This window comes from Hemibagrus wyckioides, linkage group LG17, assembly GCF_019097595.1.
Source record: "Hemibagrus wyckioides isolate EC202008001 linkage group LG17, SWU_Hwy_1.0, whole genome shotgun sequence".
NCBI lineage: Eukaryota > Metazoa > Chordata > Actinopteri > Siluriformes > Bagridae > Hemibagrus > Hemibagrus wyckioides.
Window position 1 is genome coordinate 24,880,876 of NC_080726.1, and position 64,829 is coordinate 24,945,704.

A 64,829-nucleotide genomic window follows, 5' to 3' on the forward strand; every position below is an offset into this window, starting at 1 on the left:
CATCATTTTCCATCGAACTGGCTCGTTTCCTGCCTCAGCGCGGTGTGCTCTCTGCATTGTGCTTCTCTGGCGCTGAAAATGCGATTCCGCAAGTCTCAGCGCTCTACGAGCAAGGGAAAGCGGTTTTTCAGACAAACGCATGTGTGCAGCTGAACCGGGCAGATTTCTTTGACTTTTTTCACACGTTTGGGGTCAACTATGATATGAAATGTGATTGTAAACATTAAAATTCCAAAATTCATAATATTCAATGGAAAGTCATGAAAAACATGAATTTTCATATGAAATATGATTTTTTACATGAAAGTTCAAAAATTCATTGGCAACATGGAAACAGTGATCATCCATGAAAATTCACTTAACACATTCAACTTTCATCATTTTTCGTGGAACTGGCTTGTTTCCTGCCACCGCGCAGCTTGCTCTCTGCATTGTGCTTCTCTGGCGCTGAAAATGCGATTCCGCAAGTCTCAGCGCTCTACGAGTAAGGGAAATAGGTTTTTCAGACAAACGCATGTGTGCAGCTGAACCGGGCAGATTTCTTTGACTTTTTTCACACGTTTGGGGTCAACTATGATATGAAATGTGATTGTAAACATTGAAATTCCAAAATTCATAATAATCAATGGAAAGTCATGAAAAAGATGAATTTTCATATGTAATATGATTTTTTAAATGAAAGTTCAAAAATTCATAGGCAACATGAAAACAGTGATCATCCATGAAAATTCACTTAACACATTCAACTTTCATCATTTTTCGTGGAACTGGCTTGTTTCCTGCCACCGCGCAGCTTGCTCTCTGCATTGTGCTTCTCTGGCCCTGAAAATGCGATTCCGCAAGTCTCAGCGCTCTACGAGCAAGGGAAAGCGGTTTGTCAGACAAACGCATGTGTGCAGCTGAACCGGGCAGTTTTCTTTGACTTTTGTCACACGTTTGGGGTCGACTATGATATGAAACGTGCTTGTTTACTTTAAAATGCAAAAATTCATGAGAAACAAAGGAAAGTCATCAAAAATATGAATTTTCATATGAAATATGATTTTTTTCATCAAAGCTCAAAAATTCATATGAAACATGGAAAAGGTGTTATTCCATGAAAATTCAGTTAACAAAGTCAACTTTCATCATTTTCCATCGAACTGGCTCGTTTCCTGCCTCAGCGCGGTGTGCTCTCTGCATTGTGCTTCTCTGGCGCTGAAAATGCGATTCCGCAAGTCTCAGCGCTCTACGAGCAAGGGAAAGCGGTTTTTCAGACAAACGCATGTGTGCAGCTGAACCGGGCAGATTTCTTTGACTTTTGTCACACGTTTGGGGTCAACTATGATATGAAATGTGATTGTAAACATTAAAATTCCAAAATTCATAATATTCAATGGAAAGTCATGAAAAAGATGAATTTTCATATGAAATATGATTTTTTACATGAAAGTTCAAAAATTCATAGGCAACATGGAAACAGTGATCATCCATGAAAATTCACTTAACACATTCAACTTTCATCATTTTTCGTGGAACTGGCTTGTTTCCTGCCACCGCGCAGCTTGCTCTCTGCATTGTACTTCTCTGGCGCTGAAAATGCTATTTCGCAAGTCTCAGCGCTCTACGAGCAAGGGAAAGCGGTTTTTCAGACAAACGCATGTGTGCAGCTGAACCGGGCAGATTTCTTTGACTTTTTTCACACGTTTGGGGTCAACTATGATATGAAATGTGATTGTTTACATTAAAATGTCAAAATTCATAATAATCAATGGAAAGTCATGAAAAACATGAATTTTCATATGAAATATGATTTTTTAAATGAAAGTTCAAAAATTCATAGGCAACATGAAAACAGTGATAATCCATGAAAATTCACTTAACACATTCAACTTTCATCATATTTCGTGGAACTGGCTTGTTTCCTGCCACCGCGCAGCTTGCTCTCTACATTGTGCATCTCTGGCCCTGAAAATGAGATTCCGCAAGTCTCACCGCTCTACGAGCAAGGGAAAGCGGTTTTTCAGACAAACGCATGTGTGCAGCTGAACCGGGCAGATTTCTTTGACTTTTTTCACACGTTTGGGGTCAACTATGATATGAAATGTGATTGTTTACATTAAAATGTCAAAATTCATAATAAACAAGGGAAAGTCTTGAAAAAGATGAATTTTCATATGTAATATGATTTTTTAAATGAAAGTTCAAAAATTCATAGGCAACATGGAAACAGTGATCATCCATGAAAATTCGCTTAACACATTCAACTTTCATCATTTTTCGTGGAACTGGCTTGATTCCTGCCACCGCGCAGCTTGCTCTCTGCATTGTGCTTCTCTGGCGCTGAAAATGCGATTCCGCAAGTCTCAGCGCTCTACGAGCAAGGGAAAGAGGTTTTTCAGACAAACGCATGTGTGCAGCTGAACCGGGCAGTTTTCTTTGACTTTTTTCACACGTTTGGGGTCGACTATGATATGAAACGTGCTTGTTTACTTTAAAATGCAAAAATTCATGAGAAACAAAGGAAAGTCATCAAAAATATGAATTTTCATATGAAATATGATTTTTTTCATCAAAGCTCAAAAATTCATATGAAACATGGAAAAGGTGTTATTCCATGAAAATTCAGTTAACAAAGTGTTACTTTCATCATTTTCCATCGAACTGGCTCGTTTCCTGCCTCAGCGCGGTGTGCTCTCTGCATTGTGCTTCTCTGGCGCTGAAAATGCGATTCCGCAAGTCTCAGCGCTCTACGAGCAAGGGAAAGCGGTTTTTCAGACAAACGCATGTGTGCAGCTGAATCGGGCAGATTTCTTTGACTTTTTTCACACGTTTGGGGTCAACTATGATATGAAATGTAATTGTTTACATTAAAATGTCAAAATTCATAATAATCAATGGAAAGTCATGAAAAACATGAATTTTCATATGAAATATGATTTTATAAATGAAAGTTCAAAAATTCATAGGCAACATGAAAACAGTGATAATCTATGAAAATTCACTTAACACATTCAACTTTCATCATTTTTCGTGGAACTGGCTTGTTTCCTGCCACCGCGCAGCTTGCTTTCTGCATTGTGCTTCTCTGGCGCTGAAAATGCGATTCCGCAAGTCTCAGCGCTCTACGAGCAAGGGAAAGCGGATTTTCAGACAAACGCATGTGTGCAGCTGAACCGGGCAGATTTCTTTGACTTTTTTCAAACGTTTGGGGTCAACTATGATATGAAATGTGATTGTAAACATTAAAATTCCAATATTCATAATATTTAATGGAAAGTCATGAAAAAGATGAATTTTCATATGAAATATGATTTTTTACATGAAAGTTCAAAAATTTATAGGCAACATGGAAAGAGTGATAATCCATGAAAATTCGCTTAACAAAGTCAACTTTCATCATTTTTCGTGGTACTGGCTTGTTTCCTGCCACCGCGCAGCTTGCTCTCTACATTGTGCTTCTCTGGCGCTGAAAATGAGATTCCGCAAGTCTCGGCGCTCTACGAGCAAGGGAAAGCGGTTTTTCAGACAAACGCATGTGTGCAGCTGAACCGGGCAGTTTTCTTTGACCTTTTTCACACGTTTGGGGTCGACTATGATATGAAACGTGCTTGTTTACTTTAAAATGCAAATATTCATGAGAAACAAAGGAAAGTCATCAAAAATATGAATTTTCATATGAAATATGATTTTTTTCATCAAAGCTCAAAAATTCATATGAAACATGGAAAAGGTGTTATTCCATGAAAATTCAGTTAACACATTCAACTTTCATCATTTTTCGTGGAACTGGCTTGTTTCCTGCCACCGCGCATATTGCTCTCTGCATTGTGCTTCTCTGGCGCTGAAAATGCGATTCCGCAAGTCTCAGCGCTCTACGAGCAAGGGAAAGCGGTTTTTCAGACAAACGCATGTGTGCAGCTGAACCGGGCAGATTTCTTTGACTTTTTTCACACGTTTGGGGTCAACTATGATATGAAATGTGATTGTTTACATTAAAATGTCAAAATTCATAATAAACAAGGGAAAGTCTAAAAAAGATGAATTTTCATATGTAATATGATTTTTTAAATGAAAGTTCAAAAATTCATAGGCAACATGGAAGCAGTGATCATCCATGAAAATTCACTTAACACATTCAACTTTCATCATTTTTCGTGGAACTGGCTTGTTTCCTGCCACCGCGCAGCTTGCTCTCTGCATTGTGCTTCTCTGGCGCTGAAAATGCGATTCCGCAAGTCTCAGCGCTCTACGAGCAAGGGAAAGCGGTTTTTCAGACAAACGCATGTGTGCAGCTGAACCGGGCAGTTTTCTTTGACTTTTTTCACACGTTTGGGGTCTTCTATGATATGAAACGTGCTTGTTTACTTTAAAATGCAAAAATTCATGAGAAACAAAGGAAAGTCATCAAAAATATGAATTTTCGTATGAAATATGATTTTTTTCATCAAAGCTCAAAAATTCATATGAAACATGGAAAAGGTGTTATTCCATGAAAATTCAGTTAACAAAGTCAACTTTCATCATTTTCCATCGAACTGGTTCGTTTCCTGCCTCAGCGCGGTGTGCTCTCTGCATTGTGCTTCTCTGGCGCTGAAAATGCGATTCCGCAAGTCTCAGCGCTCTACGAGCAAGGGAAAGCGGTTTTTCAGACAAACGCATGTGTGCAGCTGAACCGGGCAGATTTCTTTGACTTTTTTCACACGTTTGGGGTCAACTATGATATGAAATGTGATTGTTTACATTAAAATTCCAAAATTCATAATATTCAATGGAAAGTCATGAAAAACATGAATTTTCATATGAAATTTGATTTTTTACATGAAAGTTCAAAAATTCATAGGCAACATGGAAACAGTGTTCATCCATGAAAATTCACTTAACACATTCAACTTTCATCATTTTTCGTGGAACTGGCTTGTTTCCTGCCACCGCGCATCTTGCTCTCTGCATTGTGCTTCTCTGGCGCTGAAAATGCGATTCCGCAAGTCTCAGCACTCTACGAGCAAGGGAAAGCGGTTTTTCAGACAAACGCATGTGTGCAGCTGAACCGGGCAGATTTCTTTGACTTTTTTCACACGTTTGGGGTCGACTATGATATGAAACGTGATTGTTTACTTTAAAATGCAAAAATTCATGAGAAACATAGGAAAGTCATCAAAAACATGAATTTTCATATGAAATATGATTTTTTTCATCAAAGCTCAAAAATTCATAGGCAACATGGAAACAGTGATCATCCATGAAAATTCACTTAACACATTCAACTTTCATCATTTTTCGTGGAACTGGCTTGTTTCCTGCCACCGCGCAGCTTGCTCTCTGCATTGTGCTTCTCTGGCGCTGAAAATGCGATTCCGCAAGTCTCAGCGCTCTACGAGCAAGGGAAAGCGGTTTTTCAGACAAACGCATGTGTGCAGCTGAACCGAGCAGATTTCTTTGACTTTTTTCAAACGTTTGGGGTCAACTATGATATGAAATGTGATTGTAAACATTAAAATTCCAAAATTCATAATATTCAATGGAAAGTCATGAAAAAGATGAATTTTCATATGAAATATGATTTTTTACATGAAAGTTCAAAAATTCATAGGCAACATGGAAACAGTGATCATCCATGAAAATTCACTTAACACATTCAACTTTCATCATTTTTCGTGGAACTGGCTTGTTTCCTGCCACCGCGCAGCTTGCTCTCTGCATTGTGCTTCTCTGGCCCTGAAAATGCGATTCCGCAAGTCTCAGCGCCTTACGAGCAAGGGAAAGCGGTTTTTCAGACAAACGCATGTGTGCAGCTGAACCGGGCAGTTTTCTTTGACTTTTGTCACACGTTTGGGGTCGACTATGATATGAAACGTGCTTGTTTACTTTAAAATGCAAAAATTCATGAGAAACAAAGGAAAGTCATCAAAAATATGAATTTTCATATGAAATATGATTTTTTTCATCAAAGCTCAAAAATTCATATGAAACATGGAAAAGGTGTTATTCCATGAAAATTCAGTTAACAAAGTCAACTTTCATCATTTTCCATCGAACTGGCTCGTTTCCTGCCTCAGCGCGGTGTGCTCTCTGCATTGTGCTTCTCTGGCGCTGAAAATGCGATTCCGCAAGTCTCAGCGCTCTACGAGCAAGGGAAAGCGGTTTTTCAGACAAACGCATGTGTGCAGCTGAACCGGGCAGATTTCTTTGACTTTTTTCACACGTTTGGGGTCAACTATGATATGAAATGTGATTGTAAACATTAAAATTCCAAAATTCATAATATTCAATGGAAAGTCATGAAAAACATGAATTTTCATATGAAATATGATTTTTTACATGAAAGTTCAAAAATTCATAGGCAACATGGAAACAGTGATCATCCATGAAAATTCACTTAACACATTCAACTTTCATCATTTTTCGTGGAACTGGCTTGTTTCCTGCCACCGCGCAGCTTGCTCTCTGCATTGTGCTTCTCTGGCGCTGAAAATGCGATTCCGCAAGTCTCGGCGCTCTACGAGCAAGGGAAAGCGGTTTTTCAGACAAACGCATGTGTGCAGCTGAACCGGGCAGTTTTCTTTGACTTTTTTCACACGTTTGGGGTCGACTATGATATGAAACGTGCTTGTTTACTTTAAAATGCAAAAATTCATGAGAAACAAAGGAAAGTCATCAAAAATATGAATTTTCATATGAAATATGATTTTTTTCATCAAACTCTCAAAAATTCATATGAAACATGGAAAAGGTGTTATTCCATGAAAATTCAGTTAACAAAGTCAACTTTCATCATTTTCCATCGAACTGGCTCGTTTCCTGCCTCAGCGCGGTGTGCTCTCTGCATTGTGCTTCTCTGGCGCTGAAAATGCGATTCCGCAAGTCTCAGCGCTCTACGAGCAAGGGAAAGCGGTTTTTCAGACAAACGCATGTGTGCAGCTAAACCGGGCAGATTTCTTTGACTCTTTTCACACGTTTGGGGTCAACTATGATATGAAATGTGATTGTAAACATTGAAATTCCAAAATTCATAATAATCAATGGAAAGTCATGAAAAAGATGAATTTTCATATGTAATATGATTTTTTAAATGAAATTTCAACAATTCATAGGCAACATGGAAACAGTGATCATCCATGAAAATTCACTTAACACATTCAACTTTCATCATTTTTCGTGGAACTGGCTTGTTTCCTGCCACCGCGCATCTTGCTCTCTGCATTGTGCTTCTCTGGCCCTGAAAATGCGATTCCGCAAGTCTCAGCGCTCTACGAGCAAGGGAAAGCGGTTTTTCAGACAAACGCATGTGTGCAGCTGAACCGGGCAGTTTTCTTTGACTTTTGTCACACGTTTGGGGTCGACTATGATATGAAACGTGCTTGTTTACTTTAAAATGCAAAAATTCATGAGAAACAAAGGAAAGTCATCAAAAATATGAATTTTCATATGAAATATGATTTTTTTCATCAAAGCTCAAAAATTCATATGAAATATGGAAAAGGTGTTATTCCATGAAAATTCAGTTAACAAAGTCAACTTTCATCATTTTCCATCGAACTGGCTCGTTTCCTGCCTCAGTGCGGTGTGCTCTCTGCATTGTGCTTCTCTGGCGCTGAAAATGCGATTCCGCATTTCTCAGCTCTCTACGAGCAAGGGAAAGCGGTTTTTCAGACAAACGCATGTGTGCAGCTGAACCGGGCAGATTTCTTTGACTTTTGTCACACGTTTGGGGTGAACTATGATATGAAATGTGATTGTAAACATTAAAATTCCAAAATTCATAATATTCAATGGAAAGTCATGAAAAAGATGAATTTTCATATGTAATATGATTTTTTAAATGAAAGTTCAAAAATTCATAGGCAACATGAAAACAGTGATAATCCATGAAAATTCACTTAACACATTCAACTTTCATCATTTTTCGTGGAACTGGCTTGTTTCCTGCCACCGCGCAGCTTGCTCTCTACATTGTGCTTCTCTGGCCCTGAAAATGAGATTCCGCAAGTCTCGGCGCTCTACGAGCAAGGGAAAGCGGTTTTTCAGACAAACGCATGTGTGCAGCTGAACCGGGAAGTTTTCTTTGACTTTTTTCACACGTTTGGGGTCGACTATGATATGAAATGTGATTGTTTACATTAAAATGTCAAAATTCATAATAAACAAGGGAAAGTCATAAAAAAATGAATTTTCATATGAAATATGATTTTTTACATGAAAGTTCAAAAATTCATAGGCAACATGTAAAGAGTGATAATCCATGAAAATTCGCTTAACAAAGTCAACTTTCATCATTTTTCGTGGTACTGGCTTGTTTCCTGCCACCGCGCATCTTGCTCTCTGCATTGTGCTTCTCTGGCGCTGAAAATGCGATTCCGCAAGTCTCAGCGCTCTACGAGCAAGGGAAAGCGGTTTTTCAGACAAACGCATGTGTGCAGCTGAACCGGGCAGATTTCTTTGACTTTTTTCACACGTTTGGGGTCAACTATGATATGAAATGTGATTGTTTACATTAAAATGTCAAAATTCATAATAATCAATGGAAAGTCATGAAAAACATGAATTTTCATATGAAATATGATTTTTTAAATGAAAGTTCAAAAATTCATAGGCAACATGAAAACAGTGATAATCTATGAAAATTCACTTAACACATTCAACTTTCATCATTTTTCGTGGAACTGGCTTGTTTCCTGCCACCGCGTAGCTTGCTCTCTGCATTGTACTTCTCTGGCGCTGAAAATGCTATTTCGCAAGTCTCAGCGCTCTACGAGCAAGGGAAAGCGGTTTTTCAGACAAACGCATGTGTGCAGCTGAACCGGGCAGATTTCTTTGACTTTTTTCACACGTTTGGGGTCAACTATGATATGAAATGTGATTGTTTACATTAAAATGTCAAATTTCATAATAAACAAGGGAAAGTCATGAAAAAGATGAATTTTCATATGAAATATGATTTTTTACATGAAAGTTCAAAAATTCATAGGCAACATGGAAAGAGTGATAATCCATGAAAATTCGCTTAACAAAGTCAACTTTCATAATTTTTCGTGGTTCTGGCTTGTTTCCTGCCACCGCGCATCTTGCTCTCTGCATTGTGATTCTCTGGCGCTGAAAATGCGATTCCGCAAGTCTCAGCGCTCTACGAGCAAGGGAAAGCGGTTTTTCAGATAAACGCATGTGTGCAGCTGAACCGGGCAGATTTCTTTGACTTTTTTCACACGTTTGGGGTCAACTATGATATGAAATGTGATTGTAAACATTGAAATTCCAAAATTCATAATAATCAATGGAAAGTCATGAAAAAGATGAATTTTCATATGTAATATGATTTTTTAAATGAAATTTCAAAAATTCATAGGCAACATGGAAACAGTGATCATCCATGAAAATTCACTTAACACATTCAACTTTCATCATTTTTCGTGGAACTGGCTTGTTTCCTGCCACCGCGCAGCTTGCTCTCTACATTGTGCTTCTCTGGCCCTGAAAATGAGATTCCGCAAGTCTCGGCGCTCTACGAGCAAGGGAAAGCGGTTTTTCAGACAAACGCATGTGTGCAGCTGAACCGGGCAGTTTTCTTTGACTTTTTTCACACGTTTGGGGTCGACTATGATATGAAACGTGCTTGTTTACTTTAAAATGCAAAAATTCATGAGAAACAAAGGAAAGTCATCAAAAATATGAATTTTCATATGAAATATGATTTTTTTCATCAAAGCTCAAAAATTCATATGAAACATGGATAAGGTGTTATTCCATGAAAATTCAGTTAACAAAGTCAACTTTCATCATTTTCCATCGAACTGGCTCGTTTCCTGTCTCAGCGCGGTGTGCTCTCTGCATTGTGCTTCTCTGGCGCTGAAAATGCGATTCCGCAAGTCTCAGCGCTCTACGAGCAAGGGAAAGCGGTTTTTCAGACAAACGCATGTGTGCAGCTGCACCGGGCAGATTTCTTTGACTTTTTTCACACGTTTGGGGTCAACTATGATATGAAATGTGATTGTTTACATTAAAATGTCAAAATTCATAATAAACAAGGGAAAGTCATGAAAAAGATGAATTTTCATATGTAATATGATTTTTTAAATGAAAGTTCAAAAATTCATAGGCAACATGAAAACAGTGATAATCCATGAAAATTCACTTAACACATTCAACTTTCATCATTTTTTGTGGAACTGGCTTGTTTCCTGCCACCGCGCAGCTTGCTCTCTACATTGTGCTTCTCTGGCCCTGAAAATGCGATTCCGCAAGTCTCAGCGCTCTACGAGCAAGGGATAGCGGTTTTTCAGACAAACGCATGTGTGCAGCTGAACCGGGCAGATTTCTTTGACTTTTTTCACACGTTTGGGGTCGACTATGATATGAAACGTGCTTGTTTACTTTAAAATGCAATAATTCATGAGAAACAAAGGAAAGTCATCAAAAATATGAATTTTCATATGATTTTTTTCATCAAACTCTCAAAAATTCATATGAAACATGGAAAAGGTGTTATTCCATGAAAATTCAGTTAACAAAGTCAACTTTCATCATTTTCCATCGAACTGGCTCTTTTCCTGCCTCAGCGCGGTGTGCTCTCTGCATTGTGCTTGTCTGGCGCTGAAAATGCGATTCCGCAAGTCTCAGCGCTCTACGAGCAAGGGAAAGCGGTTTTTCAGACAAACGCATGTGTGCAGCTGAACCGGGCAGATTTCTTTGACTTTTGTCACACGTTTGGGGTCAACTATGATATGAAATGTGATTGTAAACATTAAAATTCCAAAATTCATAATATTCAATGGAAAGTCATGAAAAACATGAATTTTCATATGAAATATGATTTTTTACATGAAAGTTCAAAAATTCATAGGCAACATGGAAACAGTGATCATCCATGAAAATTCACTTAACACATTCAACTTTCATCATTTTTCGTGGAACTGGCTTGTTTCCTGCCACCGCGCAGCTTGCTCTCTGCATTGTGCTTCTCTGGCGCTGAAAATGCTATTTCGCAAGTCTCAGCGCTCTACGAGCAAGGGAAAGCGGTTTTTCAGACAAACGCATGTGTGCAGCTGAACCGGGCAGATTTCTTTGACTTTTTTCACACGTTTGGGGTCAACTATGATATGAAATGTGATTGTTTACATTAAAATGTCAAAATTCATAATAAACAAGGGAAAGTCATGAAAAAGATGAATTTTCATATGTAATATGATTTTTTAAATGAAAGTTCAAAAATTCATAGGCAACATGAAAACAGTGATATTCCATGAAAATTCACTTAACACATTCAACTTTCATCATTTTTCGTGGAACTGGCTTGTTTCCTGCCTCATCGCGGTGTGCTCTCTACATTGTGCTTCTCTGGCCCTGAAAATGCGATTCCGCAAGTCTCAGCGCTCTACGAGCAAGGGAAAGCGGTTTTTCAGACAAACGCATGTGTGCAGCTGAACCGGGCAGTTTTCTTTGACTTTTTTCACACGTTTGGGGTCGACTATGATATGAAACGTGCTTGTTTACTTTAAAATGCAAAAATTCATGAGAAACAAAGGAAAGTCATCAAAAATATGAATTTTCATATGAAATATGATTTTTTTCATCAAAGCTCAAAAATTCATATGAAACATGGAAAAGGTGTTATTCCATGAAAATTCAGTTAACAAAGTCAACTTTCATCATTTTCCATCGAACTGGCTCGTTTCCTGCCTCAGCGCGGTGTGCTCTCTGCATTGTGCTTCTCTGGCGCTGAAAATGCGATTCCGCAAGTCTCAGCGCTCTACGAGCAAGGGAAAGCGGTTTTTCAGACAAACGCATGTGTGCAGCTGAACCGGGCAGATTTCTTTGACTTTGTTCGCACGTTTGGGGTCAACTATGATATGAAATGTGATTGTAAACATTAAAATTCCAAAATTCATAATAATCAATGGAAACTTTCGTCACAGTACAAACTTTAGTAAATACAACAGTTATGTTCCTAACCTACAAACATACAAAGTGAAAAAATCAAAATGATTCTTATGCATACAGGTATCACCAGCAGAGTTAATGACACATATACAAAAATATTCAACCCCTCAACATTTTAGATCAGAACTCTAAAAACATATTTGTCATAAGTTTGTTCATTTACATTAATATGTTCTGATTCATTCACAAACAACAGGCCCAGACTGTTAATGTAAATACATGGTCTCATAATGTTATTGCTATCAACTGCTCTTTCAAATCCTGTAGGGAAATGAACAGTCCTTAGTGACATTTTGACAGTACGTCCTCAAACCAGCTTCTGCACTGTACACTTTCTAAATTTGCCAGCTTCATATAGGTGATGTTGGTCATCACCGACACAGAGAAAGTATGAAACCAATATCACAACAGAGTTATTCCTTTTCTTTGTTTTTGTGTATGTTTGGCTGTGAATGACATCTCCATTGACAACTATCCTGTTATAGTACCTGCCAATAGAGGTCTCGGGTACATCTAGCAATGCATACAATGCATTTATATCATTTTCAGACACCAGCCTAATCTTTGGCACTTCAAGTGCAGTCACCCCCTCATATGTAGAATAGTTCTTTACATGATTTTTACTGGAGGTCATTTCTGTGAATGATTTCATTTCAGGTGAGACATCATTAGATGACCAGGCTTTAGCTATGTGCAATGCCTGAGATCATGCTACTCTTTTTCAAAGCTGCTGAGGCACTGCATTACTGCTTTTGACTTGCTTGAGCAAGTAGCCATTATAGCTCTCAAACATGAACACAGACTGGGCCCAGAGAGGACCCAAATTCTCAACACTCTTAGTCAAATGCAAGAGTGAATGTACATTGTAGGTTATCTGATCTTCGCCATACAAAGACTGAACTGATTTAACATAAAGCTCAAGAGCCTCATGAGCATGGTTAATATCTTCTTGGCTAATTTCAGAACCTAGCAAAATGCTTACACCTTCCACAAGTAAGGCCCAGTGGCAAAGATACTTGTTTGGAAGTATCCCCTTCAGGACTGGCAAACTGTAATATAAAAGCCAGTTCTGCCATTCGTGAGCTTTCCAAAACCTCAGCAATAGATCGTGGGACTCAGGAAAGAACACCTCAATTCAATTCAATTTATTTTGTATAGCGCCTTTTACAATGAACATTGTCTCAAAGCAGCTTTACAAAAGAAGAAAACAGAGAAAGGGGAGGGGAAAAATGAAAAATAATAATATAAAATAAAAAATAAAAATAATTAATTAACTAGAAATAAGAATAAATTATTAAATTCTATAATTAGAATCTATTTTATCCCTAATAAGCAAGCCTGTGGCAACTGTGGCAAGGAAAAACTCCCTGGGATGGAAAGGAAGAAACCTTGACAGGAACCAGGCTCAGAAGGGAACCCATCCTCATTTGGGTGACACTAAACAGAAAATAATGTAACTGTAGCAATCAATGACCCATGAGGAACACTTGGAGGCTTGATTGCTAAAAGTTTAAAATCCACTCTTGTAGTGTTCAAACCAATATACCATGGTTTACTGTAGCTTTTGGAATCGAACCACAAAGTGGCTATTTGCCGGCAAACCCCCTGCAACACACAATGCATATAATCAGGGACTAAGCCATTGATTAGGTCAAGATTGGGCAAGTCCACAGTTGGAGATGGCCCTTTTATGCCCAAAATGCTCTGTTCATTATGTTTTGCTATCTCACCTATTTGCACAGTTGTGTTGTGATCTCTAAGGTCTGGCAATTCCTCCAAACAAGGATACACTCGCACAGTCCCATTACCTTTTCTCACTTGAACACCTGGATGAAGACAGTGCCTACACCCATACTATCCATTAAACTGTTTGAAATTTTGCAGTAAAGGTCGTGCAACAGCATCACATTTGGCACATAATGCATAGATGCTTCGCTGTTTTGACTGAGTGATCTACTGGATCCTGCCACTGAAGACCTGTTTGTCCAAGACTTTTGCATTCCTCCACAAAAGGTTTGAGGAAGCTAGTCATTAGTGGTTTAGATGACCCAAACCACAAGGCACATAGCATGACATTTTTATCTCTTTCCTCTGGGGGTACTTCATTAACAGAGTATAGTAAGGGCCAGATGCTGAATTTAGATGACTGGAACACAGGCACCCCGTCACAATTGAATGATAGGGAAAAGAAAGAATCGCTAACTGATTGCAGATATTTGTACAACTTCCCATCATAAATATCTGTAATTTCATCTCTGCTTTGGTCATTGTAAATATTTGTAATAGGTTCATTCTCCAACAGAGCCTTAAGTTGATCCCCCAAAGGTATACAAATAAAAAACTGACCCAACGCTAAACTTTGTCTCACAGTTTGCATAGATGAGCAAATCTGACATTGTAATTCACTATCCTTTGACATGGAAAGGCCAATGTAAGAGCTGCAAACACCACAATAATGGTGGTATTCTGATTTGTCAACAAAATCTTTAAATGCCTTCTCTAGCATGTACATGCTATGTGGAATCCTTGCAGCATCCCCACTACATAACCTTAACAGTTTCAGCAGGTCCTCCATTAAAGCCCCTGTTACATTGTGCTTCATGAAAAATACGAGGATGTTCAACCAATTGCACATTTGGTCATTTTTTTCATATTTTCTGTTTCCCCTTATTCTTACTTTGCTTTTTATATTTATTAGTGTTTGGTTTAATTTTAATAAAAAATTTCTGAATCAATTCTGTTCATTTTTTGAAGGGTGTGGGGGATGTACAGTACAGTGGAAGTGTGTGGATAGGGTCTATCTACATACCTGCCCAATAACCAATCAAGTCACTAAGCTATGAGGGATTGGGTTGGGCTAAATAAAAAGTGTAATAATATAAATAAATAATATTAACAAGAAAGGGACTGGGTAATGTCCCACTAGATGTCAGGGTTTTGGAAGTGTTTTTTTTTTTACAACAACCAATCAATGTTGAGATAAAAGACCAATAGGGAACAGCAGAGTTGTGCAAAGGTGTAAAATGCAAATGAATCTTGAGGTGTGAATGTCTCCTGACAAAATCTTTGAGTGGAATACTTGCCATGGCAACAAATGGCTGTACCATGGTAGAATACCTCAGCAAGATACACCCGAATTGGTATCATTCTGGAAGTATCCTATAGCTTGGTGGAATTTGATGTATACAATCAGTGGTAATGCTCAGATACTTCCGAAAATCAGTGGTGTATACAGGAGTTTCCTGTACAGATACACCTCTTTTCATGCAGTGTGGTTATCTGTGACATTGTAATTTGAGGGATCTGAAGAGGCATGGTTTGACTGGTTGGTATTCTATAACAAATGGGAAATAATTAAAATATGAGTGATCATAAGCAAAGTGTGTACCAAAAGAAATGTGTTAGTTTAAATGTTAATGTTGATATTTATTCTTCTTTTTAAACTCATCAGCAACTCATTACGCTATACACTGATTTAAGCATCTAATCTCCAATTCAGTTATCTCTACACATTCAGGGACAATTGTTATACACATGTACGTAACACAATGTATACCAAAACTGCATACAACATTTCTGATGTTACATTTTTATTTACCTGCACTCCTGATGAGGTCTTCTGTGAATGTGACATAGGGCTGCCATCATAAAAAGGACAAGACTTTTTAACATATGTAATTATAACTATTAATAGCAAAAATAGCAAACAAAACCTATAGAAATTTAACTGAAATAGAAAAAGGTCAGGTTTACCTGTATTTCTTTGCATATAGGCTGCCCTGTACTCAGTGGTAGATTGGCCTGGATGAGGGGACAAAATGAACTAATAAATGTAAATGTGAAAGAGAATGTTATTTAAGAAATACAGATTCAAGTATTACGATTTAGTTCTTTTCAAAAAACAAAATGTCACATTAGTGTCTGGTGATTGTGACTGTTCTTTCCTTTCGGGGAGGTGTGATATAACCTAAAAGAAGGCAATACATCAGTTCATAAAATTCAAAAGAATAGTCTTTGTTAATCTTCAGTGTCCAAATGCCTTACTGACAGCTGGAAGACATTTAATCACTTTTTTCACCTGTTCTGTGGATGGTGACTCTCTTGTGGTCTCTGGTTGTAACAGTTTATTGTCCTAAATGAGGAGACATCATTATTCAGTTATATGAAAGAAAAAAACAATAGGCCTATATCAATAGATTAATAAAATTTACTCCATAAATGTATACCTAGAGGCCTCTATCTGTGGGGATGGATTCTTCAGTCCTCTTTGGTGAGTGCACAACATCATCCTAAGACAGATCAGAAGGAAATAATCAAAAGAGGGAGACATCAGATTTAAAGGTGGATAAAGTTGACCCTTCCATTTCATTCTGCTTAATATTTTTATTATTCATCTTGTCACAAATATTTACAATACCCCCATAATGTTTTAAATATAACCTTTGTTCTGTCTGATTTTTAGTCTGATTTATTTCCTGACTTAGAACTTACATCATTAGTGGCACTCTGGAAAGTTTCCCCTTCCAAGTCATGTAGACATTGTTCAATTTTCCTGTAGTTTCAGACACAACATTATTAGACAGACAGCTTCACAATACATGACTACTATGAATTAAAAGTAGACTATTTTCTGAACACAGATACCTACATGAATGCAAGTACATAACGTGCGTCCATGAAAAAAGACTATAAAATTCGCCGATTGGTTGATGCCTGATGCCTTCTCGGGATCCAATGAAAAGTCGGATTGCTGGCTCATTTTGAACGCCCACAGAGCGGTAAAATGGGGCGTTGCTTTCAATAACTCTGAGTTTACAGATTGCTTGATTTCTTCAGTAATGTCACCAGGAGAAAGTTAGCAAGAAATACTTGTTGTAATGTTTACTCAGTCATTGATATTGATTCGTGCATTTAGCAAATTCTAAGTAGTTGTTTTGTTCAAATTTGTTAATGCTAGCCTACAGTTTCAAGATCTTTCCAGGAATTCACTGCAACATCTTTGACCAACTTGCTTCGTGTATTTAGCTAGATTGTTTTTTATGTTGTATTGTTATTATATCATACTGTTAATATCACCAAACCGTAGGACGTGTAAGATGACCTACATAGGGGGCTGGTGCGTTAACTGAGTTGGATTTTGATAGCGTTATTTTTTCATAACTAATTAATCAGATTAACGTGTTAAATGGACAGCCCTGCTTATATTTTATACCGATTTTCCACAAGCTCTGCAGCCAACTGACATGGAGCTAACACATTTTGTTGACCTAGCATTATGTTTATCTATCATTAACTGTTATTACAAAGCAAAATTCGGATTTGTTTCTTATTAATTAAGTGTTAATGGAAATGCTGCCTCTTGTTTTGTGACACTGGTGACAGCATTGTTCCCAGTTGACATGCTCCTTGTTAGCAATCTTCATGGGACATCCAAGGATTCTGGGCCACAACGCCAGGCCCTTGACAAAATGAAAGTGGATGCTATCTACAGTAAGTTTCAAATCATAGTATTCTATTTATATAAATTATATATTATCAACCAGGAGTAAGTTTAGGTTAATTCTCTTTGGAAGCCCAGATCCCTAAATGCTACACCACTCACAACCCCTATAATGCTGTTCATTTTTTTATTTGATATGTGCCACCTTGCTTCCTAATAGCACTGTTTTGCCTTTTATTCATTTGTCTCACAGGAGCAACGCTGCAAAAGTGGCCTCATGTGGCACCCTCCAGCATTGGTGCAACCATCAATGCCAAACTTACTGAAATTAGAGTGAAGAAGAAAAACATCCAGAAACCTTAATGCTCTTTGATGATTGATGACATTGTGACATTGTGTTCAAGGTATTCAGTTGTTTTTGGTGTGATCTGTTTTTTAAGCAAAGTTGTTTACTTTCAAGCAGGGCATATATATATATATATATATATATATATATATATACACACACACACACACATGCGAGTTTTTTTTTGTGTTTTTTAAACACAGACTTAATAGACATGATTATTTGCTGGATAGCCCTACTCTCTAAGAATTCTTGGAATTCTAAATTACTCATGTGGAGTATAATATGATTGTCTCTTTGTGTTGAAATAAAAGTGTTTCCATTGCAAATTTGTGTAAGTTATTGAGATATCGTAAATCATATATAATTAGTATATGTAGAGATATTGTAATATTGACTTAAATCATGAATGATAATTATATGTAGTGATATACTAATAATATTGCTGTAATATGAGGAATTAGGTGGAAACATAATGCTCATAGAACAGGCAAACATTTTCCCTATTAAAAACATATGAAATCTCTATGGAATACATATAAACAAATTACACTAAATGTAAATGAATCCTATATGACTTTAATTTACTAGCATATTATTCAGTCTAAGAACTTTATATGATTTGTATATAAATATCATCCTATATTTTCTGCTATTACCATACACAGTTGCATACTGTCATCATGTAGATCTCATATAGGACTTTTTACAGTATTTGTGTATGTGACCCAAAAGTCCCCTACAATTTGTATGTATACTTTTTAGTATGAAAGTGGCCATAATCAGTCTGATTTTGTATAGAACATGTATTGAACTTACATGAAACACAGAAGGAAATTCTGACCGATTTAAGAAGGGAAGATATATGGTTGCTGTATATAAAACATACAGTTTTTTTTCATAGGGGCAGTGCCCTCAGTGCCACATTAAACTCCCCTGCTCTGTCATGCCATTTCTCATGCGTGAGTTTCATGTTTTTTCACGTGCTGCATGAAGAGGGGTAGTTAGGAATATAAACAAACAATTTTGTATTCCAAATGTATCTAAAACTGCCAAATTGCTACTCAATGCGTGTTTGATTTGTGCTAGAGCTATCATTCAGGGTAAAAGTTCGTTGTGAAATTCGTATTTGTATTCAAAATCACAATTCAAAATCACAACTATCTCCCTTTGAGATAACTATGGGCAGGCCAATTTCAACCCTTTGTATTAAAAGTAATCCTGGTGTTTCTTTTTCAGGTAACCTGGTGATTGTCAGCGATTTTACTCAAACACTAATTGAAAAATTAACCATTATGTATGATAAATTCTCTGCCTCTCTCCCTCTACTTATAGAGCAACCAACTTACAGTTTTTCTCCCAGTTGATGCAGTACAAGAAAAAGGCTCATCTCTAGTCACATTAACAAGATTCTTCAGAGAAAGGAGAAACTCAGCAATCATGCAGCCCTTAGAGGGCCTCACCTCATCTCACCTTTTCACATACACATATAGAAAACTTATGTATTAGCTTTTACACCTGTCTGATAATCCAACTAGGACTATAGGACTATAAAGACTAGGACTGTTAACATTCCTAGACACTGGTTTTCTAGACTCTTTGGTCATTCTTAAACTTGCTCACACTGTGATCCTTATAGACTAGACCATTGCTTAGAAAATGTTTATTATACACTTAGTAGGGGCCTTATGCTCCTGTGTATGTAGACTCATGCCTCAGCAGCAGTGTGGTGGGAAATTCTAGAAATTTTAGAAATTGCTCGCAAATTGTCTGACGTTCATAATGCATAATGCTACTGGATTTTGTATCCCATTGTACCAGTTGCTGTGATCATCATTTGGCCTCTCTGTTGTTACCATGTATTTTTCAGTACATTTCTGTAGTGTAGGTGATCCGTATGCACCCTAGACAGCAACACTTATGTAGCAGTTTCACTCAATACAACAAAGTAGGTCTTGCTTCTTGCTGGACATGACCACCATCTGACCTCATGCGCAGCCTTAAAGGGTGACTCTTGTTTGAGGTTGGGGCTGTGGGATGACCCAGTTGGCAGTGAGGCTGTCTTTGATGCTCCTTAAGAGAATACACAGGTCCCGTTGGGACCTAAGAGGGCATTGATATGTTTTGAGTATATCTTGGCATGCTCTGTCCTGGGCTGACTCTGGCCCTTGGCTGAGTGTGTGTCATCATTTGTTTATGACCTCATATTATTACAGTGACATCCTTTGTTTTGTCCTAGAAATTCTTTCTGTTATGTTTTGAGAACATGTGCTGAACACTGCTGTCACAGTGACAGTTCAGTCTGACGTATCTTAGAAAAACTGCCAGTGAACACGTCAACTTGTCTGTTTCTGCTGACGTCTTTTGTTTACCTATAGATAATAATGAAGATTACACCATTTTCTGTATAAATACTCCCTGTTCATCTCAGTAAATTTTGAAGAGTTTTGCTATTCAATCACTGTGTCTTTGTGGTTCTTTGGCAAAAGCTTCCCTTAAATCAGTAGAGGCAGCGGCAGCAGAGCGACTCAGGATTATTCTCAGAGTGAACCCAAAAATTCTAACACAAACATGGAAACAGTGATGATAAATATATGAATTTTGATATGAAATATGATTTTTTACATTAAAGTGCAAAAATCCATAAGAAACATGGAAACAGTGATATTCCATTAAAATTAACTTAACAAAGTCAACTTTCATCATTTTTCGTCGAACTGGACTGTTTCCTGCCACCGCGCAGCTTGCTCTCTGCATTGTGCATTAGATTATGAATATTAAACATTAGCTAAAAAATCTGACACAACACCCCTGCTGGTGAAACTGGTCTCTTAGTTTGTTTGTCAGCTGATTGTTCTGGCACAAGAAACATCAGCTGCTTGGGAAGGAGCACTTGCATTTTCTGAGCTGGCAAGGCTGGTGCTAAAGAAGGAAAAGGTACAAAATCAACTTGAAAAATAAACTGTGTTTTTTTTTTTTTTACAGTCATTGAACATAAAAGCACAAATAACAATATAGTTGCAAGCAACAATGATTGGGCCCAAGCAACGGCGCCATCGCCACCCAGGCGCACCAGGCACAGTGGGTACAGTGGGTACATGCATTTAAAGGGGAAATACCAAAAGGACAAGAGTGACAATTTGGGGCTAATGAAAGTGATCACAGCAATGTCCACTGATGGCAACAAGAAAACTGCCTCTCCCTCTAAACTATATAAGGACAAAAGTGACAGTTTGGGTGTAATGAAACAGATCATAGCAATGTATATATGTATATGTATATATATGTAATATATATATGTAGAGTCACCCAGAGAAATGTATACACATTTCAGGAAAATTTGTATAAATATTTTATTACTAAATTTACCTGCTATTCGTTATATATTGATACATATGATGATGATATTATTAATATTATACTAATATAAAATACATCATACTATTTTTCTTCTCCTGAAGTGTATATACATTTTTTGGTTGACTCTGTATATATAAATTGTGAACATGAAGCCATGTTTAAAAAAAATAAAAATAAAGGGGAAAGAGTTTCTAGTGGACATAGTCTAGTACTGCAGGAGTCAGGCTAAAACCATGTCTAGTCAATGTAAAAATTTGTTCGTGAGCCATGCGAGCATCACAAAATCATGAAACTAAGCAAACTTACTCACAACCAGTTGTTCTTTCTATGTAAAATGTTTTGAAACATTAGGGCTTTCCACTCTTAAGAGATATGAACATTAATTTTCTTCTATTATGTCATCACCATAGCAACATCATTCAACATATCACAAATTCCTACATAGGTTCACATCAGCCATGTCTTGACATTATTCTGACTCATTTTGAACCAATCACGTGAAAGTAAGTGACAAAACATTCGATTTCTAAAAGTGACACACTTCCTGCTGCCAGTTGGTGGCGCTATGACTGAGACTCACAGTAGTCATGTCTGTGTGATCAGCTTTCTTCTCTTAACATAAAGTTGAGGTTTGATGTACATCACTCAATGTACACAGGAGTTATTAGCCACTTCCTGGTTCCTTTTATTCGCCATAAGCAGATCCCATGACAGGTGGATGAACGTCATTGAGCTCAATGAGATCTAAATTCATACCGTGTGTCATACATATACGTGCAAGTGAATATGAGCTGTGCAGCTAGATTTCTGACAAAGTTCCAGGGGGCATTGTGACAGCCCTGTGCCATGCCCGGGGACCAGCCACACTGGCCTTTCTCATAAAAATTTTCACTTTATATGTGAAATATTTTGGAACATTAGGCCTTTCCACTTGTAAGATATAAGAAGATTAAGTTTCTTCTATTATCTTCTCATGTAAATCATCGCCATAGTAACACGATTCAAGGTATCAAAAATTCCTTCACAGTTTCACATCATCCATGTCTTGATTTTAAACAGTGACAACTTCCTGCTGCCAGTTGGCAGCACTATGACCGAGAGCTTTCTATGCTTAACATAATCCTAAGGTTTCATGTAGATCACTTAATGTACACAGAAGTTATTAGCCACTTCCTGTTTTGTTTTATTCGCCATAAGTTCTCACGGCTGAACCGTTTCATATCAAAAATCCCTTCCCAATTTTGCATTATCAATGTCTTCAGATCATTTTAGCCTGGGTTTGGTGGCGGTTGTATCAATTCAGTTAAACAAACATGAAATAAACAGTAAAATGAGCTACATTAAGCAGCATAATGCAAAAATGGGGCAGTGGGGAAAATAATTATTTAATCCCTTGCTGATCTTGTAGGTTTGCTCACTCAAAAAGAAATTAAGGGTCTATAATTGTTATGGTAGGTTTATTGTAACAGATAGAGACAGAATATCAACCAAAAATCCAGAAAAAACACATGACACAAATGTTATCAACTGAGTTGCTTAAATTGAGGTGAAATCAGGTAATTAGAGTAGCAGGATCCAGATGAGGCAGCAGACACTTTTGGTGTTTTGTCCTCCAAAAGCACCCAGAGATATCTGTAAAGACAAAAACACATTATATAAAATTAGATATTTTTGATTAGAGTAGAGAATATAATGTAGAGAACAGCACAATCCAAGGGCCGTTTTATTGCGAGGGCCCTCTCTGACTACAAAAGTGGCAAGTCAAGTCAAGAAGCTTTATTGTCATTTCAACCACATATAGCTGACGCAGTACACATGGAAATAAAACAACATTTCTGCAGGACCCTGGGGCTACATAGACAAAATATAACATATAACTACAGAACAGAAACAACACATAGCTAGGGACAGAAAGCTTCATACAATGCAATGTGTGCAACCTGGTGCAAACAGTGCAAAGACAAGACAGTGCAGAAACAGAAAATACAAAAAAAACAACACAAGACAGTACAAGATACATTGTGCTGAAAAACATACAACATAATAGAATGTGTGAACTAAAGGAACTTGTAAAACCAATGGTATCTAACAACATATATGTTTGTAAACATATACTGTATATAGCAGCAGTATGAAGTGTGCAAAAATAGCAGTAGCAGCAATTGAATTAGTGCAAATACAAAATGCAAACATTTATAGTGTGAGTGGAGTTACAGATGTATGTGTTGAGTCTCACACAGCTGACACAGGTCAGTTCACACAGGTGAGAATGTGTGTGTGTGTGTGAGTTGATACAGTGTCAGTTCTGGGTTTTGAGGAGCCTGATGGCTTGACGAAAGAAACTGTTACACAGTCTGGTTGTGAGGGCCTGAATTCGGTATCTATTTCCAGATGACAGGAGGGTGAAGAGTGTGTGTGAGGGGTGTGTGGGGTTATCCACAATGCTGTTGGCTTTGCGGATGCAGCGTGTGGTGTAAAAGTCTGTGATGGAGGGAAGAGAGACACCAATAATCTTCTCAGTGATCCTCACTATCTGCTGCAGGGTCTTGCGATCCGAAATGGTGCAGTTCCCAAACCAGGCAGTGATGCAGCTACTAGGACGCTCTCAAAGGTCCCTCTGTAGAACATGGTCAGGATGGGGGGAGGGAGATGGGCTTTCCTCAGCCTCCGTAGGAAGTAGAGACGCTGTTGGGCTTTCTTGGTGATGGAGCTGGTGTTGAGTGACCAGGTGAACTTCTCTGCCAGATGAACACAAAGGAATTTGATGCTCTTGACGATCTCCACAGAGGATCCTTGCCTTCAATGCAGGATAGGTCGTTTAGGAGTTGGTATGACAAGGGGATAAAATGCTTAAAAGATTTATTTATTGATCATTTATTTGCTTCTTTCGAACAGTTAGTGTTTCATTTTGGTCTTATTAAATCTGATGTTTTTAGAGTCTTCCAAGTAAGAGATTATGTCACTTCTTTCAGATTTTCCTGTGATGCTGCCTGAAAATCCTTTGGATAGTTACCTTTCATGTAATATACTAGCTAAGGGCTCAATTTCCATTATTTACAATTTAATGAATAATCAGGCATCTTCCTCCTTAGATAACATTAAGAGAGCTTGGGAAGAGGACTTTGGCGAACCACTTTCGGATGACACTTGGAACTGTATTCTTAACAGGTCCATTCAACGTCTATGTGTTCTTGGCACTCTCTCATTCAGTTCAAAGTAGTACACAGAGCTCATATATCCAAAGTTAAATTAGCCCAAATGTTTCCTGGTACTAGCTCCTTGTACAATAGATGTAAGTGTGCTGAGGGTACTTTAATCCATATGTTCTGGACATGTCCAAAATTAGAGTGTTATTGGCGATCGATATTTAACACACTCTCTGTGGTTCTTCAACACAGATTAGAGCCAGAACCACTAGTGGCATTATTTGGAGTTGCTCAAGAGGAGGAATGGCTGTCAGCATCAATGCGCAAAATCCTTGCCTTTTCTTCTCTGTTGGCACGTAGAGCCATCCTATTAAAATAGGATCCCCTCCCACCCACACGTAATCAATGGATTAGAGAAATGACGTCTTGTCTCTATCTTAAAAAGATTAGGTACTCATTAAGAGGATCGGAAAAAAACTTCTTTAAGATGTGGCGCCCTTTCATTGATTATGTTAACCGTTTTAGATAATTATTTTTGAACCCCTTCTCCCTTTTTTAATTAATTAATTTTATTTAAATTTATTTATTTATCTAGCCATGGGGTCACAGTCCAGTGACTTCTGTGCTGGTCCCAAACCCGGTTAAATAGAGAGGGTTGCGTCAGGAAGGGTGTAAAACATTGCCAAATTTAACCCTGTGAATCGTCAGTACTCTAAATTTCGGCGCCGTTGACCTACAGGGCGCTGGTGGAAATTGGGCTAATGTTGGTCGAAGAAGTAGAGGAGGGAGGAGAGTGTGCAGACAGAGAGAGAAGAGGAAAGGTAAGAGTGTAGGACTGAGAATAGGAACTCTGAATGTTGGTACTATGACAGGGAAAGGAAGAGAGCTGGCTGATATGATGGAGAGAAGGAAGGTGGATATACTGTGTGTACAGGAGACCAGGTGGAAGGGTAGCAAGGCTCGTAGTATAGGAGCAGGATTCAAGCTGTTTTATTATGGTGTGGATAGTAAGAGAAATGGGGTAGGTGTGGTCCTGAAGGAGGAGTTTGTGAGGAATGTTCTGGAGGTGATGAGAGTGTCAGACAGGGTGATGAGTCTGAAGTTAGAGGTTGAAGGGGTGATGTTGAATGTTGTTAGTGGTTATGCCCCACAGGTAGGTTGTGAGTTAGAGGAGAAAGAGAGATTCTGGAGTGAATTAGATGAGGTGATAGAGAGTATTCCCACGGGGGAGAGAGTGGTGATAGGAGCAGATTTTAATGGACATGTTGGTGAGGGGAACACAGGTGATGAGGAGGTGATGGGCAGGTTTGGAGTTAAGGAAAGGAACCTTGAAGGACAGATGGTAGTGGACTTTGCTAAGAGGATGGACATGGCTGTGGTTAACACTTATTTTCAGAAGAGGGAGGAGCATAGAGTGATTTACAAGAGTGGAGGTAGGAGCACACAGGTAGACTACATCCTATGTAGAAGAGGCAATCTGAAAGATTAGTGACTGTAAAGTGGTAGTGGGAGAGAGTGTAGCCAGACAGCATAGGATGGTGGTGTGTAGGATGACAATGATGGTCTGTAAGAAGAGGTCAAAGATAGAGACGGAGAAGAAAACCAAGTGGTGGAAGCTGAAAAAGGAGGAATGTTGTGAAGAATTTAGACAGAAGTTGAGGCAGGCTCTGGGTGGTCAGGTAGTGCTGCCAGATGACTGGGAAACTACAGCAGAAGTGATCAGGGAGACAGGAAGAAAGGTGCTGGGTGTGTCATCTGGAAGGAGGAAAGAAGATAAGGAGACTTGGTGGTGGAATGAGGAAGTTCAGGATAGTATTCAAAGGAAGAGGTTAGCCAAGAAGAAGTGGGACATGGACAGGACTGAAGAGAATAGACAGGAATACAAGGAGTTACAGCACAGAGTGAAGAGGGAGGTGTCTAAGGCCAAGCAGAAGGCGTTTGATGAGTTGTACACTAGGTTAAACACTAGAGAAGGAGAGAAGGACTTGTACAGGTTAGCTAGGCAGAGGGATCAAGATGGGAAGGATGTGCGGCAAGTTAGAGTTATTAAGTATAGAGATGGAAAGGTGCTCACAAGTGAGGAGATGGAAGGAGTACTTTGAAGAGCTGATGAATGAGGAAAATGAGAGGGAAAAAAGAGTAGAAGGGGTAAACTCTGTGGAACAGAAAGTAGATAAGATTAGAAAGGATGAAGTCAGGAAGGCTTTGAAGAGGATGAGAAGTGGAAAGGCAGTTGGTCCTGATGACATCCCGGTGGAGGTCTGGAAGTGTCTAGGAGAGGCAGCAGTGGAATTTTTAACTAGTCTGTTTAACAGGGTTTTAGAGAGTGAGAAGATGCCTGAGGAATGGAGAAGAAGTGTATTAGTGCCGATCTTTAAGAATAAAGGTGACGTGCAGAGTTGCAGCAACTATAGGGGGATAAAGATGATGAGCCCTACAATGAAGCTATGGGAAAGAGTAGTGGAAGCTAGGTTAAGGAAGGTAGTGGAAATTTGTGAGCAGCAGTATGGCTTCATGCCCAGAAAGAGCACAACAGATGCAATGTTTGCTCTGAGAATGTTGATGGAGAAGTATAGGGATGGTCAGAGAGTTGCACTGTGTGTTTGTAGACTTGGAGAAAGCGTATGACAGGGTGCCAAGAGAAGAGCTGTGGTACTGTATGAGGAAGTCAGGAGTAGCAGAGAAGTATGTCAGAGTGGTGCAGGACATGTATGAGAGGAGCAGGACAGTGGTGAGGTGTGCTGTAGGGCAGACAGAGGAGTTCAGAGTGGAGGTGGGACTGCATCAGGGATCGGCTCTGAGCCCCTTCCTGTTTGCTATGGTGATGGACCAGTTGTCAGAGGAGGTCAGACAGGAGTCTCCTTGGACAATGATGTTTGCAGATGACATTGTGATCTGTAATGAGAGCAGGGAGCAGGTGGAGGAAAACCTGGAGAGGTGGAGGTTTGCGCTGGAGAGAAGAGGAATGAAAGTCAGTCGTAGTAAGACTGAGTACATGTGTGTGAATGACAGGGAGGGAAGTGGAACAGTAAGATTACTGGGTGAAGAGGTGAAGAAGGTACAGGAGTTTAAGTACTTGGGGTCAACAGTCCAGAGTAATGGAGAGTGTGGGAAAGAGGTAAAGAAGCGAGTGCAGGTAAGTTGGAATGGGTGGAGAAAGGTGTCAGGAGTTCTGTGTGATAGAAAAATTTCAGCGAGAATCAAGGTGAAGGTGTACAGGACAGTGGTGAGACCGGCCATGCTGTATGGTTTAGAGGCAGTGTCACTGAGACAGAGACAGGAGTCAGAGCTGGAGGTAGCAGAGCTGAAGATGTTGAGGTTCTCTTTGGGAGTGACACGGTTGGACAGGATTAGGAATGAGTACATCAGAGGGACAGCTCATGTCGGACATTTGGGGGACAAAGTTAGGGAGGACAGATTAAGATGGTTTGGACATGTTCAGAGGAGGGAGAAGAAGAAGATTTTAATTTATTTATTTACTATCATTATTATTTGATTATTTATTTTTTCTCTAACAATCTGTAATTCTTATCGGATTTAATGGACAGCACGAGCACTATTCTAGGGTTTTGTTGGTAAGGGCTGGGGGTTAGTTAAATGTTTTGTATATGTATATTGAAAATTCAATAAAAATATTAAAACCGAAAAGAAAAGGGGCAAGAATGTCTGTGAATTGTTTATAAAATTCTGCTGAGATCATTACCAGGTGACGTATTACACTTTTTATAGCATCAACAAACTCTTCCAGGTGTATGTCCTCATCACAGCATTCTTTATCCAAATCACTGATGCACTAACTTTTTTCCAGAGAGTTTAAAAAAAGTAGAAGAATCAGCACAATAACTAGATTTATAAAGATTAGCACAAAAATGATGAAAACGAGGGGATCATCAGTGACAAGACCGTTAATATTAAGATGATGAACTGTGTTACATTTACCTCGGTGTCTTTCAAGACTAAAAAAGAATTTTGTTCCCCCATTTTCTAACCATTTAGCTCTTGCTCTGACAAAGGCCCCTTCTGCTTTCCGCTTATAAATTTCATCCAATTCATGAGGGAGGTCACTTGAACACATTTTTTCTTCAGGTGACACACTATCAAGAGATATCATGGAAAGAGAGGTCATTTCAGATACAACTTGCTCCTCCAAACCTTTGTTAAATTTAGATATAGAGCTATCATAGGCCCTCAGACATTTGCCAATTTCAAATTTTATACCTGCCAAAAGTGCCCTCCTTATGTGCCAGATCCCAGTGAAAGGAAATTATATTTTCGAGTTCCGGTTCAACATGTCCTAAATGAGAGTTATTCATTTTCCAAAAGGAACCATATCGAGCAGTTACAGTAGCAGAAGAACTAATATTTATAGAGATTGCCTTGTGGTATGTTAGGAGAGTAACAAGTATTTCAACAGACACATTCTCTATTAAGAAGCTCCCAGAGAGTAAGCAGAAATCTATTCAAGACTGTTTAGTGCCACTTGCGTGACTTCACGTGTAAGCAGTTTGATGAAGGTCTGATGAGGGTCTCCACGTGTAAGCAGTTTGATGAGTCTTTCTCCAAATATCAGATAGATTGTACTTCTGCATGAAATTCTTCAAAATGGCATTTGAAGAGTTTGACTGCTTAGGAGGCCATCTATCAACTACATGTGAAATTAAAGTCTCCTCCTGAAAACAAAGCAATATTCTGCCGTCTAAAGACTTAAACTTAAAGTTTATCTTTTTCAGAATTGTCACTGTACCCATAAATGTTGACCAAAATAAAGACCTGATCATTCAGATGTAAAAATAAACATAAAAGTGTCCCAGAGGATCTGAAAAAGCCTTGAGGATATTTCCAGAAAAAGTGTTCTTTAATGTAGTGACCCCTGCTGACCTCTCAGAACCATGAGCAATCTATAGATCATTATTCCACTGTGACCTCCATAACTTTACATGATTACTAACAGAATGTGGTTCTTGAAAGAAAATAAAGTCAGTTTTGGGCTGTTTTGCAAATAAAAATAAAGCTTTCCTTTTAACAGAATCTCTTAACCCCCTGATATAAAGTGAAACAATCGATAAAGACAGAACAAAAACAAACAAAACAGTGAAAAAGAGAAAAATATCAATAACGGGTGGTGGACAAGAATCAGATGGGCTTTTCTTACCCAAACAATGTACAGTGTCTATCATTACTGAAAGTCGCCCTGACTCTTTAGGTAGAACGGACTGACATATCTTAATGGCCTGCATACGTACATCTTTGTTTTCCAAAACACAGTACAGCCTCAAATTCCACCGTCTCGAATAGGACTCCATCTCACCAATCTGCTGTTCGAGCACTTGAACCGACTCACACGGCCATCTAGTCCATTTAACTTGTTTTCCATCTTTGTAATTTTAGCAAATATCAACTTTCTTATTTAGTTTGTCGATTCTCTCAGTGTTTTCACTCACCATCTCTCATTTGTCAGTTGTGTTAACATGCTTATTATGTCTGAATCTGAGGTAGACCTGAAAGAAGCAGGACCTTTCTTTTTAGACGCAGGAGACTCACTTGGAGACACCGACAAATTCGAAAACTCGTTCTCATCCAGATTTATATCCATGTCTCCATCTTAAGCAGACTGGTCGTAGTCATGGTCACTGCTAACTACAGTGATGTCAGCAGTGTTATCTTGACTGAAAGATCGGTTTAATTTACGATTTCTTTTCCTTTCAGCCATATTGAAAAGATACAAATGTAAAGAAGTAGTTTATAATTTATTTTTGGCACTTTTCACACAAGACTTAGACCAGCACTGGCAAGCTGTCACTTCACAGGACCTGATATTGAGATTAAGAGTCAAATAATACAGACTTGTTTGTCAAACAAGCTGAAATGCAAAGCACGTGAAGAGGGGATGGATTTAATCACTCTCCTCACAACCGCAAGAAATTATGAGAATGTTAAAAAACAGCTTTAGATCATAAACCCCAGTCACACTGTGAATGCTATGAGATTCAAATAGAACAATAAACCACCGAAACACACCCAGCATGGACAGTATACAATTCAATGTTGGTTTTGTGGTGGTGAATATCCTCATGTATGAGCCAAGAAATGCCCAGCTGAAGGAAAAACATGCAAATTTTGTAGTAAACAAAACCATTTTGAGAAAAGTCACAAAACAATGCACAAGCCAAAGGCAGAAAAAACAAGACATTCACTGGTACAAGACTGCCAACAAGAAACTGTGAAAAAGTAAAACAATTGAACACTGATCAATGAGGTTAGTGATGCAGACAGCGAAACTGAATTCATGTTTACACTGTCGTCAGGGAAGAATAATCAGAGAAAACAGACAGGAAACAAAGCAACCAACCCACGACATCCATGCACATTGGTCACCAACTGTATGAACATAGCAGACCACAAGAAAAATCTGTAAGGTGTTTTCCAGAGACTGTCAGATCAAGGACTCACTTTGAACAGGTCGAAATGTAAAATTCAACAAGATATCCATCAGCTTCTGTGGACTTGTGCTCAGCAAGAATGGAATTGAACCTAACCTGAGGAAAGTGGAAAGCATCAACCAAACTGATCAACTGTGAGTATTTTCACATCTATCTGTTTGGAACTGAACTCAACATGGTAAATGATACTGAACATGCCGTAATCAAAATCACCAGCAAGAATTGAATTCTGGAACCTGAGACTATAACAGTACAAACTAAAAGCAATACACCCTCCAGGGAAAGACAACCCAGCTGATTATCTGTCGAGAAACCATTTCAACCAGAAAGTAAAAGACAAATTGGCAGAAGACTATGTTTGATTCATCGTAGAACATTTCCCAAAGCAGTAACATTGGAAGAGCTCCAAGGAGAGACGACAACAGACAGCACACTCCAGGCTGTAAAAGAGGCAGTACAGACTGGCCAGTGGCACAAAACCTTAAAACAACCAGCCGTGAATTCAAAGAGGGGAATTCAGCATTGCAAAATAACTCCATACTGGCCCAGAGCAAATGGGGAAGCTGAACACTTTATGAAGACTCTCAATAAGTGCGTCAAAACATCGGTTGCAGAAGGATGCAACTGGGAGGAAGATTTAAACACAATTCTTCGAGCTACACCACACAGTACTACCAACATTGCACCAACAGAGTGTATGTTTGGAAGAAACCTACGTACCAAACTACCTGAAATCACACAAACATTGAATGAGCAATATATCAGGACAAGGGATGTGACTGGAAAATCCAAGATGAAAGCACATGCGGAACAATGTGCTGCACTTAACAAGCATCAAGATCTGATTGTTGGTGACAAAGTACTTCTGAAACAAAGCTCGACAGAACAAGCTCTCAACACCGTTTGATCAAGAACCGTTCACAGTTATTCAAAAGAAAGGGTCAAAGATCACAGCACAATGTGACAATCAGGAAGTAACACGAAATTCTACGTTCTTTAAACAACTCTACGTGCCGTCAAAGAACGCAGCTGATAATGGTGATATGACTAAACAAAAAATGAAAAACCAATGCTGACAGGTCTCAAACATCCAGAGAAACCAAAACAGCACTTTCTCTAGAGATTCAAGAGCCTAACAAAGGAGGAGGAAGGAGTGCGAGTGGTGTAAACTATCATAGATTTGACAGAGATGTAAAAATTAACACTGATACTAGAACTACATATCTTAGTAGTAATAGAGAGAGAAAACAACCATCTTACCTGAGAGACTATGTATTGGCCATTTGTGACCAGCATTTGAGTGAACTGTTTGATCGACATCTCAGTGAACTGATGTTTAATGGATAATCTCAGTTTTGAGAATGGTTAGTCAATTGAAACACAAGTTTAACACAAGTAGTGACCCTTTTGAAGCTTAGTTTAGTTGCGTTTTTTGTGTTTGTATTTTCAACATCCATCATCAGAATTTTTTTCATTATAAATTGCATAGGAGATGCTAAATCCCTATGTTGTGTATTTACATCACATGAATGTCAAACATCACGCACATTTACTGTCATTTGTAACTTTCACTAGATACTAGAGAATATTATTTCTTCTGTACCCTTTATCTATGGCACCATTTGTTGATGTCACAGCAAGGTGGTACTCTGTTGCCGGTGATTGATGAACACTTTGTCATTTGTTTTGCGACATACAGTGCTCAGCGTAAATGAGTACACCCCCTTTGAAAAGTAACATTTTAAGCAGTATCTCAATGAATACAAAAACAATCTCCAAAATGTTGACAAGACTAAGTTTTATATAACATCTGTTTAATTTATAACATTAACGTAAGGTTGATAATATAACTTAGATTACACATTTTTTCAGTTTTACTCAAATTAGGGTGATGCAAAAATAAGTACACCCCACAACAAAAACTACTACATCTAGTACTTTGTATGGCCTCCATGATTTTTAATGACAGCACCAAGTCTTCTAGGCATGGATTGAACAAGTTGGCGACATTTTGCAACAGCTATCTTTTTTCATTCTACAATAATGACCTCTTTTAGAGACTGGATGCTGGATGGAGAGTGATGCTCTACATGTCTCTTCAGAATTTCCCATAGGTGTTCAATTGGGTTGAGATCAGGAGACATACTTGGCCAGTGAATCACTTTCACCCTGTTCTTCTTCAGAAATCCAACAGTGGCCTTAGATGTGTGTTTAGGATCTTTGTCATGTTGGAAAAGTGCACGACGACCAAGGAAACGGAGTGATGGAAGCTTCTTCTCTTTCAGTATAGAGCAGTTCATCTGTGAATTCATGATTGGCAATGGTGAAATCTGTGAGTAAGTACACATTGCTTCCTTTAGAGTTTCTTAAAATGCCTTGATCTAAAGGTGTCCTCTGATCTCTTTCAACTGAACAACAAACAGTCCTTGATATTAGTTGACTACTTTTCAAGATTCTTTGAATAGTCACATACAATACCTGCAAAGCAGTGGTGGAACACTTTATGTAAAAATTCCAGCATGAAATTTAGTTGAACTTTTCATGGTTTCTATGATCTGTGTGCACCCTTTGCTGTATTCCATCCTGACCTAAATCCAATGCTCCTAGATTTTAGGAAAGCATGAATAAATATCTGTCTCTTGTAAGACCTCAGCCATAGACGCGAGTAACAAGGAGGTACCAAGTACCAAGGAGTTAAAGCTTCATCTTCCATCTTCAACAGACTTTGAATTTTAGACTAACCGGTGTGATTGGACACACTAGAGAGGAGGAAGGGGCAGTTTAATCCCCTCACCTATCTACCTCATCCTCCATCTAGCAAAAATAAAAAGATAATTTCTTCATAAATGTGAGTGTTGTAAAGACAATGACAGACAATTTTAATATCAATCTTATATGTAAATATATTGTCTACAAACATTCATTGTGTTTTATTTAGATTAATATATATAGACAAAATCTAAAACAACAATAATAAATACAAAATGAGTAACATTAAACATGAATTATTTAAGAACTGAGAAGAATGCTATGGGTACCAGAGCAAATAGTACATGCAGACGTGAGTGGACTTGAGCACAGTTGCATGTCTGAGGGGTGTACCATGAATCACAACAGGGTTAGCAACCTAATTTTGGCTAAACTCTGGCTTGTCCGTTCCACAAAGGTGGCTTTTCAGCTGGGTAGATTTCCACAGCAGTACTAACCTGAGTGTTGCAGGAATGAGTCCTATACCCTAGAACTGACATTTTTGCACTTCTGTTTTATGTTCTTCCTTTTTCCATCCCTTTTTTGAAGGTGTGTTGCTTTTTTCACTGGATCTTCATTGACCCCTTTCATTGTCATTGTATTTGCATCCAAAGACTAATTTTGACAATCGCATCAGTTTTCTTTCAGTTAAAATTCAAAAGGGTGGATATATTCTACATTTTCATCATCAACTTATGACTCTGACTGTGAATGGTGGCATACAGAAAGTTGGTAGAAAGGCCGTTTTGTCCTGCCCCACTTTCTCTCGCGCAGGCACAGGAGTTGTGAGAGCTTTTTAACGTAATAATCATGAGTCTGGTGTATTGCGTTTACAACTTAACTGTTTCTGGCGATTGTAGTGCATTCTTCAAAATTCATAAAAGTTGTGTTCATTTGTGAAAATTATCTTGATGAAAACGTGAGAATAATAACACTGTGTTGGCTACAGAGCTTATTTTCTGAAGAAAAAAAGCCCAAGGAAAAATCCTACTGGCTTTTTGTCGAGGGAAACAAGTCACTAACTTCCGGGTTGGCCTACAAAATACGTCATCCCTTCAGCGCTAATTCCATGTCAAGTGATAAAATTAGATGCATACCATTGGATATCAAAACTCCGTGACCCACCTTTTTTAATATTTATTTCCATCACATATAAATAACAAAAACCCCTCCGTGACCCACCTGCTCAGTGGACATGTGAACCACGTGAGTCTGACGTCATTTCTTAACTCAGCAGTCCGCATGCGCGCTGAGAGACCGCTGTCTGTGGTTCTGAAACGGTAATGAGCTTTTCCTTCATGTACAAAACATTTGTTTGGGTACCAATCTACAGCTTTGTTTTGAGACGCGGTTTGCTATTCCACGACAAGCAGTTTGTATTTACCTGTGAATCATGCTGAATTCAGAGAAAGTCTTCCCTAACGATGCTTATAGCCTCCAATTTAGCATCATGCAAACTGCATGTCTAAACCATCACACAGTCGCTTCCAGCAACATCCCTACCAAGAGGAAGAAAGTGATTCAGCATGAGTGTTTTCTCTCTCTGTCTTTGTCATTCTGCCTATGTTTATAGTCATCTATGTGTTATAGCTTACATCAACAAGCTTGTCTGAGACACTAAAATCTCCACAAAGGTTGTGGAGACAACACTGTGCGGGAAGTTACATGTACATATGTAGTACTTCATAATCCTTGCATTATTTGTTAGCAAGATTAGCCTCATACCTTCAGTGGATAACTAAAGAAGTGAACTAGAAATGTAACAAATTACACTGCATATATGATTAACTGAACAACTAAGGTAGGTAAAAAAAGGAAATTGTGCAGTGCCAAATCTATTTTTCTCTTTTTCCTCCGTCTCCTTCCTCAGAGTCTACATGCTGATGGATGAAGAACGTGTTTCAACTGTGGTCCAGCCAGTGAGTAACAGCATTTCAGAACAGCGTTCAGTGCTGCTGGTGTGTGAAGATCATGGCGATAAGCTACTCAACGTTCTGCGCATATTCCGTGACAAAGGCATGCTTTTTGACTTCCAAATTCAAGTTCAGGGTGAGATCCTGCCATGTCATCGCTGTGTCCTTGCTGCTTGCAGTGACTTCTTCATGTAAGAACTTTCTTTGAAACCTATCAATAGAATCGTCTTATAATTAGCCCATAGTGATGAATAGAATTGTGGTGTAGAATGTATAATTGTATAAAACTAGAAACTATAATGTATAAATAGTGATCCAGGTATAATTATCATTAAATTATTTTTTAGTAAGTATGCACTCAATTGCTTTATCCATGTGACAAAAGATGATAATTATTCAACAGCCCTTGGCTTAATGTCAAATATACACTGATCATTTTACCTTTTTTATCACAGGGCTATGTTTGAGGTAAACATGATGGAGCGTGATGGTGGCTCAGTCACACTGAGTCATCTCTCCCCACAGGCTGTACGCAGCTTTCTTGACTTTGCATACTTGGGCCAGATGGAGATCATGGAAGAAAACGTCGACATGCTTTTTCATCTGGCATCTTTTTTACAGGTGACACATTACAAAGAACAGTCACAGAGTATTGTGTGAAAGAGTATTTTTAGAGCTATAGTTCATGTCACAATCCACTCTCACTCAGACAGTTTATAGTCAGGTCAGTGGCACATGCCAGCTCAAATAGACAAATCTTGATGATCCAGTTGTCAGCTATGGTTTTTCTTAGTCTATATATTTAAATCCTCAGCACTGCCATTTAACCTTTTCTGTCTTTTTATGTACAGTACCATAGCATTCTATTCAATATTTAATTTAATATTCTACTAAAAAGATTACTACCTGTTTTTTTGAGAATGTATTTTTCTGATGAAGAGATTCTGCAGTTGCCATGATTCACTTCAGTGTCATAAATTATAGATCTAAATTTGGGCATATTTTTACATTTTCACTTTTTTAAAAGTTATTATGTTTTCTTTCTTAGATCATTTATGACCACTGAATAGACCAAAATCATATATAATTCCCTGTGGTCTGAATAACCCATAATGACACACAGTAAAACAGATTCTTTAGTAAAATCAGAATTAATAAATAATTGTTTAAAATGTGGTCACTTTCAGATGTGATTAGTTCAGCATTGTTTTATTTTATATTATATTCCTACTTTAATTGAAAATTATTAAGTTTTCATAAGTTCACTTAATGGCGGCACGGTGGCTTAGTGGTTAGCACGTTTGCCTCACGCGTCCTGGGTTCAAGTCTCGCTCCCCAGTCTTGCTGTGTGTGTGGAGTTTGCATGTTCTCCCCGTGCTTGGTGGGTTTCCTCCCACAGTCCAAAGACATGCATCTAGGCTGATTGGAGTCTCTAAATTGCCCGTAGTTTGTGAATTTGTGTGTGTGTGTGCCCTGCGATGGGTTGGCACTCTGTCCAGGGTGTATCCTGCCTTGATGCCCGATGACTCCTGAGATAGGCACAGGCTCCCTGTGACCCGAGGATAGATCGGATAAGTGATACAGACAATGAAATGAAATGAAAAAATGTGTTAATTTTTCTGATTCTTACTTTCACTAATTTTGAACAATCAGATTAGTCAGGATTTAATTTTATTAATTGAATAGTTTTTCACCATTTTGCATGAATTTGTTCAAAAAATATGAATTCATTCAAAGTAAACAAATTCATCTCTAAAAAAACAAAACGTTGTATAAAACTTTCTTTATTCAAAGGTTTTAAGAAATGAAATATATTTTATCCATTGACATTATTGAGTCCAAAAGTTATGTAGTGCAGTTTTTTTGTTTGTTTTATTATTTAATTATTTAATTGTTAATATTCAATAGTTAATATTTGTTTGCAGGTGAGTGCGCTCTCGCAGGCCTGTAGTGATTTTTTAATCCAGACACTTGACCTCTCTAACTGCCTTCACTTGTTGGCCATCGCGGAGGGATATGGCTCATCCCGCCTACAGTGTTATGCTACTGAGTTTGTGATGGCCAATTTCCAAGCACTTTCCTCCAGTCCAGACTTCCTGGAGATGCCTGCAGGAATCCTGCGGCACTGCCTAGCCTCGGATTTACTCAGTGTGCCAGACGAAGAAAGTGCACTGCAATCACTGATCCTGTGGACTCAGCATGACCTGCAAAATCGACACAATTTATTTCCTGAGCTCCTCACTCACATCAGACTGCACCACCTTCCCCCTGCTAAGCTGGAGGAAATGGGCCATTCTGAAGGACTTATACTGGACAATGATGACTGTTCCAGAGCAGTGATGAAAGCATTGGCACAAGTGGCAGAGTTTAGTGGCCTTTTTCCAGATGCCCGTCCATCCACAATATCCAGCTACATCTATGTGCACAAAACAGAGGAAAATGGTGAGACACGCCACACATTCTGTTACAGTGTGGCAGCCAACCAGTGGCACCAGCTGCCAAACTCTGGGCTTGCTGACCTCCCTGGCTCATCTATTACCACTTTTGGAGAGAAGCTGTTTGTCATTGGAGGATGCCAAGGAAAATGTTGCAGGGCAGTGAGACTTCATATTGCTGAGCCTGAGCATGACGCTACGAGGGAAGCATGGTGCTACTGTCCTGTGACTGGAAAATGTGTAGACATCCAGCCGATGCAATGCCCACGAACCATGCATGTCTCTGTCTCAGCCCTGAACCACATTTATGTAATTGGTGGTAAAAGTCTGGGAATGCATGGCCTGCTTGATGTGGAGTGTTATGACCCACTGGGGCACACATGGAAGTCTGTGAGTCCATTACCACGCCAGATCTACTTCCCAGAGACAGCAGTGTGTGGCACCATTATCTACACTCTAGGCTCTGAGCTGGAGAATTCTGATGCCTTCAACCCAACACTGAACTGTTTTTTCCGCTATGATGCTGAAGCTAATGAATGGTGCCAGCTGGTACCCGAGTTTGGCCAGCTCTTTCATGCCACACTTGTTAAAGCTGTGTCTATTAAAACAACACTCTACCTGTGTGATCTGTCCACATATAAGGTGTACAGCTTCTGTCCAGACAACTGTGTCTGGAAGAGCAAGGGCTCTTTTGAGTGTGCAGGCTTTAATGCAGGCGCCATTGGTGTGCAGGAAAAAATCTACATCCTGGGAGGGGATTATTCTCCCGATGAGATCACAGATGAAGTGCAGGTTTATGACATCAGGCAGAGTGAATGGCAGGAGGTGGCACCAATGCCATGTGCATTAACTGAATTTCACTGCCAAGTGATCAGTTTTAACCACTACCGAGATCCATGGAGAGTCAAACCTGCTGAGATGCAATAAACACACAAGAATACAATAAGTGATACACTTGTTAAAATTTAGACACACACTCACATCTATGCTTACAGGCACTAACACATATTTCCACAGATACCTATTTGAAGTCTTGCACTTAATAAAATAATAATGTAACAGTGTTGTAGTCTTTAGTAGAAGTGATACCCAGCTAATCAAATCTTTACACATGCTTGCTTAATGACTGTAGTAATTGTCGCACATATCTTTTTTTGTGAGGCAACAGATAACTCTTTAAATGCATGATATTTAGGCTCATGTTTGTGACTCAAATTAAAAAAATGATCCAAAAGACATTTGCAATTCTCATTGGTGAAAACATTTCTATGTTTTTTATCCACAGCTGTAGCATTTACATTTACATTTATAGCATTTGGCATATGCCCTTATCCACAGTGACACAGGCATTAATGGTAGAATTGAGGCAAGAAACCGTTACTTTGGAAGACAAAGTCTTGACAAAAGAGATTTGCTTGGGCCAAGAAACATAAGGAATGGACATTAGATCAGTGGAAAACTGTCCTTTGATCTTTGGGTTTTAACCACCGTGTCTTTGTTAGACATAGAGAGGGTGAACAGACGGTTCCTTAATGTATGGTTCCCACTGCGAAGCATGGAGGAGGAGGTGTTATAGTGTGATGGTACTTTGATGGTGACACTGTTGCTGACTGTCAAAAATGAGTTTAGGCTTAACCAGCAATTTGCAGCAACATGCCATTCCATCTGATTTGTACTTAGATGGGCCATTGTTTGTTTTCCAACAGGACAATGACCCCAAACACACCTCTAGGTTATGTATGCTATTTGTCCAAGAAGGAGAGGGATGGAGTACTGCATCAGATGACCTGGCCTCCACACTCATCCAATTTTGGGATGAGTTGGACTGCAAGACTCTTAAACCTCCCAGCTTTGTATCACAACTCGTCCTGCACTCTGACCTCAGATTTAGTGCCACCGTTCAAGACACTCAAGGGCACTGTACAATAGTCGGTCTAAAGTCATAGTTATCAATAGTTATAAAAGTTTCTGCTTAATGTTAATTTAATCTAAATTATATGGATAAGAGTAAGCAGTCAGAGCTTTGAAACCAGCTGTAGTATCATGGATTCTGGGCAAAACATTTATTAGCTTTAATATTTTTCAGCTCTATCTCTGTGAGAGAGTGGAATAAAAATAATGTTCACCTGACCTAGTGCGAAGTGAGTCTTTGAGCCCTTATGACCTAACTGCCCAGGACAATCCCCCACCCCCTTATCATTACAATGACCCTTAACTGTCAACAGAGGACAAGTTGTGGTTATTCACCTCCTGCTACTGTTTGTATTTGTTTCTGATTCATGAAATAAAAGAAAAAATCTTGCTTTTGTATATCATTTGTATAAGGTTGCCATGCCTGTGTTTTGACCCTGCAATATATTATAATTTTTAAGTTATCTTGTATATACCATTATAACATTGATCTTTGGATTACCTCTAGCATTATGAGTTTGGTATCAGTTGGAATTTAATGCACATGTATCATTAGCAGTCTTGTTTACAACTCCAAGTTTCTCTGATCTTTATTAGATAGCTGGGAGTTTGATGATGAGCAATATTTTATTACTGCTAAAATCAGGTATCCCCGACCAAAACCCACCTCAAAGCCCTGCACTAGAGTTAGATCAAAGATTTAACAGTCCATGTGTTCATGCTAAAATGTCCTAGCATGAGGAGAATTCCTGATTCACTGCTGTATGTTTGATTGTTAGTATGTGTAATATTATTCCATTATTCTTGGTTAAAAAGGAAGGAGGGTATGATGGTTATAATGATAATGTGGATGTGACTAATATTTACGATTATTAGTTATTTCCTTGTAAATATAAATGCTGCTGTGACTCAGACACATACACACTTACGCATCACTTCTTTTCCACTTTATTGGAAGCACAACTTTCAGCTTAAATCTATAAAGTGAACACATTCTTTGATGCAAATGATTCACAAGTTGTGCAAAAGTAAACAAAAGCAAGTAAGGGGGTCAAGGGTCATCATCTTTCTTTCATTCTTCATTTGGAGCTCAGTAGGCACGTGCTGATCACGGTGGCCAGCTCCTCCACATGCTCTCACTCCAGACTGAACAGTTCATGCCTCCTGATAGGATCTGACAAGCAGCCACATGAGCAGAACTGTGATCAGCACAATCATGAAGTTCAGAAAGAGCTCCTGTGTAGATCGGTCCATCTCTCCCAGATGAGGGGTGGGGCAGGGACACTTCTAAAAGAGTAAGTAGGGATAAGGTGAGTAAGCTTTTTATCTGACTCAAACTGAACATGGAGAAAGAACAAGATACAGGTATAAGATGTGAGAAAGTTGGAAAGAATGAATGATTTTGGTAAAAGTGAAAACATTCAAATAATTTGACAGTTATTGTCCAAAAGTTTTCCTTGTGGAAACCACGCCTACATTTAAACCCCTCAATCATCCTTAAGTTTTAAATTCTCTTCTCTCATCTGTCCAGCTCTTTCACACTGACAGCTCTCTGGCCTTGATTCACACTTATATAAAGCAAAGATAAATACATGCCTAAACAATGCTGCTGTTATAAGAATAGTACTTGTTAAGACCATGTAATGATAAGCAGTAAATATTAATGAACAGTATGACATTTATAAAGATACAAAATGAAATAGTTTTTGTATATTTAAAGAATAAAGTGTGAATTCTCAATTAGTTTCACTGTCAATGCTGATTAATATGCTTTAAAATAAAAAGCTAATAAATAACAATATGGGTTTTTGGGGTTATAAAAAATGACTTAGAAAAAGATTCTTTTAGAGAGTGAATTTTCAAATAATGAAAATCCATTAGCAAGTTTACACACCTGGACAGGTGACTGTTTACCTGCTGAAAAGGCTTCTCAGATCAATGTGTTGTTAAGAAACAGAAATCTTCTTGCTTCTTTTGTTTTCTATTCTCTCTTATCTTGTGCAGAACTCTGTGTCGCACTGCGCTCTGCAAAACTTCTCTCCCTAAAAGTACTCTGATGATGAAGCACCTCCCAGGTCCTCATGTCACTGAGAAATTATCAAAGACTACTGCCAAAAGGAATTAAGTTCTCTGTGTATGTGCCACTGAATGTTTATGTGTTATATTTGGACAGAATTAAATTGATGAATTCTACGGCTTATTTCCATTTTTCGGAAAAAAAAAAAAACTAATGGCAGTGGCAGAATTAGATCTCATTGTGCATTCTGCATTAAAAGCACAGGGGCATTACCACTGAATTTGATGTAACAGCAACATAAACAATTTCAAATAATTAATATAAGTACTATCATACTATCATAACTGCTTTCACATCATCTTTAATATTGAAATGCTTTTTATAATCATTTGAAAACGATCAGACTAAACATGTAGCAGAACAGCATTACTGTGTGATAAAAGCAGGTTATGCAAAAGACAAAAAGGGCTGGGCATGTAGGGTTGGAGGCGTTTCCAATTTGCATATTCGATTCATCTGGATTATTTCAGAACAGGAAACGTTTTGCCATTTCTCTTTTGTTTTTATATAATGATGCATTTTGTGGAATGTCAAGCTTTATTATTATTATTTTTGAAACTTATAGGTTACTGTAAAGGTGAATTATGAGACTTCTTATTATTTTTCAGTGACTCAGGGCATTGGAAGTTGCTCATGAAATGTTGTAATGCTGTTTTCAAAGATGTCCTGTCGTTGAAATGCATCAGGCTAAATCTTTATCATCTCCTGTTTCCCTGTTCTATATTTAACAGTTCTATTTGTTGTGTCATGTCCGAGCTCAAACATTTGCCTTCATGGGAGATCTTACATTTACTGCACTATTCACTGGGCCTTGATTTTAAATGAAATATTTAACCACAATTTGGGTTTAAAAAGCCTTTCTAATGGGAAGCAACACAAGGACATTTCAAACAAAGCACATTATTAACATAAGTACATATTGCAAGTAAGACCTCGAAACACAGGATACATCTACAGGAAAAAAAGGAGAAAAATCTAATTCTAAACAAATGTAGAAATGATCGGTCCAGAATTTCTTGCCATAAAAGCTGGCAGTCCTCCTGGTATGGAGCGTAAACTGCTGTCTTTAGAATGATCCAGAATAATCCAGTCTGGCAGCTTTGCTAACAGCTGCTCACATCAGTGACCCAGATAAAGACTGAAAATAGACTTTAAACGATGCCTCACTGTCAAATTGTAAACAGAGCTCATGCAAATATTCATCAGTTTTATGTTTACGTGTTTATTCTATCTTCGGCACTCAGGTTTTTTCTGATATCTTATTGTTCAAAGGCTGCTGTTGATGTTTTCCAACTGGAGCTTTAAAATTATGACAATCTTCATATTTCCCTATTTGGACTTGAAAGCATGTCACTGTGCATGATGTTTCCATCACTGAAGTAAGTGTAGGACAGTGAACTACACACACACACACACACACACACACACACACACAGACACAGACAGAGCTCTGCCCTAGTAACAGTACAGATCTCATCACGTCCTCACTGTAATCTCACGTACACAGTCTGGCATGCAGACTGAGCTGCAGAAGTGGCATGCAGTTCCTGCAACACTAGACAGCAAGAGGAAAAAAAAAGAGAAAATCAGGAAAGAAACACAGTTTAGAATCCTATATATACTGCACTCCTGTTACAGTTGTGTATAAATTTTATTGTGATCTAAAATATTTAATAAACTTACTTATGATTAGGGAAATGTTGGGCTGATATGGGTGTTGCATGGTCTAAAATGAGGCATTGGAAGAGGCAAAAGTACAACTGCTTTAGCACAATCTAAAAAAAAAAAAAACTGTGAAATGTCCCAGAATCCAGTCTGAAAGTGATGGTTTTAGTTCATTGTCCCCAATGTGGGTTTTACTATTTTTAATCTTTCTAGCCAAAACATCACCATCCAAAATATAACTGCATACAGATATAAAATATAAATGAAAGAGATAATTATTCTTTATTACTCCAAGGATACATTGTGTCCAGGGTGTAGGTGGTTTCTTTATTATGTACCAAGCGACCAAGAGCAATAGCAAGAACAAGATTTACTATAAAACTAAATGCCATCAAACAACACTACAAGTGAGGTGTGTGACACGGTCATATTGGACACGGCTATTGACTAATGTAGCCAGCATCATGCAGTCTGTGTAAAAAACCACCTACAAGAATTTTACTGTATTTGGAACTTAAAAAAACAAAACTGTACACACTTACTAGTCCATTTATCATTCATCAGTCATATTTAGTCATTCTGTCATATCCAGAATACATAATCCAAGCTCCAGAAAGAGATCAGTTTCTCCATAAATTAAAGAGCAATGAAGGGAACATCCAGCTTAAATAGTTTCACATAGGATGTGTCAGAATGTTCAGATATGAAAGATATGTCACCTGTTTATCATCATAACTAACTATTCATAACATTTCATACATGTGGGCTGGTGTAAATTGTTCTGAATTCTATCTATTGATGTGTCAGGAGACGAGGGGGCTATATGGAGTACAAAGTCTGTTCACATGCCGGGAAATACCTATACAGCTATATGTGACCTCCACATCAGAACACCAAGAAATGTGACTCCATTTTGAGGCAGACAGACAGACACACACATACCACTCACAAACTCAAAGGCATTTATTTTGAATTCAGTTACACCACAAATATGAAATGAAATTCACCAGACTTTATACTTTTCTTTATCAAATCTTTTTTACCCGTTGAATAACTGATTTAGTTTTAATAAAACATGTACTTTGTTGGGAAAAAAGTTTCTGTAACCTGGACCTGGGTAGAGCTTCAATACATCAGACCTATCAAGTCAAATCTTCTCTTCATATCATACAACTACCAACCATTTGAGACATGTGACCTGGGGTAGATGAAGCCAATCACATCTTGTAAAATTGCTGCTCCTGCTATTTCACAGGGTGGTGTGAAAGTACTGTGCATAAAGTATACACACTCAGAAGAAAGTACTATACAACCTCTTTCTCACAGATAACCTATAATTGGTTTGGCCCTCCGACTCCGACAGCATTGGCAGTTGTGCTCTCTACATTTTATGTACGTTTCTGTCCAAACGTCAGTTCAATATTTGTTAATTATTTGGTGGTAAATGATAACAATAGAATTAAGGATGTTAATTATATTTTTATGCAAACATTTTTGATTACTATTGTTGAAGACTATGAATCTCTGAAGAGATTAATTTTCCTCGGATTATTGTTCCTTATCGTTAATGTTCATTACTTTATTTGTTCAATATTTTGACAGATCTTGCACCGATTAACTGCAAAAAATTTGTAAATAGCTTAAATCCTTCTGCAGTATGCAAAACAAGTAAAAAGTAAACCATGTCTTTGAAGCGTGGCAATGGAGGATTTTATGACCTGCACTAAACTGGTGAGAATTACACACTCCTGTAGGATGTCCAAATGCATAAAAACACCAATTAATAAGCAGGCCACTTTTCATCCTTCATTTCCTGTATCCTGTGTAAAAGAACATCCTGAAATGTCCTTTTTTTTTTTTTTTTTTTATAAAAATATCCTCGGTTAAGGTCATGAGTGCAGAAAAAAAACTGCTTTGTTATATCTGGCGCGTCATTACATAATTTCCTGCTGCTTATCTACCTACGTACCTATCCATCCATCAATCCACAAACATTTATCAACAAAAATGGGACATAACTAATTACAAAGGACATAATTAATCCACACTGTAACAGATTAACTGTTATGGCTAAATTGCAATAAATTATAATAAAGGTATCTAGTTACAGTACATGAGCTTATTATCAAAGTGCCTTCTGAGTACAGGTTTTATTAGTAGTAGTAGTAGTGTTCATCTTTGGCAAGTGATGCAAAATAATCAACTGTGCAGCGCATCTCTCCATCTTTAGTTGAATATTTATTTATTTATTTATTTATTTTTTTTTCTTTTATTAAATAAATTACTACATATGTTTCAATTGACATGCTTACTTTTCACACTCAAGGCTAATTTATGCAGTTTCATTGTAAACACACCTTCAGATTTTTCACACGATCAGATATTACTCACAATAATCACAGGTGAAATGTCTGATTCTTCTTTAAGCGTGCAAATGACGACTCTAGTGGACGGGACAGGGGGTGCTCATACTTTGTGAAGCGAAGCACATAGACTACGGTCAGTAATTAAACAACTAATTCAACTGATTGGTCCGCAAACAATTACTATGACGTAGACTGAAGCAATTGGACAGCCCAACACAGCCGTGAAACATGAAAAGAAGAAACCGTAAAAGAAAAGACGAAACCGTGAAGATTACATATGGACAAACGGCTCTTGCCTTTCCTCGCGCTGTTGCATAGCATTGGTATCGGTAAAAGACATGATGTTAAATTAGACGCACTGACAGCAGACGTGGTTTCCGACTTTGTAACGTCGGTGGAGTTTGGCAGCGCGTGGTCCGTGTGTAGGCCCGTACCGAGTGACATGACTCTGTGCCGTGGATTAGGATACGCGCATATGCGGCTTCCCACGCTGCTGGGCCACGAGAGCACGCGTGAAGCGGTGCAACAATCGGGCGCGTGGCTACCTCTGGTCCATAAACGTTGTCACCAAGACACCACCCGATTCCTGTGCTCGCTCTTCGCCCCGCGTGCCTGTCAGAGCTCAACAAGTCCGTGCGCCCGTGCAGGAGCCTATGCGAGAACGTGCGTAACGCGTGCGCGCCTGTTATGAACACTTTTGGTTTCCCGTGGCCGGACGCGTTTAACTGTAGCCTCTTCCCCAGATTTAATTCCACGCTCTGCGTTCCCGGAAGTGAGGACACCAGACGCAGCCGCCTGGAGGTTACTGGCGTCATTCCAGGTTTTTTTTTCTTCTAATGATCTCATTTTAAAGTGAAGACACTCTGCTGTTATAGAATATTTTACTGAACAAAAGGTGTATGCTCATCATAATAATGAAAAATAATAAATAATAAATAATAAAAGCATGATGTGGTTCAGTTAGTTCATTATTGTTTATGTACTGAAGACTGAAGGATGTATGTTTTTTAAAAACTATGGAGCGGTGAGGAAACTATAACTCAAAAGTTAAGTGCGGCAGACAGCTGAAGGGAAGTGGATGTTTTTGCAAAGGGAGGTTAACTGTCTTAAAAACTGTATGAAACGGTCTGCTGTGACGGAGTTCAGCAGTTGCTCCATGGACCGGCTCAGCTTTGTTCATTCTCAAAACAGTCTTCTATTGGCATAAAAACCCTGAGATTCTGAGCAACTTCTATGGCAGAAGAATTTTCTAGGACACTGTTAAAGACTGATTTCCAAACACAAGCTTTAATGTGATGACATCACTGACGGCATTTCGTTAATGGTCTCTCTCTCACACACACACACACACACACACACACACACTTTTGAGTAACCATTTGTATTTCTCTCCCGTGGGCAGGTAAGGGGCTGTGTGATGCCTGCAGCCCAAAATCCGAGGTAGAGAAGGAGATTGAGGAAAACTTCTGCAGAAGTCAGTTTGGTGAGTGTGTAAGATCAGTGTGCATTCAGTATCCAGGTGTTGTTACCAGACGTCTCTTTTAGGACTTAAAATATAAAATAATGCAATATTTGCATAAACTGCAAATCTTTGATACTACACATCTTTTAAACAACGTGACAACCAAGAGTAGCACCTGATAGAAAAGGTTTTTAGATCTGTCTGAGTACATGAACCTTCAGTCATTGTTCACCTTGCTGCTCTCAAGCTATTGATGATGAGCATCAATGGAGAAAATTCCATGTTGAATAGAAAAGCAATAACACTATAGAGAAAATGTGAAATGCAATACACTAACTGCATTTATTTTTCATTACTTAAATGAACACATTACACAGTGAAAAGCAAAAATGTTCAATGCATTGTTTTTGCATCAGTTTATCTCTTCATTGAAAAATGGAAGCATTACTTTTTAAATTAAATGCTAAAATAATTCAGCATTTAACTTTCCTCTGTCTACAGTGCAGTTGTGTCCCATAATCACTGTCCAATCACAGCCCTGCACTGCACTCGGGGCATAGCTATAATCAGAGGAGAAGAAAATGGTCCATCAATGGCATCATTTTTCAGGAGGTGCTGTCTTCCATCCGCTTTAAAGTTTCTTGTTGTTTCTTTGTTTGTACAACACTAAACTCTTTATCACATTTTACAGAATTATTTAAACACATTATAAGTGTTCATAATATAAAATACTCACAGCTCCTAAAACCATTTTAGAGTTTTTATATTCAGACTCATTTATTTCAACATTTCTGCCAATTTTTTCTCAGTGTTTTTCTCCATATGGTAAATTATACTTTCTTACTTGAAAATCATATAATATATTATTATATAATATTTGATGATAATCATCTTCTTCTTCTTTCGGCTTTTCCCTTCAGGGGTCTCCACAGCGAATCATCTCTCTCCACCTATCCCTATCTTCTGCATCCTCAACACTTGCACCCACTAGCTTCATATCCTCATTTATTACATACATATACCTCCTCTTTGGCCTTCCACTTTGCCTCCTGCCTGGCAGCTCCATGTCCAACATTCTCCTACCAATATACTCACTCTCCCTCCTCCACCATCTTAATCTGTCCTCCCTAACTTTGTCCCCCAAACATCCAACATGAGCTGTCCCTCTGATGTACTCGTTCCTAATCCTAATCAACATCTTCAGCTCTGCTACCTCCAGCTCTGACTCCTGTCTCTGTCTCAGTGATACTGTCTCTAAACCATACAGCATGGCCGGTCTCACCACTGTCCTGTATCACCTTCCCCTTGATTCTTGCTGAAATTTTTCTATCACACAGAACTCCTGACACCTTTCTCCACCCATTCCAACTTGCCTGCACTCGCTTCTTTACCTCTTTCCCACACTCTCCATTACTCTGGACTGTCGACCCCAAGTACTTAAACTCCTGTACCTTCTTCACCTCTTCACCCTGTAATCTTACTGTTCCACTTCCCTCTCTTTCATTAACACACATGTACTCAGTCTTACTACGACTGACTTTCATTCCTCTTCTCTCCAGCGCAAACCTCCACCTCTCCAGGTTTTCCTCCACCTGCTCCCTGCTCTCATTACAGATCACAATGTCATCTGCAAACATCATTGTCCAAGGAGACTCCTGTCTGACCTCCTCTGACAACTGGTCCATCACCATAGCAAACAGGAAGGGGCTCAGAGCCGATCCCTGATGCAGTCCCACCTCCACTCTGAACTCCTCTGTCTGCCCTACAGCACACCTCACCACTGTCCTGCTCCTCTCATACATGTCCTGCACCACTCTGACATACTTCTCTGCTACTCCTGACTTCCTCATACAGTACCACAGCTCTTCTTTTGGCACCCTGTCATACGCTTTCTCCAAGTCTACAAACACACAGCGTAACTCTCTCTGACCATCCCTATACTTCTCCATCAACATTCTCAGAGCAAACATTGCATCTGTTGTGCTCTTTCTGGGCATGAAGCCATACTGCTGCTCACAAATTTCCACTACCTTCCTTAACCTAGCTTCCACTACTCTTTCCCATAGCTTCATTGTAGGGCTCATCATCTTTATCCCCCTATAGTTGCTGCAACTCTGCACGTCACCTTTATTCTTAAAGATCGGCACTAATACACTTCTTCTCCATTCCTCAGGCATCTTCTCACTCTCTAAAACCCTGTTAAACAGACTAGTTAAAAATTCCACTGCCGCCTCTCCTAGACACTTCCAGACCTCCACCGGGATGTCATCAGGACCAACTGCCTTTCCACTTCTCATCCTCTTCAAAGCCTTCCTGACTTCATCCTTTCTAATCTTATCTACTTTCTGTTCCACAGAGTTCACCCCTTCTACTCTTTTTCACTCTCAAAATATTTATAATAATAATAATATTTGATGATGATAATTACTGTAATTCTATAATAATTAATAATTTTATATAATTCTCCTTTTTTTTCTATATTTAAAAAGTGTTTTTCCTACTCTATCCTTACACTAACATTACTTTTGGTGTTTTAAACTACTAAGACTGATTCATTCATAACCTTGTCTTAATTTTTACTATTTTAGGTGTATTATGTTGATTGTTTTATATCGGGTTGACTTTAATGTATTATTTATTATACAAAAATAAATCTAACATTAATTCTGTTTTCACGTTTCTGTTCCTCCCAATAAGCATTCAGGCTTCAGATTGGCTCCTCCGCCTTGCAGGGGGTGGACCTGCGGGTGGAACCTCAGGGGCGGAGTCAGGTCCTGCGTTGGGAAGGTGAAGAAGAGGAGCAACAGGTGACAATGCGGCAGAGCGGCCTCTGGCTGACTGATGCCACTAACTGTTCATGCCAGGCACTGGAGGGGCAGAGCTTAGGTCCACTACTGGCATTGGGGAACATGGAGGGCAGACGCATTGTTCTCTCCCGACTGGTGAAATGGCCTCACCACGAGAAAGAGCTAAAAAGATTTCTGAGGAAATTGAGCAGGAAGCCATGTTGAAATTCCTACTAATAACTGTGAAAAATTGCTAGAGCACCACTCTAACTTTTAATCCTTAACCAAAATGTTCAACACTAAGGCCTTGGACTTTCTGGTGTCATGTGGAAAGAAAATGTATTATATTAAATTTAAGGAATTAAATAAGTTTATTAGAAGGCAGAAGAAAACCCAATGAACTGCCAGAATAAGGGGCTAATATTTACTAGCAAACATGGTTAATGGTTAGAATTATAGATTAGTTGTCAGTCTAATCTTAACTAACTTCCTGGTGCATGGGTTTACTTACAAAACATAATACTGTGCCAAGCATCAGTTTGGAAATTTAGCTAGTGACACAACTCCAGTAGCTACTGCTAGAGACCTAATATTAGGTGAGCTAACTACACAGCAGTGTTGATATAGCACATGTACACTTGAGCATTTTTGTGTGTTTAAATGTGTAAATAGCTGCTCTGTATATTTACATGTATGTTTAATCAAAGAACTTTTTTTTATTTAAGACCTAGATTTTTAAAATGAAAAACTATTTTCCCATTAAAAACATCTGTGACACAATTGGGATTTTTTTTTGGTGATCTTTCCCTTTTTTTTTTTTTTTTTTTAACAGTTTACTGATGTATCTCTATGTAACTTGATTCAGTTGAATGTTGATGTGAAACATTAATCTTTTCTTATCTTATTAAGAAATGCATTTCAAATAAGAAATCTTCCTCAACACTTAGCTTAGCATGCTAGTTATTTCCCGGACACCCCACAAACACATTCACACAGAGACCATTTATCTTAGCCAGTCCACCTTCTGGCACATTACTGGAAGGTGAGAGGAAACCTACATGGGCAAAGGTGTGTGTGTGTGTGTGTGTGTGTGTGTGTGTGTGTGTGTGTGTTTTCTCAGAGCTGCTGCTCAGTGTAAGAGGAGCACACCTGGGTTAATTAATAATTCATAGTAGGAAGCTGATTGGCTAAATTGTCACCAGTCTACCACACACACATACACACACACAAAATGAATGCATTCCCCTTCTGATCAGTTCATCTTATTGTCTTCTTATCTGCAAAACCGAGGAATTCATCAAGACATCATCAAGGTTAGTTGGACTGTGTGTGTTTGTGTGCTGTGTATCTCTAATGAACATCAGCAATGTTTGAGTTTAAGTAACTGTGCAGTTCAGTCAGCTCTTAGTGCTCATCAGTGCTAATTCAACTGTTTTGAGGTCAGTTTCTACATAATTCCCCAGGAGCTCTATGTTTTACTCACCATATCTCTAATAAAAGTCTTCACTTGTCAAGTGGCCAGTTTGATGGCCTGACCAGAGATCAGTGTGTATTTGTTAACAGTGTATCTCACTACTGAGGTTAAGTATGTTCTGAAATAAATAAATAAATCTGCCTGAAACAAAAATATAGAATCTTTGCCAGACAATGTGAATCAGTTGTCAGAGTTTGCTGTTCAGTCAGATTCATTAAATTTTTTTGTTTATGTATAAACTATTAAATTCATTAAAAGCTTATGTGTTTTGCAAATGTTTTACTTATGACACTATTTTACACCTTCTCTGACATGTTAGCACTACATGGTGTGATCTGGACCATGAGTAGAGCTGAATGATCACAGGGATGTATAGTCTGAGGAATCATGGTTTATTAGCCTGCTAGCTAATTTATTCTATTTACACCTGACATTTCATCATCCAGTGAAAATAAATACAGAAATATATTTTAGCCAAATAATTTAAAATGATTTCATTTAGGTGCACCTAGAGAAACAGATGGAGCCTTGATATTTTTCACTTGTGTGTGTGTGTGTGCAGATAGTGTGCTGTGGTTTCACTAAATAATAAATAACATTTGATGATGTCATTATCTTCATAGAGGATGAGAACGTGGTAGGGGGTTCGGTGGTGTGGTTGGTAACACATGCAAACTGTGGTAGCATGCTAATATGCTAATAAGCAACACTGTTATATTGGGGCAGGTGTTCCAGGACAGGACAGGGGTTGAAGAGGGTGTGAACATAGGTTTTGCCCCAGTTATAATATGTTATAATAAACTCTAAGCTAAGTTCATGCTACTGGACCTGCACCTGGGACAAACATTTTTTTAATGTTTGAACTACTCATGCTACACGTGAAAAAGAATGCTGAACATCTCTTGCTATTAAACTGCAGCAGTACACTGTGGGAAATGGTGTCTGCGGCCATTGCTCTGGCCTTCGTGCCGTTGTTGCTCACACTGATCATCCGGTACCGGTTTTACTTCGTGCTGTTCTACCGGGCCGTGCTGCTCCGCTGGGTTCAGGATTTTATGACAGGCATCAGCAGGGAGGAGAGAGTGTACGAGTATGTCCTCACACACGGCACGCCAGGAGATCCCAACAGCATTCTTGACACCTTTGACCGCTGGTGCAACAATGTCGAATTCATCAGCCATATAGGACCCAAAAAAGGTATCTCTCACTCACTCACACACATATACAGTGTAAATTTAGACTAAACTTCCTGTCATGGCTCAGGTTTGATTCTGGACCGTCTGCTGAAGGAGCTCTGTCCTCTAACGGTGTTGGAACTGGGGACTCACTGTGGCTACACCACGGTCAGAATTGCTCGCTCGCTGCCTCTCGGTGCTCGGCTCTACTCGGTAGAGATGGATGAGAGAAACGCGCATGTGGCCGAGAAGATCATCCGACTGGCCGGGTTTGACGACGACACGGTGAGATCCATAAAATTCAACAGTGATAATTCTCTTGTTAAATGGAATTTCTGTAGTGTTTAGAAGTGAAAATAAACATTTTTTAAATCTGTCAGGAAGTTTGAGTGCTGTAATAAATTTTAAAGACTACATGAAAACAGTAGGAACATGGAAATGTAATTAAGTGTTAATCACACAGTCGAGATTAAACACCATGTTGTAAAGTTCAGGTGGAATCTTTGGGGCTTGACCTATTATTTCTCACCCCTGTCCTGGTGCAGGTGGAGCTAATTGTGAGACCGTCTGATGAGGTGATTCCTCGTTTGCGTGAAGATTTTGGTATTGAGCGCCTGGATTTTGTGTTTATGGATCACTGGAAACGGTGTTACCTGCCGGATCTGCAGGCTCTGGAGGACAGTGGGTTACTGGGCGAAGGCTCAGTGGTGTTGGCTGATAACGTGGTGTTTCCCGGCGCTCCTAGCTTCCTGCGCTATGTGCGTCGCTCTGGCCTCTATGAACACCGTGTGCACCGAGCCGCACTCGAGTACATCCGGGGAATCCGTGATGGCATGGCGGAACTCGTGTACCGTGGCATCAAATAAAGGCTATTTGGGATATCGGCATTTTTATTTTCAAATAAAAGACAGTGAGCAGTTACAAAGAGCAAACTGAAACAAAAATAAAAGCTTGCACAACATTAAATTTAAAAAAAAAAGAACAGTTTTGAGTAAAAATTACAGAATGTCAAGAAAATTCACTTCAACTAACTAAAAAATTTTAACTGCATTTTATTAGATAACTTTTCACAAAAGTACTGATCTAAAATAAACTGAATTTTATGAAGCTATATTATGTACAAGCAAAATTTATTTTCAACTAACTTTTTTGTCTCATGTAATGTCAGCAAACTCCTAACTCAGTTAATATTGGCTTAGCTCTAATTATCAAAAAAAAACAAAAAACATGTACATTACAAATAATATTTCACAAACATTAAGTAGATAATCTGCTCATAAAACCTTAAAAAACCCAGAATCTGGATTCAATCTGTTTTTTTTTCAAATTATTCTATTCTATTGAATCTTTGCAGAAAAGAGAAACATCACATATACAAACAGGAATAAAGTTTAAAAAAAGAAATGTACACTGAAACTGTTCTATCATGCAGAAAATAAATGTACTGAAAATATTTTGTCCCTGAGCAAAAACACAGCAGCTCTCTGGGCTCAAGAGAATTTTGTCTTTTACACTTGTTTGATTTTTACACTGAACAAAAATACATTTACAGTTTTCCTCTCTTTATAAAGTATGGATTTAATAAATACATTTTTTGAGTTAATGAACGTTAAAGTTGGTTATAAAAATAGAGGACAGAATTTAAGGCCATGGATGTGAACTCAGTTAAATCAAAGAAGTAAAGTTACAGAATTCTACCTTTAAATGAAATTCTCAAAGAATATTAGAAAGAAAAATCAGGAGTTTCCTTTCTGCCTCATTCAAATGGTTCATTCCACTTAAATTCTTCAAATGTTTCACACACCCATGGAAGTTAAATATATTTGTTTCAAATGCTAGAATCAAGTTTTGGGTCATAAGTTTAAAAATAATTAATAACACTATTTAATCAGTCATTTAAAAACACAAGAACCAGCTAAATACATAACCTGTTTTAATTCAATCCACATTATTTGTTCAGATGATGAAGATTCAGTTTCAATGTTACAGGTGTTACCCATAGTGCACGGATGCAAATATTTAAATAACAGCATTTTTATTTACAAGTACTGTTTATAGAAATGTAAAACATATATACATTACACTCAAACACAAGCACTGACCTGGAAATCAACAACTCAATTCTCACCCTCTCTCATACACACACTCTCTGACTGACACACACACACTCTCTCTCTCTCCTTTATAAGCACTGTGTTTACTGTCACATGGCAGGCAGTAGAATAATTTGTGTGTGTATGAGTGTGTGTGTGTGTTACACACTCCTACACTTGTCCTTGAGTAGGTGACAGTATGATGGACTAAATAAAAAAGACACTAGGTTCACATGATGGGTGTGCCCTTAAAAAGAATCCAAATGCTATCATCTGACTCTCATTAAAAAAAAGCATGCATGCTAATCAGCATGCGCACATACTCAGAGAGAGAGAGAGAGAGAGAGAGAAAACAGTGTGGGCAGACAAGCAAGTGTCCCTCTACCATTCTGAGACTAAATATGAGGTTCAGATCATCCACTGGTCTTGGTCCTGATCTGCTCCCTCCATATCCACCTGAACACAAACAAACACACACACACACACAATATTAACAACAATATTTAAGATATAGTATTTAAAATGCACTATATTTGATCATGTTTGCTTGAACATATCACATAATAACCACGCATAAAACAAACCCCGTTGCTCCGCCTCCTGTGGCTGTAGATGAGTTTATATCAGAACAGACACAGGGTCAAAGTTTATTCCTCTCAAAGTACATGGAGTCTCCTTTTCAGAAATTCTGACAATGTCTCGGACGTCAAAATGAAAAATATTCACACGTGTCTAATGCTAGGTTTCTAATAATCTCAATTACATTAAACTGTGAACATGTGCTTCCTTCTTTAACTCTGATGTGTTTATAGACAATAAATACAGTATTTTTATATTTATATAGAATGGAGGTGTTTGTGGTTAAGGGTAGAAATGACTTGCCATCAAATGCACCTTAGCAGACTCTCAAAACAGAAATCTGACCTCATTTATCTCGCCATCATCAGGAAACTCATTATAAATGTTCATGTCATCCATGTCCTGCATATCTTCATCCTCCTCAGAGTCCTCCTCACTGTCCTCCTCGTCTTCATCATCCTCCTCTTCCTCCTCATCAAACGTCTGCAAGTAATAACAGGATGCAGTAAACTGCTGCCATGGGATGTTGTGGCATGCTTCATTTGAACACTGACTGAAATGTGCCCTCAACATGCCATTTTAAAATTTAAAATTTGATGCACTACAATAAATTATGCAATGTGTTTTTAAAGGCCATGAAAGATTAAAAAGATGCTGAACTGACTCTACACCGTTAGTCATTCATAATATTTGTAACATGCAATTTTTTCTTCTAAACATGTAACATCCTAGTGATTGGCCTAAGAGTGACCTGAGAATGCAGACCTGAGTACTGAGACACAGTATTAAGAACACAAAACTGAGAACGAAAAAATAGAGTACTAAGAACATTTTGTAATAAATTCCTGTAAAGCTGCTCTGTGACCTAGGTCCATTGCTAAAAGTGCTTTATACAAATAAAACTGAATTGAACTGGATACAGAACCTCACCACAGTGGGGATTTACCTCAAACACTGGCCGACCAATGGGCATCAGATTACTGTCCTTCTCTGCAATGTTCTGTAACTGAGAAAACACCAGGTTTCACACACACACACACACAACAGTAAACACAAAGATACTATACTAAACACTCACATAGAATATACACACTTTGTTAAAACATACATACACACTATAGTAAAGACAGACAATATGGTAAACACATACACAAAATATAAACAAAGCATAATAAAAACACAGACATTACACACAAACACCACACTACATTATACTGCACTCCTTTAAACCACAGTAAAATACACTACATACACTACAGTCATGTGAAAAAATTAGGACACCCTGTTGAATCTTCAGTTCTTTATTAAGAAATATCAACACGTCACTTTCTGATCTTATTTTAATTTGTACCTGTAGATGAAAGTGATGTAACTGCATGTAAACAACAAAATATCACTTTGTTTTCACTTATTAAACAAAAGAAATCAACAAAAATGAGTATTTCACTTGAGGAAAAAGTACCTGAGGAAAAAGTAGGACACCCTCTGCCCTAATAGCTAGTGTTTCCCTCATTGGCTGAAATAACCCCAGTGAGACGTTTCTTGTAGCCATCTACCAGTTTCTGACCTGGACTGGAAGAATGTTTCCCCCACTCCTCAATGCAGAACTCTGTCAGCTGTGTGATGTTTGAGGGGTTTCCTGCACACACAGTCCGTTTCAGATCACCCCACAGGATCTCAATAGGATTTAGATCTGGACTTTGACTCGGTCATTCCAGAATTCTCCAGGTTTTACTTTTCAGCCAGTCCTTGCTGGATTTATTGGGATGTTTTAGTCATTGTCGTGTTGCAAGGTCCAGTTCCACTTCAGCTTCAATTTTTTGACAGATGGCCTTACATGTTCCTCAAGCACCTTCTGATCCAATGAAGAGTTCATAATGAACTCTATGATGGTGATCTAGTCAGGTCCTGCTGCAGCAAAGCATCCCCAAACCAGAACACTTCCACCTCCATGTTTCACAGATGGTATGAGGTTCATTTGCTGAAATGTTGTATTTGGTTTACACCAAACATGCCCTGTTATGGTGTCCGAATAATTCAGTTTCAGGCTCATCTGTCTGAAGCACATTATTCCAGAAGTCTTGGCCTTTGTCTCTGTGTTCTTTGGGAAACTTCAATCTTGCTGTCATGTTTTTTAGACAGCAAAGGTTTTCTTCTTGCACACCTCTCATAATAGTTAAAGTTGTGTAGTCTCTTTCTGACTAGAGATTCATGCACTTTGGCATAAACCTGGTCATGGTGGCAGTTGTTTTAAATATTCTCCACTTGTAAATGATTTTCTGGACAGTGGAAAGGCTGATTACAAATTCTTCTGAGATCTTTTTATATCCCTTACCAGAGTCATAAACATCAACAATCTTCTTTCTAAAGGCCTCAGAGAGCTCTTTGGATCTCACCATGGTGATGCCTCTCACATCAACAATTAAGAGCAAACCAAGCTAAATGTCTGAGGTTGAAATAAGGCAAGCCTCCTTCACAATGCTCTGGAACAATATTCTAATCATTTGCAACTGATGTGATTCACCTGTAGGTCATTTGATCCATTTTAAGTACAAATAAATGTGGGTGTGTCCTTACTTTTACCTCCCAATTTGGATTTTTTTAAAATGACATTTTATAATTTGTTAATTATTTTACAAATCATTTTAAAAAAAGACTAATTTTTCCACATGACTGTACATTAGACTACCTCACACACATACACACCACTACACTTCTTTAAACTACAGTAAACTACACTACACACACACACACAAATTTACACTACACTAGACACAAGTTCACTTACCACACATACACTCCCACTGTGTACTCTAGAACTAAACACACTGTACTACACTACACAAAACTTCACTAAATTACACTGCAGCACACACACACACCAGTCTGCTCAACATCTCACCCAGGTCTGGTGCTGCTGCTCCTGCTGCTGAAGTTCAGTTTCATCCACACACGGCCGGTCCAGATTAAACCACAGAGACTCTGTCACCCTGGGGAATAAAGAGGGGAAGAGCGTGGACATGTCTAATCACACACACACACACACACACACACACACACAAGGATTATTAGCATGGAACAAACATGGAAATAATTTCAAACAGGAAAATCTATCTATTGTTTTACTAAACTATTTACTCCTACTGCTACTACTACTACTAATAATAATCATCACTTCATGCACTGTAATCTGATCAGAAATTGCTGCAGTTTTAGGAATTTATGCACTGTATTAAAATAATATTTATGTTCACATAAATATTAAGTCCCAGACTAATATTTGTTTTAATAACATTGTTATATTAAGTGTTATTACGTACGAGAATTAATGAGCTTAGGCATGTTTAAAATTATAATGTGTAATGATTACTAAAATACGTGATAGGCTGGAACAAAACTCACTCTCTCTCTCTCTCTCTCTCTCACTCACTCACACACACACACACACAAACACAATTATTAAACGCATATGCCACTAAATATATCCACTATAAAATAGGACAGTCCCAAATGACTCTCTACTATACTCATTAGTCCACTAATAAGGGTGCATGTAGCATTATCTCATACAGAGTGCAGGGCACCTTTATAGGGAGCAGGCCGTAATTTAGAATCAAACCCAAAAAGATCGTTAACGACTTACCTTTAGCTCAAGTTTGTACAGAATTAAAACCATAAAGTGATGAAACACACAGCTCCAACACCAATACACACCCTGCAACAAACCCAGGTCACAAATCATCCATTTATATTCCACATTCTCACCTCAAGGACGAGTTTCACCCTAGACAAAACAAATTTTTAAATTCTCCAGCTGAGCGGAAGCCGGTGTTCTGTCGAAAGCCTTCCCACCGGAAAAAAACACTGATAATCAGTTCCGCCTTTCTTCGGCCAGTGTTTCTATGCCTGACCTGGGAACAGTTTTCAGTTTTCTGATGAGTTAAACTTTTAATCGCTCCAGTTTTACAGAGGATAATGAATCTATCTATCTATCTATCTATCTATCTATCTATCTATCTATCTATCTATCTATCTATCTATCTATCTATCCATCCATCCATCCATCCATCCATCTAGAGGCTCCTTCCAATTTTTCATCATAAAACTGCATGTTGTTTGAGTCACTTGTACATATTTTGGTCTTTGGTTATTTTGGTCATTTGTCAGGAAATGTAAATGCTAGCTGATTGTCAGGAAGTTGTTACCTCAAAAAAATGCCTTGCTGTATGAAGTTCAGCAGAACACAATCCTCTCTAAACATGAGACAGCATGTCAGAAAAGATACTTCTCTCACCTAAGGTGTGACTTTCAATTCCTGTTTGTATGGGCAAATAAGAAGAAAAAAAAAATCCTAACAAGAATACAAAGCCAGTATTGCTCTGCAGACCTTTGCCCTTGTAGTTTAAGATGGTGATGAATATCCACCTCCAGAAATCATACCAGCAGAGTAATTACTGTTAATTTCTATCACTATTTTCTGTGACTGAGTGTACAATACAAAATATGTATGTAAATAGGCAATTATTACCCCTATTTGTACAGAATATTTGTAAATACAAATATTTTTTAATATCCAAAATGTATACATTTGTAGTGTTTTTGTTAAATTTAGGCTAGGACAACCTAGAAGTTGCCTAAACTGCAACTTCTAAGTTCTATTTTTGTTGTTGTTTTAAATATTTTACACCACTTTACTGTGGCATACAGGGTTTACCTGTAGAAATCCTAAAATAAACTCTATTTCACAGTGTAAAATTTCACAGTGTTATGGAGATTACAGAAAGTCAATGCAGAGAGTAAGCCATTAGCAAATCAGATAAAAGACACCTTCAACTCATCTATTATTTCAAAGAAATCCTTACTTTGAGTCAGTTTATTACATAATCTACTAAAAGTCTGGGTATCAGGAAATGTAAATGTCAAGTGTTTGCCAGGAAGTTGAAACACTGCTGCAGTATGCATGAGATGCTCAGAGTAGGTTTCAATACTTAAAAGAAGCACCAAAATAAAATACAATCCAAATATTTCAGGTCTTTCAGCTTTCTCATGCTCCAGTGTGTGTGTATGTGTGTATGTGTGTGTAAGGCTTTTTTCTTGGATTTAAAGAGTAAGAGCACTTCATGTGCTCGATTTCTGTCGTTAAAAAGTTAAAATCTTTCAACATCAAATTAAAAGCATTAGTTTTCAATAACTATTTTCAGCTAACAGACATATCAAGCTCATAATTGGTTATTTTATATAAATGGCATTGACTGTGAGAGAGATATTAGTTGGTATGTTTCATCAAACTAAATTTTCACAGGTCTGACAGCCAATCAGAATTGTCTATGTCACAATGTCCCGCCCCTTTTCAACCAATCAGAACTCATCTACTTCACAATGTCCCGCCCCTTATCATTCAATGAGGATGATCAATGTTTATCTCCTAAAAGTTACATAATAACCCTTGAAGGGGTCGTAAACCATCACCCCACAATCACCCCACACACACATACTCATACACTTAACCACTTGTATATGGTTAATGTTTCTACTGATTAAACATAGAAGTTGTACGTTTATCTCCTGAAGGTTACATAATGCAGAGTTCCCAGACCCCCACAATCACCCCCCCTACAGTCACCCCCCCACAATCACCCCACCTTCACACACACACACACAAGCTAAGTTTATCTCCTGAAGGTTACATAATACAGCGTTCCCAGACCCTCACAATCACCCCCCCCAACCCTTACCTTGACACACACACACACATAAGCAAAGTTTATCTCCTGAAGGTCTCACACAGTCACACCTCTGAATTCCTATGGATGTTTTGTCCTTGAAAGGGTCATAAACCATCAACACCCCACAATCACCCACACACACAAACACATATACTTAACCACTTGTATATGGTTAATGTTTCTATTGATAAAACATAGAAGTTGTACGTTTATCTCCCGAAGGTTACATAATACAGCGTTCCCAGACCTCCACAATCACCCCCCTAACCCTTACCTTGACACACACACACACATAAGCAAAGTTTATCTCCTGAAAGGGTTCATAAACCTTTATTACCCTCGCAATCATATGAACAAGTATGTTTCTATTGATAAAACATAGAAGTTATAAATTTATCTCCTGAAGGTAACGTATTCCATAGTCACCCCACAATCACCCACACACATACACCCCCTTAACCCTTACCTTGACACACACACACACTCAAACATATGAACAAGTATGTTTCTATTGATAAAACATAGAATTTTCAAGTTTATCTCCTGAAGGTTACGTATTCCATAGTCACCCCACATACTCTCTTGGAATTAGTCAAATTAATCACAGAATCAAGTAAGTCTTTCACATTTTTCACATTTTTCTTTCACAAATTAGGAAAAAAGTGTAAAAATGTGAAGTTAATTTTTTTAAATTGTGAAAAATGTGTATGGTAGCTACCCCAAATTTATAACATTTTATTTGTGTGGTCACTAAAGGAGATTAACAAAATAACAATTACCAATGGTACTGACATAAATTAAATCTAGCATGATATAAACTGTATGATGCAATAAGAATATATATCTTTTGGTGAAAAATGCTGGATATTCAGTCAGAATAATCTACATTCTGGATAACAATAATTATAAAACAAAACAAAACCAAAAAATTAATAGCTAACATCTATTCAAGGTCAATATGTTTTTTATTATGTAGGGTTTGGTTAAGTGTGTGACTAATTCAGACAGGAGAATTTATTTTAGTCCTGGAATCCAGTTAGTCGTTGAAACAAGTAAGCCTTTTATGTACATTATGAAAAGTTTTTTTAAAACTCTAAAGCTAATCTTCATAATGCAAATTTTAAAATTAGGGCTGGGCAATGATTAAATTTTTTAATCGCGATTAATCGTACTGTTATACACAAAATTGAACAGCCTATCTATCTGCCTACCCACCTATCTATCTATCTATCTATCTATCTATCTATCTATCTATCTATCTATCTATCTATCTATCTATCTATCTATCTATCTATCTATCTATCTATCTGCCTACCCACCTATCTATCTATCTGCCTACCCACCTATCTATCTATCTATCTATCTATCTATCTATCTATCTATCTATCTATCTATCTATCTATCTATCTATCTATCTATCTATCTATCTATCTATCTACCCACCTATCTATCTATCTATCTATCTATCTATCTATCTATCTATCTATCTATCTATCTATCTATCTATCTATCTATCTATCTATCTATCTGCCTACCCATCTATCTATCTATCTGCCTACCCATCTATCTATCTATCTGCCTACCCATCTATCTATCTATCTGCCTACCCATCTATCTATCTATCTATCTATCTATCTATCTATCTATCTATCTATCTATCTATCTATCTATCTATCTATCTATCTATCTATCTGCCTACCCACCTATCTATCTATCTATCTATCTATCTATCTATCTATCTATCTATCTATCTATCTATCTACCCACCTATCTATCTATCTATCTGCCTACCCACCTATCTATCTACACTATATTGCCAAAAGTATTTGCTCACCTGCCTTGACTCGCATATGAACTTAAGTGACATCCCATTCCTAATCCATAGGGTTCAATATGACGTCGGTCCACCCTTTGCAGCTATAACAGCTTCAACTCTTGTTGACAGATGAGAGAGACTATTCAGGTATACACACACACACACACACATACACACACAGGTAAACCCAATGGAGAGAACTGGACAGTCAGAAACAGAATCCATCCTTTTTAATGTTTATTCCTCACCAGACATTATAATCTGTATCCATGGCGACAGCAAAAGCGACTGCTTCATCAGGGTAATGACATCATCGTTAAGTCCAACATGGCTGAAGAGCTCAGAATGTTGGTTATTTCTCAAAATGTCTCAGTAATAAAAATGTCTCACAAAAACACAAAAAAGTGAAGTATCATCATAGGACTGTTACATATCTGTATGGCTAATCATACTTTCTGAGTAGCTTGGCTAATTGTTCATAGAATGTGTACAGAATTTATAAAATCAAATGAACGGAATAAACTCCGGGGGAAAAATTTTTTTTACACAAAAATAACTTGTTCAGCTCAATTGGTTTATTGCAATAAGCTACACTATATTGCCAAAAGTATTCGCTCACCTGCCTTGACTCGCATATGAACTTAAGTGACATCCCATTCCTAATCCATAGGGTTCAATATGACGTCGGTCCACCCTTTGCAGCTATAACAGCTTCAACTCTTCTGGGAAGGCTGTCCACAAGGTTTAGGAGTGTGTTTATGGGAATTTTTGACCATTCTTCCAGAAGCGCATTTGTGAGGTCACACACTGATGTTGGACGAGAAGGCCTGGCTCTCAGTCTCCGCTCTAATTCATCCCAAAGGTGTTCTATCGGGTTGAGGTCAGGACTCTGTGCAGGCCAGTCAAGTTCATCCACACCAGACTCTGTCATCCATGTCTTTATGGACCTTGCTTTGTGCACTGGTGCACAGTCATGTTGGAAGAGGAAGGGGCCAGCTCCATACTGTTCCCACAAAGTTGGGAGCATGGAATTGTCCAAAATGTCTTGGTATGCTGAAGCATTCAGAGTTCCTTTCACTGGAACTAAGGGGCCAAGCCCAGCTCCTGAAAAACAACCCCACACCATAATCCCCCCTCCACCAAACTTTACACTTGGCACAATGCAGTCAGACAAGTACCGTTCTCCTGGCAACCACCAAACCCAGACTCGTCCATCAGATTGCCAGATGGAGAAGCGCGATTCGTCACTCCAGAGAACGCGTCTCCACTGCTCTAGAGTCCAGTGGCGGCGTGCTTTACACCACTGCATCCGACGCTTTGCATTGCACTTGGTGATGTATGGCTTGGATGCAGCTGCTCGGCCATGGAACCCCATTCCATGAAGCTCTCTGCGCACTGTTCTTGAGCTAATCTGAAGGCCACATAAAGTTTGGAGGTCTGTAGCGATTGACTCTGCAGAAAGTTGGCGACCTCTTCGCACTATGCGCCTCAGCATCCGCTGACCCCGCTCCGTCAGTTTACGTGGCCTACCACTTCGTGGCTGAGTTGCTGTCGTTCCCAAACACTTCCACGTTCTTATAATACAGCTGACAGTTGACTGTGGAATATTTAGGAGCGAGGAAATTTCACGACTGGATTTGTTGCACAGGTGGCATCCTATCACAGTTCCACGCTGGAATTCACTGAGCTCCTGAGAGCGACCCATTCTTTCACAAATGTTTGTAAAAACAGTCTGCATGCCTAGGTGCTTGATTTTATACACCTGTGGCCATGGAAGTGATTGGAACACCTGATTCTGATTATTTGGATGGGTGAGCGAATACTTTTGGCAATATAGTGTATCTATCTATGTCTGTCTGTCTGTCTATCTATCTATAGGGTTCGTACACATTTTTACTAATAAAATTCCATGACTTTTCCATGGGTTTGAGGTACATATTCATGACCTAATGTTTCAT

The 64,829-nt window shown here is 38.4% G+C and overlaps 5 protein-coding genes across 8 annotated transcripts; 3 read left to right on the forward strand and 2 right to left on the reverse strand.

The window, feature by feature from the left end:
• Positions 1–34,595: 34,595 nt before the first annotated feature.
• On the forward strand, positions 34,596–40,043 carry kbtbd3 (kelch repeat and BTB (POZ) domain containing 3). The gene is made up of 4 exons (XM_058412935.1): positions 34,596–34,673; positions 35,264–35,497; positions 35,762–35,927; positions 37,232–40,043. Exons 1-4 carry the CDS (start codon positions 34,636–34,638, stop codon positions 38,666–38,668), a joined length of 1,875 nt encoding a protein of 624 aa, XP_058268918.1. The 5' UTR covers positions 34,596–34,635; the 3' UTR covers positions 38,669–40,043.
• A 534-nt stretch (positions 40,044–40,577) lies between these two features.
• LOC131367566 (sarcolipin) lies at positions 40,578–46,328 on the reverse strand. 3 transcript variants are annotated; one of them, XM_058412936.1, is made up of 2 exons: positions 46,195–46,328; positions 40,578–40,939 (listed from the first exon to the last, which is right to left on the reverse strand). In XM_058412936.1, the coding sequence occupies exon 2, from the start codon at positions 40,904–40,906 to the stop codon at positions 40,808–40,810; it is 99 nt and encodes a 32-aa protein (XP_058268919.1). In that variant the 5' UTR covers positions 40,907–40,939; positions 46,195–46,328; the 3' UTR covers positions 40,578–40,807. The 3 variants fall into 3 exon arrangements, 1 of the variants encoding a protein (XP_058268919.1); XR_009206949.1 differs by lacking the exon at positions 46,195–46,328 and adding an exon at positions 41,547–45,708 and having other exon boundaries at positions 40,800–40,939; XR_009206950.1 differs by lacking the exon at positions 46,195–46,328 and adding an exon at positions 41,567–45,708 and having other exon boundaries at positions 40,801–40,939.
• On the forward strand, positions 45,706–50,646 carry sfrp2l (secreted frizzled-related protein 2 like). Its single transcript, XM_058412937.1, is given in 4 exon segments — positions 45,706–46,359; positions 46,362–46,580; positions 47,163–47,243; positions 49,920–50,646. Coding segments are annotated over 4 exon segments (936 nt in total). The 5' UTR covers positions 45,706–46,037; the 3' UTR covers positions 50,234–50,646.
• A 1,762-nt stretch (positions 50,647–52,408) lies between these two features.
• Positions 52,409–53,537, forward strand: tomt (transmembrane O-methyltransferase). Its single transcript, XM_058412858.1, has 3 exons — positions 52,409–52,679; positions 52,746–52,942; positions 53,203–53,537. The coding sequence occupies exons 1-3, from the start codon at positions 52,418–52,420 to the stop codon at positions 53,521–53,523; spliced, it is 780 nt and encodes a 259-aa protein (XP_058268841.1). The 5' UTR covers positions 52,409–52,417; the 3' UTR covers positions 53,524–53,537.
• anapc15 (anaphase promoting complex subunit 15) lies at positions 53,530–59,252 on the reverse strand. 2 transcript variants are annotated; one of them, XM_058412859.1, is made up of 5 exons: positions 59,095–59,252; positions 58,232–58,353; positions 56,276–56,335; positions 55,675–55,812; positions 53,530–55,206 (listed from the first exon to the last, which is right to left on the reverse strand). In XM_058412859.1, the coding sequence occupies exons 2-5, from the start codon at positions 58,349–58,351 to the stop codon at positions 55,159–55,161; spliced, it is 366 nt and encodes a 121-aa protein (XP_058268842.1). In that variant the 5' UTR covers positions 58,352–58,353; positions 59,095–59,252; the 3' UTR covers positions 53,530–55,158. The 2 variants fall into 2 exon arrangements, with proteins under 2 accessions (XP_058268842.1, XP_058268843.1); XM_058412860.1 differs by having other exon boundaries at positions 58,973–59,112.
• Positions 59,253–64,829: the final 5,577 nt, after the last annotated feature.

Excerpts from the sequence above, each read along its gene's own strand:
- LOC131367566 (XM_058412936.1), bottom strand. The coding sequence starts at position 40,906 with ATGGACCGATCTACACAGGAGCTCTTTCTGAACTTCATGATTGTGCTG.
- kbtbd3 (XM_058412935.1), top strand. The coding sequence starts at position 34,636 with ATGCGCGCTGAGAGACCGCTGTCTGTGGTTCTGAAACG. Across the intron at positions 34,674-35,263 it reads CTGTCTGTGGTTCTGAAACG|AGTCTACATGCTGATGGATG; the intron begins GTAATGAGCTTT and ends CTCCTTCCTCAG. Across the intron at positions 35,928-37,231 it reads ATCTGGCATCTTTTTTACAG|GTGAGTGCGCTCTCGCAGGC; the intron begins GTGACACATTAC and ends ATTTGTTTGCAG.
- tomt (XM_058412858.1), top strand. The coding sequence starts at position 52,418 with ATGGTGTCTGCGGCCATTGCTCTGGCCTTCGTGCCGTTGTTGCTCACA. Across the intron at positions 52,680-52,745 it reads CCATATAGGACCCAAAAAAG|GTTTGATTCTGGACCGTCTG; the intron begins GTATCTCTCACT and ends GTCATGGCTCAG. Across the intron at positions 52,943-53,202 it reads CCGGGTTTGACGACGACACG|GTGGAGCTAATTGTGAGACC; the intron begins GTGAGATCCATA and ends GTCCTGGTGCAG.
- anapc15 (XM_058412859.1), bottom strand. The coding sequence starts at position 58,351 with ATGTCCACGCTCTTCCCCTCTTTATTCCCCAGGGTGACAGAGTCTCTG. Across the intron at positions 55,813-56,275 it reads TTGGTCGGCCAGTGTTTGAG|ACGTTTGATGAGGAGGAAGA; the intron begins GTAAATCCCCAC and ends TATTACTTGCAG. Across the intron at positions 55,207-55,674 it reads ATGATGGCGAGATAAATGAG|GTGGATATGGAGGGAGCAGA; the intron begins GTCAGATTTCTG and ends GTTTGTGTTCAG.